Consider the following 64,469-nt stretch of genomic DNA (forward strand, 5'->3'; position numbering starts at 1 on the left):
CTTGGCTAAGGAAAACTCTATTAAAATGGTAGCATTAACATGAGAATTTCATAATCTGTACAGTATAACTTAATAACATCTGTAGTCTCTCATCATTCCCAAATACGCTGGTTAGTACATTTGTTCCCTCACTGGACTATTAATGTTTAAGCTTCTCTTCCCATGACAGTGGGCTCCTCAACTAGGGGCTGCTATCTAACATTGATGACACATAGGGACAACTGTTTTCAGAAAAGAACAAAGAAAACTCTACTCTCGTTCTGATGAATCCTGGGAGGACCAATAAGCTGCATCGGTGTTCTGACCATAGTCAAAGACTGTTCCCTACAAATCACCCACTTCTCCCTTCTTCATGGGAATGATTTAGACCTGACTTCTATCACAACAGAATGCATAATTCCCGTTTGGTTAAGAAAATAACATGGATATTTGGAATCATCATAAAATGTTATAGAATTTGTTTTAAAAAACATTCTGCAAATAAATCAAATTTCTCAACAATTCGGCCTTCAGACGTACTTAATGTAGTTGAATGTGTATTTCTCAGACTATCATAAACAATTCATGCACATTCAAAGCTTTTCTGTCTTTAAAATTTCCTGCCACTAGCCCCCCATCTCTTTGTGTGCACGTCAGTACCTACTTTCTGGACAGCAAAACACTGGGCTGAAAGCAACCTGGTGCAGTATTCATCTTCATTAAAAGAATCGAGTTGTATATGTACATGCATGACGCTCAACTTAGGGACATCTTGATAATTGTACCATCGTACCAAGCCTTTAAAGGAAAAATATGCGTCCTATACCCCAGGGGTCCATTTCAGAGCATTAGAAATGCAGGTCCTGGTGTGGGAAAGCAGCTTATCCCCATGGCAGGAGGGCAGAGTGCAGGCTCTCCATTCTTAGACAATCTTATGTCCAGTGGTGCATAAATAAGGCTGCATCTTCATATGTGTGTATCCATCTCTGGGTGCTTATGTGTTACTCTGCATAAATTGGAAGCAGATGAGAATGTGCAATTCAATTTTAATAAAATTAGTAAATTTAGCATTTATTACAGAGTTCTGTTTGTTGCTTTGTGATGCTCTGTGAGACACAACTTGAAAACTTAAGCACAGAATGTTTCCAGCACTCACATACATTCATTTATTCTTTTGTTCATAGAATTTTGCATGTATGTATTCAAATCACATCACAGAGTACTTAGTCCTCCCCAAGGCAAGCTAAGAACTATGAAAAAAAGGATCAGATACCATGAGCTCTGGTTTTTCATAAGTTTATATTCAGGTGAGGTTAATGATGGGATATTATGGCAATGTAGAAACTCATGAAAACTTTTGGCTTACTATGCAAACGTATTGAATTAGAAATAATTATATGCCTAAATTTTGACTATCTAATGATGGTGGTGAGAATAGCCACATTAAAATGCGATTACTAAGTTAACTGAATATAGAATATTTATTTAATGTATATGAGTATTTCCATATGTTTATTAATTTCCACAGTAAAAATTAATTTAGAAAGTTAAATAACACCCTTAAATTCCATAATATAGGTGTAATTTAAGATATATTTCATTTCTGTAATATATAAATCAACTGGCCACCTATATCAATTAACAATATACATAAGATATACATGTTTTGTTCCAAAACCCTAGTGAAACTATATTAAAACATCTATACTCTTATTTTTTTAACTTTTATTTAATGAATATAAATTTCCAAATTACAGCTTATGGTTTACAGTGGCTTTTTTCACCCCATAACTTCCCTCCTACCCACAACTCTCCCCTCTCCCGCTGCCTCTCCCATTCCATTCACATCAAGATTCATTTTCTTTCTTTCTTTTTTTTTTTCCCGCTGAGTGGACAGTGAGAGAGAGACAGAGAGAAAGGTCTTCCTTTGCCTTTGGTTCAACTTGTAATGGCTGCTGCAGCCGGTGCACCTCGCTAATCTGAAGTGCAGAGCCAGGTGCTTATTCTGGTCTCCCATGTGGGTGCAGGACCCAAGCACTTGGGCCATCCTCCACTGCACTCCTGGGCCACAGCAGAGAGCTGGCCTGGAAGAGGAGCAACCGGGACAGAATCCGGCACCCCGACCGGGACTAGAACCTGGTGTGCTGGTGCCACAGGCGGAGGATTAGCCTACTGTGCTGCGGTGCCGGCCAAGATTCGTTGTCAATTATCTTTATATACAGAAGATCAATTTTGCATATGTAAGTAAAGATTTCAAAAGTTTGCACCCACACAGAAACACAAAGTGTAAAATACTGTTTCAGTACTAGTTATAGCATTACTTCACATTGGAAAACACATTAAGGACAGAGATCCTACATGAGGAGTAAGTGCACAGTGACTCCTGTTGTTGACTTAACAAATTGACACTCTTGTTTATGGCCTCAGTAAACACCCTAGGCTCTTGACATGAGTTTCCAAGGCTATGGAAGCCCCCTGAGTTCACCGACTCTGATCTTATTTAGACAAGGTCATAGTCAAAGTGGAAGTTCTCTCTTCCCTTCAGAGAAAGGTACATCCTTCTTTGATGACCCGTTCTTTCCACTGGGATCTCACTCACAGAGATATTTCATTTAGGTCTTTTTTTTTTTTTAATTTTTTTTAATCAGAGTGTCTTGGCTTTCCATGCCTAAAATACTCTCTTGGACTTTTTAGATGGATCCAAATGCTTTAAGGGCTGATTCTGAGGCCAGAGTGCTGTTTAGGACATCTGCCATTCTATGAGTCTAATGTGCATCCCGCTTCCCATGTTGGATCATTTGCTCCCTTTTTTATTCTATCAGTTGTTATTTTCAGACACTAGTCTTGTTTATGTGATCCCTTTGACTCTTAGTCCTATCATTATGATCAATTGTAAATAGAAATTGATCACTTGGACTAGTGAGATGGCCTTGGTACTTGCCACGTTGATGGGATTGAATTGGAAAACCCTATGAAACTATATTAAAAGATGTATACTATTATTATTTTTTAAGATGATTTATTTATTTATTTGAAAGGCAGAGTTACAGAGAGGCAGAGACAGAGAGAAGGAGGATTTCCATTGCTGGTTCACTCCCCAAATGGCCGCAACAGCCAGAACTGGGCCTATCCAAAGCCAGAAGCCAGGAGCTTCTTCCGGGTCTCCTATGAGGGTGCAGGGGCTCAAGGACTTGGGCCATCTTCTACTGCTTTCCCAGACCATAGCAGAGAGCTGGATTGGAAGTGGAGCTGCCAGGACTTGAACTGGTGACCATATGGGATGCTGCTTCCACAGGCAGTGACTTTACCCACTACCACAGTGCAGGCTCCAATACTACTATTTTCTAATCTAATTTCTTTTACAGGAACTGATATTAATTAATATTAATAGATATGCATGTAGAAAACTATTTGGTACTTTGTTTACTTTTAACTTTTTATTAAGATGCAAGTCATATAAGCAACATAAAATGAACCATCTCAGCAATATTGAAGTCTAAATTTCAGTGACTTTTAGTACATTCTCAGTGAAGTACAACTATCACTACTTTCTAATTTCATAATGTTTCTTCAAAAGAAACATAACTTCAAAGGAAACCTCAGACCCATTAAGTCATCAATTTCTATTCTTTTTTCCACCCCCTGGTGAACATTAATTTGCTTTCTTTTCTATGAATATACTTAGTCTGGGCATTTTATGTAAATAGAATCATATAATATGTACCCTTTGTATTTGACTTATTTTGCCTAGCACAATTTTTAAAAGTTATTCCTATTGTCATATGAATTGTTTTTTTTCTTTTTTGTTTAAGTTTGAGTAATAATCCAATTTATGGATATCCCTCATTTTGTTTATCCTTTAAGCAGTTGATGGACACTTTGCTTTGTTGGAAAACTTATTTTCCATTCTTTTTGATATAGATGTAAGATTGAAATCATTGGTTTGTATGATTATTTTATACCTAACTTTCAAGATACTGTCAAAGTGTTTTCCACAGTGTACAAGTGTTAAACTTTTCCCAGCAATGTACAAGTATTCCAATGGCTCCAAGAGGCTTCTAAATACATGTTTTCTGTTTGTCTTCCTTTTGTTGTAGCCATCGTATTTTGTGAAATGGCATCTTCTTGGGAAAGATTTGCACCTCCCTAAGAGTTAGCAATATCTAACATATTTTTATGGGTTCCTGGTCATTGGCAAATCTTCTTTGGCAAAGTTTCTATTCAAGTTCTTTGTCCATTTGAAAAGAATCGTTACATTATACTACAAATATCAAAATGGCAGAACTAAATCCTCCCTTGAGGTATTAATCTTGAATATTAATGGATTAAACATTCCAAATGAAAAACAAAACTATTTTTGACAGATTTATAACATAAACAGTTATATTCAGCATTGTCTGAAAGTGTATCTCATACTATTTCTAGAAATAAACTTGAAGAAGAACAGAAGTGTATGGTTTTAAAAATCTACAACCATAAAACTCTCATGAGAAAAAATGGCAGTAAATTTCAAGACCTCTGTTTATATAATGTAATGTCTTTTTTTGATAGGATACCAAAGTATGAGCATCAGAGAAAATAAGAAAAGTAAACTCAGAAGCAAAAAAATGACCCAATTAACCATTGGACAAATTATTGAATAGCTATTCTCCAAAGTAGGTATTCACATGGGCAGCAACATATGAAAAGACAGTCAACAATATTAATCATTAGGAACATGCAAATAAATATCACAATGAGATTCATTTTACACTCTTGTAACTACCATTTACCTCTGATTTTTATGAGTTCGGGACTTATGGTTCTTTACTAGAATTGTAAAGTATTTTTCCTTCAGTGAGTGCTTTCTTTTACTGAGCATAATGTCAACAGAAATCATACATTTTATAGCATGTGAAAATGTGTTTTTATGAGAAGATAGTGCTTCTTTTAATATGTAAACCACATTTTTTAAATCCACATGTACATCAATGAACATTTAGATTACTTCTACATCTTGTCTACTGTGAATAAGGTGGTAATTATCTTGGAAGTGAAATATCTAACTGAGATTCTAATTTCAATTCTTTTGTGTAAATAGTTAGAGATGGAGTTGCTGGGTCATACAGTAGTTCTATTTTTAATTTTCAGAGGGGGAAAATCCTTCCATAGAAGCTTCATCATTTTACATTCTCATCAAGAGTTCATTGCTTGCAGTTTTTTTCAAATCCTTACCAATACTTGTATATATGCATATATATGTATAAATATATGTTGCCGTTGATTTCTCAACAATGTTGCAGTGGATTCGTTTCTGAGAGGAGGAGCATGGTGGGGGGAAGAGGCGCGGAGTCACCACACAGACCCCGGGAGTCGGGTGAAAGCAGGCTTGAGGCGAGCAGCCCGCAGACTCGTTTATTTCAGTTGAAACTACATCTTATATAGCCAAGACCAGCCAATCTGGTCAAGGGGCGGTCTATGGCCCAACCAATCACAGCCTGTTGCCAGGCAGTTTAAAAAGCCATCCAATCACAGCCTGCTGCCAGGCAGTTTCAAATCCATCCAATCACAGCCTGTTGCCAGGCAGTTTCCAAAGCCATCCAATTACAGCCTATTGACAGGCAGGCTCCGTTGCCAGGTGGGTTTCAAAGCCATTCCAGAGTAACTGACACTCGCTTGCCAGTGGCCACCTTGGCATGGCCTTCTCATTCCACCACAAATATACATATATAAATTTGATAATATATTCTAGTGGGTATGTGGTATTATCTCAATGTGGTTTTGAGTTGCCGTTCCCTCATGATTAGTGATTTTGAGTACCTGATCAAATATTTGTTTTCTACATATATGTCTTTAGTGGAGAAATGTCTATTCAAGTCCTTTACTCATTTTTAGTCAGTTTTTTTTGCTACTGAGTTTTAGATATTCCTTATTTTATGGATATGAATACTGAATCAGATATATAGTTTATAAATCTTTCCTTGCATTCTTTACTTTTTCTTTTACTCTGTTGATTATTTGCTTTTCTGTGAACAAATTTTTGTGTGATTAATTTTTACTTTTCTAATTTTACTTTTATTGACTGTGATTTTGGTGTCATATCTAAGAAATCGCATCCAAGATTACTATCATGTAACCTTTCCATCGTATGTGCCTGTAGGAGGTTTATGGTTGTACATCTAATTAAGTCTTTAATCCATCTTGAGTTGATTTTTGTGTGCAGTATAAGGATCTAATTTTATTGTCTTGTATGTAAATATCCAGTTTTCCCAAAATAATTTACTAAAGAGATTTTCTCCATCGTGTATTTTTGACATCCTTGTTGAAGATAAGTAGGCCATGAATGGGTGATTCTTTTCTGGAGTCTCCCACCATTGGTCTCTGTCCTCATACCACGCACTTCTAATTTACCATTATAGTTTATCTACTATGGTTTTTAAATGATTTTTGAAATAATCAAGTGTGAGGGTTCCAAATTTGTTCCTCTTTTTCAAAAATGTTTTTGCTATTTAGAATCCTTTGTGATTCCATATGAATAGCATGACTGTTATATTTATAAACAAATCATTGGGGCTTAGTATTTGCATTGATACCATAGATCACCTTGGTCAGTGTGGACATTATAAGAACAGTAAATATTCCATGTCATGAACTTGGAGCATCTTTTAATTTATTTATGTCTTAAATTTTCTTCAGCTGTGCCTTTGTAGTCTTCAGGGTACAAATCTTTTGCTTCCTTGGCTAAATTTTTTCTTAAGAATTCTATTGCTTTTCATACTGTAATAAGTTAGTTCTTTAAATTTCCTTTTTAGAGCACACATTGTTATTGTAAAAAACACAGCTTATATTTGTGCGTTTTAGAATTAAGAAATGGAAGTTTTTAGTCAAAATTATATCTAGCCTTACAAATTTGGGAATGATATAAATCAGTCAAACCAACGAATACAAAACCATGATAAGCATATTTGAAAGTATTAAGAAAGAGGGTAAGAGAAATATTGAGATCATTAAATAATAATACCTATTCTCTTTTTAAATTATTATTCATTTGAGAGGCAGAGAAAGAGAGCGAGATGGATCTTACTGGTATGCTCCCTAAGTGTCTGCAATCATTGGGATTCAGTCAGGCAGAGGTCAAGAGCAAGAGACTAAGTCTAGGTCTCCTGAACCAATATGACTGCCTCCCAGGATCACTAGCAGGAAGCTGGTGTCTGGAGGAATAGCCAGAGATAAACTAGAGGAAGTGGGAATTAGGAATTGTGTTTGGGGGGGGGGATGTGTTCCAAGATATTGGAAACATTGTATTGTAGCCAGTATATTGAGTCACTGAAGAAATAAATGTTTTATACAGATAAGAAAAATATAGAACATATTTTCCAAAAGAAAGTAATAATTTCCTACAGATCTGGAAAATGAATACAATTAATTATTTCTGAGTGGTGTGTTAGTAGGATACTTTGTAATTGGTAGGCACAATTTCATCTGTTAGATGGGAACAAAGAAAAATGAAAGAGTACAGGTCGGCGCCACAGCTCAATAAGCTAACCCTCCGCCTGCAGTGCCGGCACACAGGGTTTTAGTCCCGGTCGGGGCACCAGATTCTGTCCCGGTTGCTCTTCTTTCAGTCCAGTTCTCTGCTGTGGCCCGGGTGTGCAGTGTAGGATGGCCCAAGTCCTTGGGCCCTGCACCCACGTGGGAGACCAGGAGAAGTACCTGGCTCCTGGCTTCAGATCAGTGTGGTGCGCCGCCTGCAGCGCACAGGCCGCAGCAGCCATTGAGGGGCGAACCAACAGAAAAGGAAGACCTTCCTCTCTGTCTCTCTCTCTCACTGTCCACTCTGACTGTCCAAGAAAGAAAGAAAGAAAGAAAGAGAGAGAAGGAAGCGTGCCAGGGGTGATGTCAGATTGAGAAATCAGAGGGAGAGAATATTAAGAACTTATTCTAGTTAAAAGTTTATGTTTTAAGAGAGAGAGATGGTGACACCTGGAGGGTAATTATATTTCAAAAGTGCTGTTTTATGAAGGTTTTTTAAATGTACCAGCATGAAGGATTAATCAGTCATTAAATGCAGCTTTGTGAGTTTAGTCAGTTAAATTCTGGAGTGATAATGTACATTCTCCGTTGGAAAGAGAAATAAGAATGAGAATTCAGTTTAGAGGTGGGTACTGGCACAGTGATTAAGGCTCAGCTTGGGATGCTCATATTCCATATTGCAGTACTCAGATCCCAGTCCTGGCTCACTTCCAATTCCAGTTTCCTGTTAAGGTGTCCTATGTGGCAGAATGGCTGGAGCACTTGCGTCCTTACCACCCACATGGGAGATCTGGGCAGAGTTCTTTGCTCCTGACTTTGACCTGGCCCAGCACACTATTTCTCTCTCTCTCTCTCTCTCTCTCTCTCTCTCTCTCTCCTCTCTTTCTCTGTGTGTGTGTGTGTCTCCCCTGCCTCCCTGTCTTCCAAATAAGTGACATTTTTTAAATTCAATTTTCTGTATATTTCTTTCATATTTGCTTAGTTCATGCCACATTCATACAAAAGTACTATTTTTTTCTAATCTCTTGTCTATTAATGTAGAAGCTTAAATATTAGAAAGGGATATTTAATTTTCTTTATTACATTCACCATTGGAGAGAAGTTGAAAAAGTAGGTTTTGACTCCTTACTGTATGGTTCATAAAGAAAGCTTATATTGCTTCTAACATGTTGTGAAGGGAACCATCTCTCTTCCCAAAACTGTGTTTTAAATGCTGTTTTGAGAGAGATAATTAGCTATGTTTACCAGAATTTTGTGTGTGTGTTCTGGCTAGGAGAAATCTGATGCTGAAATACTTAAAAGCCATTATATTTATGATTTTATGAGCTATGTTTGTTGTTAAGATGATATCATTGATGAAATAACTGCTTTGGTAATGATGAAAAATACTATGATATATTTTCCAGGGAAAAATGAGAACTGCTATCAAACCGAAAATTGTAACCACTGTTTCAAAAAGGGACTAGGATAATCCTGATCCTTTAAAAAATTATTTATTTGAGATTAAAAGAAAGGCAAGAGAGAGAGAATTCTCATTTACAGATTCACCCTCCCCTCATTCCCAATCTCACCCAAAAAAGTCTGCAACAGCCAAAACGAAATCCAAGTCTCCCATATTGCAGGGACACAACTACTTCAATCTGACCTACATCCCAGGATGCATGTTATCAGGAAGCTGGAATGAGATCAGAACAGGGACCCAAACCTAGGCAAATACTCACTCTGGTGTGAGACATGGACCTCCCAACCATGTCTTAGCTTCTGGGTCAAATGCCTGCCTCAATTTTAATCACTTTTCCTTAGGGTTGGTTTAAGGAAACTTGGTTTAATTATTATACTAGTTCTTCAGAGATATGAGAAAGTAAGATATTCATAGAAAATTATCAACAATCTCTTTTTTTCCTGCAGTTAACCGCAACAGAGCTTACAGAAACATTTTATTAGCTGCTGCCTAGGCATACAAGCAGAAAAAACTATTTCTTTTTTTTTTTTTTTTAGAACAAGTTTTTTATAGCACTACCTGAAGTCATTATTTGTTTTTTTTGTAACTTTTATTTAATGAATATAAGTACAGCTTATGGACTACATTGGCTTCCTCCCACCCCCCGATGACTTCCCTCCTACGCGCAACCCTCCCCTTTCCCGCTCTCTCTCCCCTTCCATTCATATCACGATTCATTTTCAATTTCTATACATACAGAAGATCAGTTTAGTATACATTAAGTAAAGATTTCAACAGTTTGCACCCACATAGAAACACAAAGTGAAAAATACTGTTTGAGTACTCGTTATAGCATTAAATCTCAATGTACAGCTAACTAAGGACAAAGATCCTACATGAGGAGTAAGTGCACAGTGACTCCTGTTTTTGACTTTACAAATTGACACTCTTGTTTATGGCATCAGTAATCTCCATATGCTCCAGTCATGAGTTTCCAAGGCTATGAAGCCTTTTGAGTTCTCCGACTCTTATCTTGTTTAGACAAGGTCATAGTCAAAGTGGAGGCTCTCTCCTCCTTTCAGAGAAAGGTACCTCCTTCTTTGAAGACCTGTTCTTTCCACTGGGATCTCACTCACAGAGATCTTTCATTTAGGTTGTTGTTGTGTTTTTTTGTTGTTGTTCTTTTTTTTTTTCTTTTTTTTTTTTTTTTTTTGTGCCAGAGTGTCTTGGCTTTCCATGCCTGAAATACTCTCAGGGGCTTTTCAGCCAGGTCCACATGCCTTAAGGGCTGATTCTGAGGCCAGAGTGCTGTTTAGGACATCTGCCATTCTATGAGTATGCTGTGTATCTCGCTTCCCATGTTGGATCGATCGCCCCTTTATTTATTCTATCAGTTAGTATTAGCAGGCACTAGACTTGTTTATGTGATCCCTTTGACTCTTAGTCCTTTCATTATGATCAATTGTGAACTGAAATTGATCACTGGGACTAGTGAGATGGCATTGGTACATGCCACCTTGATGGGATTGAATTGGAATCCCCTGGTATGTTTCTAACTCTACCATTTGGGGCAAGTCAGCTTGAGCATGTCCCGAATTGCACATCTCTTCCCTCTCTTATTCCCACTCTTATATTTAACAGGGATCACAAGAATTAACTATTTCATTCTCTTCGTGCTCACGGAAAAACTAATTTTATACACCATGGGGTTCTGTATCCTTAGAAACTGAAAGGATCCTTACAACACAGTCTCGTATCTGCTTGGTTTTCACGCCATAGACAATAGGGTTCATAGTAGGAGGCAGGAGCAGGTAAATATTGGCCACAAGGATGTGGCAAGAAGGAGGGATTGTGTGGCCCCCAAAGCGATGGGAAAAGAAAGAGAAGAAGGCCGGACTGTAGGAGAACACAATGGCACAGATGTGGGCAGTGCAGGTGCCGAAGGCCTTCTGCCGAGCATCTGCCGAGGAAAGGCTGACCACTGCCCGCAGGATCATGGTGTAGGAGACTGTAATGCACAGGATGTCAAAGCCCCCAATCAGGAGGGCAACCATCAGCCCATAGATAACATTGACCTTGATGTTACCACAGGATAACTTGGCCACAGACATGTGGTCGCAGTAGGTGTGGGGAATTGTATTGCCTCTGCAGAAGGGCAGGCGCTTGGTGAGGAAGGTGAAGGGAATAATGAGCAGCACTCCTCTCAGGAAGGTGGCGAGTCCAACCTTGGCAATGACAGGATTGGTGAGGATGGTTGAGTAGCGCAGAGGGTAGCAGATGGCCACATAGCGATCCAGGGCCATGAGCATGAGCACCCCAGACTCCATGCCTGTGAACGTGTGGGTGAAGAACATCTGGACCAGGCAGTCATTAAATCCAATTTCCTTGAGATGAAACCAGAAGATGCAAAGGGCTTTCGGGATTGTACTGGAACATATGACAAGATCAGTAAGGGAAAGCATAGCCAAGAAGTAGTACATGGGCCTGTGCAGGGAGTCCTCATAGCAAATGAGGTAAAGCAGTCCACAATTCCCTACTACAGCCACAACATACATGGAGCAAAACGGGAAGGAAATCCAGACATGCATGTCCTCCAGTCCTGGGATCCCATTAAGAGTGAATGAGCTTGGGGTAAGGTCTGTTTGGTTCAGCATCAGTGAGATTAGGGTGGCAAAATCTTCAATAAGCTCTTGTGATTTTACTTTTTGTTTGTTTGTTTGTTTGTTTTTGGTTCTTCACTCTACTTGATTAGGAAATATAGAAAAATAAAAATTTCAATTGTGATGTCTCTATCCCCCCTCTATCTTCTCTCTGTTAAATAGTACACAATAATATCAAACAATTAAATTTAAATTTCCAGCTAATGTTTACTTAAATGTAATTTAAGTCAAACATGGCTGTTTAATTCATTCAACTTAAACCTATTTGGCAGATGCTATGTGTCAAGTTCTATCAATCCATGGCATCTACATTATCTTTAAGGAAAAATACAGATGCAGTCCTAGTGAAGACTTAGTCAAGTGTAATTATTGCTATATTCTTTCTGATGACATTTTTGTTACACTTTGTTTATGTGCTCATAAATCTAAACACTACCATTTGGGTATTTCCTTATGGAAAATTCATTCGCACAGCAGCTATCATGCCACAACAGATATGAGGGGATGTATTTATTGTTGTTCTTTTTCTTAACTAATCGGTCATATTTATATATGCTTACTATATACCAGTTCATGACTTGAGAATCTTTTATGTATTAATTCATTTCATCCTAACTACAACCTGAGAGATATTTTTAGCCCTCTGCACTTTATAATTGAGTAAAAAGGAACTATGAAGAGGAGGATTCTTAATGTCTGGGTTGTTGCTGTACCTTCAACACCAAAACTGATTTTTGAGTTATTTTTAAAAATTATTTCTTCTAAATCATGTCATATAAATATGCTCATTTTAAAAAAATTAGTACCACAAGAAGATGTACAAAATTTAAAAATTTTGCTGTGTCATTCTGATTGTTGCCCACACATGCACAAGTGTTTACTCTTGCACGTTTTAGCTCCTTATTTGCTCTGACTTCTAGATTTCTAAATCTTATATACTTTCTTATTTACCATCTCTTTTTTTTGAAATAATTTTTGTTTAAATTATTTGGTGTTGGTTCATTCTTTTAATTTAGGTATTATCCCTTCTTGCTAAGTAACCAGGTAACACAGTTGCATTTATTCTTCATTCAATATTTTATATTAATTATTTTCACTTAGTATTTTATGTAAATATCTCAAGGTTTTTTTAACTCTATGAGAACTGTAAAACATTTTTATGACAGTTAGAAACGATCAATTCTTGTCCTTCCCCACCCATCTAGGTCTTATAGGGAAGTTTTTGTCCTCTTGCCTCTCTGAATTGGAGTCCTTCCCCATTTTTCTAAATAGTTCCCACCTGGAAACTTCCTCTCCTCTATTATATGTGATAGAACTATCTGTGTATCTAAATATATATATATATATACACGTATATTTTCATTGTGCATAGAACACATGTTTTGGGAAAGGGTAAATGTCTGAATATAGTCTTTTTTTTATCATTTTGATGGTTTTAGAATTCTAGTTACATATTATTTTTCACACAATGTTAAAAGCATTTCTCTAAATGTTACTTGGAAAACATAAAAATCACCACTACAAGAAATAAAACTATAAATATCTACTTCATAAATGACAAGAAAGCAAAAATTTCTAGTATACTCATTATAAATTGTAGAAAACAATAGAAACAATGCGTTGACTTGGGAAATAAATTATAACTTTGTCATGATTCACAGTGATTTAAAAAAAAAAAACACAGAGTATGTGTTGAAGTAACAAAGAGGTATATAAAAAGAAAATCATACTGGAGTATACTAAAAGATTTTCTGGGCAAAAGAAAACATGCTAACACAGCAAACACATATCAAACTCAGGAGAATATATTACTTAGAAAGAAAAGCAAGAAAGCGTTGGGTCAGGATCATTTCTCTGAAACAGTTTTCAAGAGGTTTTATGTAGTGCAATTTAAACTAATAGATCAAATTGTTTCATTTTTAGATTTGGTAAAATTTCTTCACAGCAAGTATCAGGAAACAATGAAATAATTCTCTTCCTCACTTTGTTCAAACACAGAAGTTTTAGAAACAGGACAGTTACTGAAACTGTAGAGCAGCTTATTAGTTGATGCTCAATTTTATCTTTAGCATCAATGGTTGGCCCTAAACGAATAATCACAAGGCTAATAAAAGCCTTGAAAACTTGCATTGTGGAAAAATCTCATGGGCTTAAACCATGAGTTGTATATCTAAAATGCCAACATTGTCACCAAGTATTTTTTTTGTCAGGCTCGTAAATGTGCCTGATAAGTGTGCATAAAATGTATTTTTCACACAACATTTATAGATATTTATAAGACATAAAATCTATAATAATTTATACAAGTATATGTATATTTCCATCACACACACACACACACATATATATATATATATGCATGTTGCTGTCTATATAGAGATAATTCAGAAAGTTCATGGAGAATGGAATTTAAGTAAAATGTGCATCTCCCATGAAATTTTGATGCCTTTTTGTACACAAATGCACACACACTGCATGCACACACATATATATGTATATATATATATATAATATAATTGATTACCAAGGAAACAAGTAGAACTTTTAAATTTGTTTTGATATTTTGCCAGTATATACCAAATTTTCATACCCATTTTTCTTCAGTACATTCAAATAGTTAGCTTTTATGTAGCCATTTATACAACAGAAACAAAGAGGGAAATTAGGGAAAACATAGATATTCCTTGATTAAAAGTAGAAAATATATTCCTGAGATTCCATGTAATATATTCTGAAGAATAAATATTGTATTTGGATACTTTGTGTTTTATCAATCTAGCTTTAATTATTAAAACTCATTTTATTATTATACACAGTAAAGTTCAAGACATTAAAAATGGTCAGTAGGGGGTCCACACATACACTAAAATAACACAATATTAATCACAAAGTAAATTAGAATTTTTCCCAAAACGAGTTTAAAAGTATTTCACTACATCATAATGTAATTGTTCTTGCAAAGAAAAGTCATATAATGCTTGGCTAAGGAAAACTCTATTAAAATGGTAGCATTAACATGAGAATTTCATAATCTGTACAGTATAACTTAATAACATCTGTAGTCTCTCATCATTCCCAAATACGCTGGTTAGTACATTTGTTCCCTCACTGGACTATTAATGTTTAAGCTTCTCTTCCCATGACAGTGGGCTCCTCAACTAGGGGCTGCTATCTAACATTGATGACACATAGGGACAACTGTTTTCAGAAAAGAACAAAGAAAACTCTACTCTCGTTCTGATGAATCCTGGGAGGACCAATAAGCTGCATCGGTGTTCTGACCATAGTCAAAGACTGTTCCCTACAAATCACCCACTTCTCCCTTCTTCATGGGAATGATTTAGACCTGACTTCTATCACAACAGAATGCATAATTCCCGTTTGGTTAAGAAAATAACATGGATATTTGGAATCATCATAAAATGTTATAGAATTTGTTTTAAAAAACATTCTGCAAATAAATCAAATTTCTCAACAATTCGGCCTTCAGACGTACTTAATATAGTTGAATGTGTATTTCTCAGACTATCATAAACAATTCATGCACATTCAAAGCTTTTCTGTCTTTAAAATTTCCTGCCACTAGCCCCCCATCTCTTTGGTGCACTTCAGTACCTACTTTCTGGACAGCAAAACACTGGGCTGAAAGCAACCTGGTGCAGGTATTCATCTTCATTAAAAGAATCGAGTTGTATATGTACATGCATGACGCTCAACTTAGGGACATCTTGATAATTGTACCATCGTACCAAGCCTTTAAAGGAAAAATATGCGTCCTATACCCCAGGGGTCCATTTCAGAGCATTAGAAATGCAGGTCCTGGTGTGGGAAAGCAGCTTATCCCCATGGCAGGAGGGCAGAGTGCAGGCTCTCCATTCTTAGACAATCTTATGTCCAGTGGTGCATAAATAAGGCTGCATCTTCATATGTGTGTATCCATCTCTGGGTGCTTATGTGTTACTCTGCATAAATTGGAAGCAGATGAGAATGTGCAATTCAATTTTAATAAAATTAGTAAATTTAGCATTTATTACAGAGTTCTGTTTGTTGCTTTGTGATGCTCTGTGAGACACAACTTGAAAACTTAAGCACAGAATGTTTCCAGCACTCACATACATTCATTTATTCTTTTGTTCATAGAATTTTGCATGTATGTATTCAAATCACATCACGGAGTACTTAGTCCTCCCCAAGGCAAGCTAAGAACTATGAAAAAAAGGATCAGATACCATGAGCTCTGGTTTTTCATAAGTTTATATTCAGGTGAGGTTAATGATGGGATATTATGGCAATGTAGAAACTCATGAAAACTTTTGGCTTACTATGCAAACGTATTGAATTAGAAATAATTATATGCCTAAATTTTGACTATCTAATGATGGTGGTGAGAATAGCCACATTAAAATGCGATTACTAAGTTAACTGAATATAGAATATTTATTTAATGTATATGAGTATTTCCATATGTTTATTAATTTCCACAGTAAAAATTAATTTAGAAAGTTAAATAACACCCTTAAATTCCATAATATAGGTGTAATTTAAGATATATTTCATTTCTGTAATATATAAATCAACTGGCCACCTATATCAATTAACAATATACATAAGATATACATGTTTTGTTCCAAAACTCTAGTGAAACTATATTAAAACATCTATACTATTATTTTTTAACTTTTATTTAATGAATATAAATTTCCAAATTACAGCTTATGGGTTACAGTGGCTTTTTCCGCCCCATAACTTCCCTCCTACCCACAACCCTCCCCTCTCCCACTCCCTCTTCCATTCCATTTGTATCAAGATTCATTTTCAATTTTCTTTATGTACAGAAGATCAATTTCGCATATGTAAATAAAGATATCTGCAGTTTGCACCCATTAGAAATACAGTGTAAAATACTGTTTGAGTACTCGTTATAGCATTAATTCAGATTGTACAACACACTAAGGACAGAGATCCTACATGAGGAGTAAGTGCACAGTGACTCCTGTTGTTGACTTAACAAATTGACACTCTTGTTTATGGCCTCAGTAATCACCCTAGGCTCTTGTCATGAGCTGCCAAGGCTATGGAAGCCCCCTGAGTTCACCGACTCTGATCATATTTAGACAAGGCCATGGTCAAAGTGGAAGTTCTCTCTTCCCTTCAGAGAACGATACATCCTATGATGACCCATTCTTTCTACTGGGATCTTACTCACAGAGATCTTTCATATAGCGTTTTTTTTATTTGCCAGAGTGTCTTGGCTTTCCAAGCCTAAAATACTCTCTTGGACTTTTTAGCTGGATCTAAATGCTTTAAGGGCTGATTCTGAGGCCACAGTGATGTTTGGGATATCTGTGCCATTCTATGAGTCTAATGTGCATCCCGCTTCCCATGTTGGATCATTTGCTCCCTTTTTTATTCTATCAGTTATTATTTGCAGACACTAGTCTTGTTTATGTGATCCCTTTGACTCTTAGTCCTATCATTATGATCAATTGTAAATAGAAATTGATCACTTGGACTAGTGAGATGGCCTTGGTACTTGCCACGTTGATGGGATTGAATTGGAAAACCCTATGAAACTATATTAAAAGATGTATACTATTATTATTTTTTAAGATGATTTATTTATTTATTTGAAAGGCAGAGTTACAGAGAGGCAGAGACAGAGAGAAGGAGGATTTCCATTGCTGGTTCACTCCCCAAATGGCCGCAACAGCCAGAACTGGGCCTATCCAAAGCCAGAAGCCAGGAGCTTCTTCCGGGTCTCCTATGAGGGTGCAGGGGCTCAAGGACTTGGGCCATCTTCTACTGCTTTCCCAGACCATAGCAGAGAGCTGGATTGGAAGTGGAGCTGCCAGGACTTGAACTGGTGACCATATGGGATGCTGCTTCCACAGGCAGTGACTTTACCCACTACCACAGTGCAGGCTCCAATACTACTATTTTTAATCTAATTTCTTTTACAGGAACTGATATTAATTAATATTAATAGATATGCATGTAGAAAACTATTTGGTACTTTGTTTACTTTTAACTTTTTATTAAGATGCAAGTCATATAAGCAACATAAAATGAACCATCTCAGCAATATTAAAGTCTAAATTTCAGTGACTTTTAGTACATTCTCAGTGAAGTACAACTATCACTACTTTCTAATTTCATAATGTTTCTTCAAAAGAAACATAACTTCAAAGGAAACCTCAGACCCATTAAGTCATCAATTTCTATTCTTTTTTCCACCCCCTGGTGAACATTAATTTGCTTTCTTTTCTATGAATATACTTAGTCTGGGTATTTTATGTAAATAAAATCATACAATATGTACCCTTTTGTGTTGGACTTATTTTGCTTAGCACAATTTTTAGGGGGGGCAGGCAGAGTTAGTGAGAGAGAGAGAGAGAAAACTCTTGCTTACGTTGGTTCACCCCAAATAGCAGCTACTGCCGGTGCGCTGCACCAATCCAAAGCCAGGAGCCAGTCTCTTCCTCCTGGTTTCCCATTGCTCATGGAAAAACAACATGGGAAGTGAGATACACAGCAGACCCATAGAATGGCAGATGTCCTAAACAGCACTCTGGCCTCATAATCAGCCCTTTAGGCATGCGGATCCGGCTGAAAAGCCCATGAGAGTATTTCAGGCATGGAAAGCAAAGACACTCTGGCACAAAAAAAAAAAAAAAAAAAAAAAACCTATATGAAAGATCTCCGCGAGTAAGATCCCAGGGGAAAGAACAGGTCATCAAAGAAGGAGGTACCTTTCTCTGAAGGGAGGAGAGAACTTCCACTTTGACCATGGCCTTGTCTAAATATGATCAGAGTTGGTGAACTCAGGGGGCTTCCATAGCCTTGGCAGCTCATGACAAGAGCCTAGGATGATTACTGAGGCCATAAACAAGAGTATCAATTTGTTAAGTCAACAACAGGAGTCACTGTGCACTTACTCCTCATGTAGGATCTCTGTCCTTACTGTGCTGTACATTGAGATTTAATGCTATAACTAGTACTCAAACAGTATTTTTCACTTTATGTTTCTGTGTGGGAGCAAGCTGTTGAAATCTTTACATAATGTATGCTAAACTGATCTTCTGTATATAAAGAGAATTGAAAATGAATCTTGATGTGAATGGAAGGGGAGAGGGAGTGGGAAAGGGGAGGGTGGTGGGTGGGAGGGACATCGTGGGGGAGAAGCCAATGTAATCCATAAGCTGTACTTTGGAAATTTATATTCATTAAATAAAAGTTAAAAAAAAAACTAATTTTATACACCATGGGATTTTGTATCCTTAGAAACTGAAAGGATCCTTACAACACAGTCTCGTATCTGCTTGGTTTTCACGCCATAGACAATAGGGTTCATAGTAGGAGGCAGGAGCAAGTAAAGATTGGCCACAAGGATGTGGCAAGAAGGAGGGATTGTGTGGCCCCCAAAGCGATGGGAAAAGAAAGAGAAGAAGGCCGGACTGTAGGAGAACACAATGGCACAGATGTGGGCAGTGCAGGTGCCGAAGGCCTTCTGCCGAGCATCTGCCGAGGAAAGGCTGACCACTGCCCGCAGGATCATGGTGTAGGAGACTGTAATGCACAGGATGTCAAAGCCCCCAATCAGGAGGGCAACCATCAGCCCATAGATAACATTGACCTTGATGTTACCACAGGATAACTTGGCCACAGACATGTGGTCGCAGTAGGTGTGGGGAATTGTATTGCCTCTGCAGAAGGGCAGGCGCTTGGTGAGGAAGGTGAAGGGAATAATGAGCAGCACTCCTCTCAGGAAGGTGGCGAGTCCAACCTTGGCAATGACAGGATTGGTGAGGATGGTTGAGTAGCGCAGAGGGTAGCAGATGGCCACATAGCGATCCAGGGCCATGAGCATGAGCACCCCAGACTCCATGCCTGTGAACGTGTGGGTGAAGAACATCTGGACCAGGCAGTCATTAAATCCAATTTCCTTGAGATGAAACCAGAAGATGCAGAGGGCTTTCGGGATTGTACTGGAGCACATGACAAGATCAGTAAGGGAAAGCATAGCCAAGAAGTAGTACATGGGCCTGTGCAGGGAGTCCTCATAGCGGATGAGGTAGAGCAGTCCACAATTCCCTACTACAGCCACAACATACATGGAGCAAAACGGGAAGGAAATCCAGACATGCATGTCCTCCAGTCCTGGAACTCCATTCAAAATAAATGAAACTGGGGTCAAGACTGTTTTATTCGGGATTACCATGGTCAATCAGTTGTGACTTAAAATTTGTGTGGGATTTCCTACAATAAGAAAAAACAATAAAAAGTCTAATTTATGGTTGTTGTTTCATGCTTCCCCAAATTTTAAAAATAACAATACATTTTAATGATCAAATAATCAAGTTTTCTGATTGCTCAGGAATAATTTTGATTGTTTAATTTTTGTTTATGACTAATTTATTGCTTCATTTCTTGATTTCTTCTTCAGCAACCTAAGTTATCATCACAGACATTTATTCTATGTTGATTTTCTAAAAAGATACTCATTCTCCCAGGATTATCATTATAATTATTAAGTATAATTGTCACTTTTATTCTAAAAGTGTTTTTTAGAGTGTTTTACTTAAGACACACATCTCGCTATGAATGTGATCTTATAGAAGATACCTTTGATTACTTCTCTGATGACCCAATAAACATGATGCATTTTTTTAAATTCTCATTCTTAATTATTGATATTTATTCTTGGTTATGGAGGCATTGTGCAAAGTATTTTGGAAATATGAAATGATTTATTCTCAATAGGGCTTGAAGTCTCTAAAGTTAATGAAGTTTTTGATAGTCTTTTCATTTTAAGGTGTCTCATTCTTGTCCTTCACTGTGTCTGACCAATACGCATTTTAGGAACACTTTTAAAATTTTTAACATAATTAACTTCTCATCACAATTGGAGATCAGCTAAGGATGGCAAATTTATCAGCAGTAGCAAATCATTTCTTTTATTCTTTCTATCAATCTCCCTGTTTTACCTTCAATCATTGCCCTCTGGGATTTTTGTTGGTCTTTGGCAAAATGATAAATGGATAAATACCTAGTTTCATTTTCATTTACCTTACTAGAGGTATTTATAGACTTGCTTCAGGATAATTTCTTCATTTAATATTTATCATTTAGTAATATCTTTATACCTCCAATGTTTGTTGTTTTCTCATCTGTTCTTCCTGACCTTTTGATTTATATTCTTATAGCAAAGTAATGGAACCCATTTTATTTGGATTTCAGTGGGGAAATGGTATAAATGCAAATTTATGCTTGATATTTCCAACCATACCTCAGATTTATCTCTCATCCTAGGGTAATATTAATCAATATGAAATTCCATACTTGCATTTAAACTTCATTTTAAAGTTGAATAACTTCTAGGTTGGAGAAAGAGGCTCTGTTTCTTTCATCAGTCTCTATTTGTCATCAGCATTTATTGTGTATCTACAAAGTGGCAATATGGAGAACACGACGTTCCATTCTTCAATAAACTCAGAGTTTAATAGACAAATTGCATACAAATGTCAACAAATTTAACAGGAACTAAAATAATATTTGTGCAGGATCCTAAATGAACATTAGACTATTAAAATGAATAGGGATTGTTGGTGATGGGTGTTTGGGGTGAGATTGGTGATTATTAAGGACTATGTTAAAGAGAAGGTATTTAACATCTGTTATGAATGAAGACATGTTGTCAAGGAGACACATTTGTGAGTATAAAACCAGGTAGAAGAATGAACTTGCAAAAATATGGAAACTAGTACAACCAAGTCTGTGAGAATTAACAGGAATTTATGCATGTGAGGGGACAGGTCACAAAGGTAAGCACTGAGGCAGTAGCCAAAGCCAAGGAATCTTACACGTATCACATAACAGGAATTTCCTTGAAATTGGAGAATAAATGAGAAAGAATTCACAAGGCTCCTGAGGGTCATGAATTAACGTTATGGTGTGTGGAAAATTTAGCAGGTGGGGAAGAGGTCATGATCCTTTCCCTAATTTCAAGGAAAAGGCTCCCCTTGGAATGAGGGCAGAAGAAGGAAGGGAATGAAATATCTTAGTATTTCCCTAATAGGTAGGTAAGGTAAGTAAGAATCAACAAGAGACAGGAAGTGAGGCTGAGAACAACAGCAGATTATTATTTACTTAGCAGGCTCCAAAGCAAAGAGAGATTTATGTGAGCTTCCTACCAACCATAAAAAGGAACTTGTAACCCAATTTCCTAAATAACCCAACTGGCTTCAATTAACTTCCTTTGCTTATAGCCCTACAATTACTAGAATTAGGAAATAGTAGATCTGATTTGACATGTCAACTAATGTGGGTAGAAATGCTACCAAACTGTGAGACAGAACTCTTGAATTCTAGAGTTGATTTTTATGGATTCATTTACACTTTGAGTCTATGTTTACCTCTCAATTTCTCTAAAGATAACAAAGCAAAAGTAGTATGACAAAAATCAATTTTTCGATTTGGATTTTAATCCCATATTTTTAATTCTTAATGTTCTGAATGTGAACATTTTATGTAACTTTTTTAAAACACAAATTACCCATAATTTTAAATATAACTAAAATATCATTTTAAGAAATAGAGCCCAAGTGTCAACTAATTTATAACAAAGAAACCACTGCAGACTGTGGAGAGAAAAAGTGTTATTTTGGGGATGGGCATTCAGTTTAGTGGTTAAGATGACCAGGTACCATATGCCATACCTGGATTCAATTCCTGGCTCTGGCTCCTGAGGCCAGTTTCCTGGTAATTCTCACCTATGAGGCAGGGGTGACGTCTCAAGTAATTGGAGCCTGTTACCCATATGGGGTACCTGGATTGTGTTCCTACTTCTTGGCTTTGACCTGGCCCACTCCTGGCTATTGCAGGCATTTGGAGAATGAACTGCAGATGGAAGTATTCTCTCCCCACCTCCAACCTCTTTCCCTTTCAAATAAACAAATTTTAAACAAATTTGAAAGGAACAGAAGGAACTGTATAAAAAAACCATAAAGATGCAATTTGATTAATTGTGAAAATTGCATTTGTATAATTTATTTTAAAAACCATATTATTGAATGGATCAAAGGAGATAGTATGTTTAAGACACACTATCACATTTTAAATGTTCAATGTATATATTTGTATGTTCCCCTCAGACTGAGAGTCATTTTGTAAATACTTACAAAAAATAGTGCCATAGAAATGAATTGAGGGGCCAGCACTATGCAGTAGCAGGTGAAGCTGCCGCTTGCAGTGCCAGCATCCCATATGTGCGCCGGTGCAAGTCCCGGTTGCTCCACTTCTGATCCAGCTCTCAGCTATAGCCTGGGAAAACAGTGGAAGATGGCCTAAGTCCTTAGGGCCCTGCACCCATGTGGGAGACCAGGAATAAGCCTCTGGCTCCTGGCCATTGTAGCCATCTGGAGAGTGAACCAGCGGATGGAAAATCTCTCTCTGTCTGTCTGTCTGTCTCTCTCTCTCTCTCTCTCTCTCTCTTTCTCTGTCTCTGCCTCCCTCTCCCTCTCTGCCTCTGCCTCTCTGTAACTCTGACTTTCAAATAAATAAATAAATCTTTAAAACAAGAGAGAAATGAATTGAGTGCTACCAAACGAACTCTTCCTCCATCAGATGAAGTTTTCTTCCTGCCCTCCATTAATAAAGCACACTTGTTTAAATCACTATCAGATAGAGAATTTAGTCCCATGAAATTTTGCTTGATATAATAATATCAAGAGAAAAGATCAGATTTCTCAAAAGGTAGCTTGGTTTGGAAATAATAAAGAGCATTAAAACAGGTGAGCTCTTCCAGGTTGTATGTCGTTACAAAACTCGACGTTATACTGGGTGGCGTGGGAGCACTTTTGCATCTGAGTTTCAGGAGAAGCTTCTAGATGTGAGGACGAGTGTTCTCAGACCTGAAGCAGGATCTGGATTCTGGCAGACTAAAAGGGGAAGCACGCAGTCTCTCCTGTTTGTTTTTCCTTGTGTTCCTCACTCTGATACTTGTGGCTTTGATGCTGCCTTTGCCCATCTCACTCAAATGTAGCTCATTTCTGCTCATACTTCAAGTAAAAACCTCACCAGAAAGAGTCAAGTGTCTTTTGGATATGTTATTGCTAAACTGCAGGACTGAGAAGTAAAATGCTCGGTTATATGCAATTAAAGCTGATTGTATCAAAATGTTCACTGCCAGGTTCCATAAAGTTTTTCTGTAACATAAATCATCAAAAACTTTCAAACTTGAATTTTCATTTTGTTAATACAAAGAAAAAGTTAAAATGAGGGCTTTTCAACATTTAAATTTTATAACATCTTATAAACTGACCTTCAAGTCTCCACTTAAGGAAAGTGCACTATTTATATATGAGTATTTCAGCTTTGGCATTTCAAGGAGTGTATTCCTTTGTATTTTTGGAAAAAAAAAACATAGAACCAGATTTTTTCAATGTTAAAAACATTATTCCTTAAAACCAAAATTACAAACAAGTTTCTGTCTTTCAGATGTGATAAATGTATAATTTATATTTGTAGTCAAGCTAATTTTCAGTTTTGTTTTTCAAGTTTATTACATATATCATTAAGATATACATTTAAAACTGTGTAGATATGTATATATACATAGCACAATTATGGCTGCAATAAGATTTATAAAATTATTTTTCGATAATTTATAATTTCTATAACAATTAACAATTTATAATGTATAGCAATTTTATATTAACTAGTCAATAGTGATACTATTATTTTCTATTTTCTCCCTCTATATAATACATTGAACATTACCTGCCAATTGTATTATCTAATTCCTGATTCAAGCTAAACATTGCATTATAAATAGTGCACAATAAAATTTCACAACTTTTCTTGGAGTTAAAGTTTTTTACATAAAGTGTGGACAGTGTTAGTTCAGTGCTCTAATTCTGTACAGAAATGATTAAGTACTTCTGGCAGAGGAAGATACTGTGGATATATAACAGGTCTTCTAAAATTTCATGGAAAACATATATTTTGAAAGTAACTATGACTGCATTTAAAAACTTTGCAACAAAAATGTATTTTTATTTTCATTTTTTTCAAGAGCTTATCTATGTATCATACAGGGAGAGAAATTAAGGAAAATATAAGTACCCCGAAAATTGAAAATAGAATAGATGATATTTTTATAGGATTACATGTGCTCTTTTTTGAAAAGTATAGTTTTTTATTCAAGATAGTGATGTTATTTATACACCTCATACACCTCTTTATTATAGGTATAGCTTAAGTCACTGAAACTGGCTCTCTGCTCATCCAATTTAGTCTCATCTTCAATACATTTGCAAAGCTGTGCAAGATCTAAGTTAAGATCTAAAATTAACTACAAAAGTAAGCAGTTTTCTTTTTCAAGAAAACCATTTCAACCCATCACAATGTAATTTCTTCTGCAAGAAATTTGGCTTAACTTTGCTGAAACATGAGCAGAGTAATTGCAACAAAATTATTAATGAATGACTATGATCATTTATAAAATACATTTTGACATTACCTGTTATTTAACCTGGTTCATCATCCTCTGAGTAATCACATCACTTTCAATCCTTTAGACCCAGGTTCATCTTTTCGTGCGTTTTTTGTTTGCCCCAGGTAGATTTTTCCACCATTATGGATGAAACAAAATCTTAGCTAATTCTTCTCAGAAAATAAATAAACTAAGAAAATTAGATGATGGCTTTGGAGAGAACAGGTAGGAGAACAGGTAAGGGGAGGGAGTCAGATAATTTTTCAGCTATTCTTCCACTGTTCCTTGTCATGGAGTGAACCACACCTGACTTCTACCACTGCTGAAATAAGGATTTTTCTTTGGGTAGAGAAATAGCATGGAAATTCATGATCAAGTCAATTACATTTTAAGCCTGATTTTGGGAAATAAATACTTTCCAAGAGAATTCAACCTCACACAGCACTTCTGCCTTCAACCTACTTGGAAGAAATTACTTTTAATTCTGTAAGATAATAAATAATTAAAATATACCCCCAAATCCTTCACCACTTTACCATACTATCTGAAAAAGAAAAATAATCTATCTTTCCACTATTCCTTCTTGTATGTGTTTTCAATACCTGAGCTCTGGGTAGTTATTGCTATCTAGTATAGCAGTTAGGGTCTTGGTCAAAAAAAAAAAAAAAAAATCACAATCCTGGGAAAAATACACCACAGCCATAAACCTCTAAATTCCTTGATACCTGTACCATTGAACAGAGCCTTTAAAGGCAGATGTATGTTGCGTGTCCCAAGGGGATACTTTAGAAAATCACACTAATGCTGGTATGGAAATCAAGTTAACCTCTGTGGAAAGAGAGCAAGAATTTAATGCCCATTAATGGCACATAAATAAGAGAACAATGTTTCACTCTCTCTCTCTCTCTCTCTCTCTCTCTCTCTCTGTGTGTGTGTGTGTTAGTATGTATGTGGGGGAGGTAATGATGAAAATAAACACGTTATTTTAATGAAAACTAGATTTAAATACTTAGTGCAGCTTTATTTCCTCCTTTTCCTCAGCCCTGTGGGAAAGAGATAAACAGCACAGTGTAGCGAGTATATCATTTTTTTCATGTACTGATTCATTTTAAAATTTCTTCTTTTATTAATGTATCATTTTATCTCTCCATTTAGTTAACGGTCATTGAGAACTTCCTATTCTCCACTCGAGGCTAGGAACTAAATAAACACAGCCTCTGATTCAAAAAGATTACTTTCAAATGAGGAAAATGAATGATGAATAATATAGTGCCTAAAACATCAGAGGTTTTAGGTTTATTACACTTACACATTAAATTAAGAAAATTTTTGTGGGTATCCAAACCTTGAAACAATGATCAGCATGATAAGGACCAAAAAACTCTGACTCTAATTTCATATCTGTTTTACAAGATAATAAAAATAGCAATAATTATAAAGGAAATATTGGAAAAACAGAAAAGTATTTTAAAGGAGATTTAAAAAATACCTTCAGGGGTGAACATTTAACCTAATAGTTAAGATGTGCCCATCCCACATCAGAATACGTGGGTTTAATTCCTGACTCCAACTCCTCATTCCATTTCCTACTAATGTAGAACTTGGGAAGCAGTAGACATGATTCAAATAATTGAGTTTCTGCCATTCACATAGAAGACCTGGATCTGGTTATCTGCTCTCAGCTTCAGCTCTCCCAAACACTACAGGGATTTGGAGACTGAACCAGTGTGTGGAAATATATGCATTCGCTCGTTCTTTGATTCTCAAATAAATATTTTTAAAAGTATCCATGGTTCTACAACCTAAAGTGATTTTCTGATATATTCCTATCATGATTAAAATATATAGGTAAATGTATTATAAATTTATTATGTTTCAAAACATTGTCATACTACATATTGTTATTTTAAGATTTCTAAATTAGATCACTCCAAATCAGTATAATTGTGATAGAACAAAAGTTTATGATGTCTGTGTATGATTTATTTAAAGATAGTCTGTCACTATATATACAGATTTTTAAAAAGAAATATATTGATAAATAAATACGAGTATGAGACTTTTATGACACCTCTGATCTGATTTTTCCTCATCCTCACAAGAAATTCCTACTGTGTTTTAGAGTTCCCATTCTTTCATTCCAATAATTTTTTGCTAATTTGTATAACTGCTAATTAGCTATGTTGTTGCTTATTTATAATAAATGCTATGTTTAAAATTTTATGTTGCTAAGTCCAATGGATTGTTATGAAAATTGCTCATGTTTGCTTTTTATGAGATTTGATGGTATTGTGTTATCTTGACAAGAATGAGATCTGGTTTTGTTATTGTTTTACATTTGCTTGAAAAGAATGAATGTTATGTATGAAATGATAAATTGTTAACTGACTTGATTATGGCAACCATTTTACTATGTATATACATATTGAAACATCACATTATAAATCTTAAAAATAGGCAATATTCCAAGCATACCAATGAATTTGGAAGAAAATCAAGATCAAAGAAGTATAAAGAAAAGTTTCATATGAAAATAAACAATTGTTATCTAGTCTTTCAATATTTCTATAAGCCTAAATTGCATCATAATAAACATTACTTTGAATTTTATTACAGGTATTTATCAGGCAGTAAGTTTTTAAAATGTATTTTTTTAGGACTTCATGATGTCTGTGTAATTTTTCAACTTTTAAAATTATATTATTTTTTCAGTTTAAATAAATGTTTATTTTGTAGTCAGGTGTGTATTTTTTTTTAAGAGAGCCTTTCAATCTGATTGTTTCAGACTCTAGTAAAACCTGAATCTGAACTTGGACCATGAATAGAGAATAGGGAAAACTGGCTCATGTGAGGAGAAAATGGGGCCCATTTTTCTCTCTCTCTGTCTCTGTCTTTGTCTCTTTCTCTCTCACACACACACACTCTCTCTCTCTCTCTCACACACACACACCGTGAGCATAGAACCAATGGAGAGCAGCATGGATTGAAATGCATGACAATAATATTCTGTTAAGATTGATTTATTTTGTTCATTGATTTTAAGATGATAAAAAAGGAAGAAAATTTTCACAGCTTGGTTTTGCACTGGGAACTCCTAGTCTCCAAACATAAAGATAAGGAAATGGAGATGCTAATTATGAAAGTTATCTGATTTGATTAATGTATGTTGTATACATTGTGCTGAAATATGTGCTGTAATTCATAAAAAGCATAACTGTTTCTTTATTTCTGCTCATCTAAAGAGCTCACCTATCCCAGCTCCCTATATCCTTGTGTAGCAGTAGCACAGTAGTGGTCAAGTAGAGGTCGTAGTGGTATAAATTAGGCTAATGAGTCAATGAAGGTCTCAGCAAGGAACAAAATGCACACACAAATGTGAGTCAAAAGAGAATTCAATGAAGCTGTTATTAAGTGAGCAGTAGATGGGGCTAAGTTCTCGTTTACTCCCAGACAGCTTTCATCTGAGTTCTAATGATGTTCTTCGTGCTTACAGGAAGCCAATGTGCTTACAGCTACGTCACTTAGGGCCATTCAGTGACACTACCCATTTCCTCTTCAAGAGAATGAGGGATAAAGACTTTCTGGTACTAGTCTCTGGACACTAAGCATCCAATACTTTTTTCAATGTCCATTTTTGCCCCCTCTTATCTTTTTTGAACCAATAAAACAGTTATCATTATTATTATTGCATTTTTCTCCAGTATTAGTTTTTGTTATCCAGTCTTTTATTTTATGGCAAAAGCTAACATAGATAATACAATATGTATTCTTTGCTACCAAAATCTATTTAAAATAGTATATTTATCACTTTAGCAATGCAAGAAGCTTATGACTTTAACTTTATTAAGCCTCCTTCTCCATCATTATTATTAGTAGTAGTATTACTAGTAGTAGTATTTTTAGAAGCAGAGTGAGAGAGAGAGAGAGAGAGAGAGACAGAGTCCCATCCACTGGTTCATATCTCAAATGCCCAAAACAGGAGCGGGGAGCTCAATCCAGGTTGCCCAAGTGGATGGAGCCATCACTGCTGCTTCCCAGGGTCTACTTTAGCAGGAAACTGGACTGAGCAGCCAGCCTCCACATTGAACCTGGGAATCCAATGGGAGACACAGATCTCTTAGATGCCAGGCTAAACATCATTCCTCACCTTGTTATTGTTGCTTTACATATGTATTTTACCTCTATGTATGTTTAAACTTTGTAAGATGTTTTCTCCGTGTCAAAGAAAAATATTTTTTCATAATTACTCCAATATTTTTCTTCTTTCTGATGATTTCATTCATTTCTGTACTTCTGTGCTCCCATTAGTAACTATTATTCTGCATCCTGATCAATATATTTTCTTTAATATTTCATTTCAGCTTTTATTTATATGAATATTTATTTTATATTCTCTGAGGGATGCTTTAACTCGATGCAGAATACTAAGTGGACAGAATTTAGGTTTCAACACACTGAATAGTCATTTCATTGTCTTTTGGCTTCCATAATTTCTATTGAAAAGAGAAGCATGGCAGACATTTTCCAGGGTACAGTTGGATGCTTTCAATGTCTGTGTGTTCTCTGTTAAAATAATTTTGTGTTTCCATTTCTCTGGATGGACAGGAAGAATTCTGAACCCCCTTGAAATTCACTGTGATTTACAGTTCTCAGACAAGATCTAGAAGATTTTGCAGATGACATTATCTCCCATTAAACCTCATTCCAGTCTCAAATGCTGGGGATTGATTTCTTAATCTTGAAAAGTTTCTTTTACTTGAGGCTATGTCTCTTTTATAGTCCAGTATCCCTCAAACACCCTGGCCCCAGTTCAATGTCCCCTTTGAAACGCCCTGACAACCCTTTGGTGAATCTCCTTGGTCTTAACTCCATATACCACAGGGTTAAGAGCAGGTGGGAAAAGCAGATAGACATTGGCCAAAAGAATGTGAATATGGAGTGGAACATGGTGGCCAAAACGATGTGTAAAGAAAGAGAAGAGGGCTGGTGTATAAGAGATGAGGATGACACAGACATGAGAACCACAGGTCCCAAGGGCCTTGGACTGAGCTTCATGGGATGAGAGGCGAAGGACAGCTTGTGTAATGAAGGCATAGGAGAGACCAATAAAAAACAAGTCAACTCCAATAACCAACAGTGCAGCTGTCAGCCCATATACACGGTTAGGCCTGGTGTCTCCACAGGCCAGCTTTACCACAGCCATGTGCTCGCAGTATGTATGTGGGATCACATGGCTTCGGCAGAAGCTCAAACGTCTAATGAGGAAGGGGCACGGGAGCATGAGCAGAGAGCCTCGCATTAGAGCTGCTACACCAATGCGGGCAATGACAGTGTCAGTGAGGAGAGTGGCATAGCGCAGAGGGTGGCAGATGGCCACATAGCGATCAAAGGCCATGGCCAGCAGCACAGTGGATTCCATCATGCAGAAGGCATGAATGAAGAACATCTGAGTTAGGCAAGCAGAAGCAGATATATTTCCAGCTCCATACCAGAGGATGGCCAGTAGCTTGGGAACTGTGGAGAGGGAAGCAGCCAAGTCAGTGACTGAGAGCATGCACAGGAAAAGATACATGGGCTTGTGCAAGGTTGGTTCAGTGGCAACAACAACAAGGATGGTTATATTTCCCACAACTGTGGCTGTACCCAGGCAGCACACAGGGAATGAGAGCCACAAGTGAAATTGTTCCAGACCTGGGATGCCCAGGAGGAAGAAGATAGGAGGATCCTGGTTAGTGTAATTGGGAGACCCCATGTTATGTCCATAAGTGCTGGGCATCTTGTCTGGTCATAAACCACCACACAGTATCACATCACCTGGAGAAAACACAGAACATGGATATGAATGAGACACTTACTAGCTATATAATGTTTGGCAAGCTTCATCATCTCTAAAATTGCAATAATCGTAGTACCTAGCCTCAGAGTTAGGAGAATCACATGGGTTTGTATTGATGAAGGAATCTGAATAATATCTGACAGAATTCTTGTAAACAAAATAAATGAATGAGAGAAAGGATTCAAATATAAACTGGAATTGTCTACAAGATAAAGCTCATTGTTCTTAAAGAAAGGAACACACACCATTCATTTTTCTTGGGACTGAATACTCATACACATCCTCTCTTTTGTTTTTTTTTTTTATCTCAGCTTGTTTATTTTTTTTCCTTTTTTTATTTAGTAAATATAAATTTCCAAAGTACAGTTTATGGATTACAATGGCTTCCCCCCCATAATTTCCCTCCCACTCGCACCCCTCCCATCTCCCACTCCCTCTCCCATTCCATTCACATCAAGATTCATATTCAATTACCTTTATATACAGAAGATCGATTTAGTATATATTAAGTAAGGATTTCATCACATCCTCTCTTATGAAGTATGGGAAGAGTATGGTGGGACCAACAGTCGAGAATACAAGCTGCAAGTACAGTTCACTGGCTAAATCTGGACATCCTTTTACGTGTCCTTTAATTCAGAATACACTCTGATTTGGGTATTGGTGCTTAAGGACTATTTTTTCCTCTAGTATTACACTAGCAGTTTCCACTCTTTTCATTAGTCAATGGATTTTGTTCACATATACTTGTTTAAAGTTTTTCATCTAAAATTCCATGAGGTGCTTCACTTACCCTTACATATCAAGTTTCTTTTTCCCAAAATGTGGGATGTTTACCCTTTCTGGACTTAATTCTATTTCTAAAACAGAAATTCCATGCTTTTTCAGCCTATTTCTGGATCACTCTTTTATTCACACCCTGTCACTGGTGCTTGGTGATTTCAAAGAAAAGGTTGAGTCAAATCCACCTCAATTTCACACTTTCACAGTAACAAGAAACAATTATATAAGATTAACTTATCTTGTACCTGGACAGTGATGAATCAACATTCCTTGTGGGAAACTTTAGAATATTCTCTCATTTATCCTGTCTTTACCACGTCTCTAGCATCTAAGCAGATACAATTCACAGCTAGGAATATGTAACCTAAATGGAAGTATGCAGACTATGTGGAACCATGGTAAAGTGGAAAAACAGAGGAGGAACTATTAGAATAAACATGAATTGCTTTAGCTGGGATTTTTCAAATAGGAATGAGAAATTCACTACCTGGAAGTTCATATTCATTTAGTCAACAACAAATATTAATTGTGTTCTTTATATCACTAGCCCTTTTCCAGAAGGGAGAGGATGTAAAGATTAATATGAAATGGCCAGGAAATTCAGAGAGAAAACAGCAGTCAAAGGGGAAATCAACTTTCTATATATAGAATATCTATAGATATATAGAATATATAGATAGAGATATTCTAGATATATATTTGATATATATAAATATCAAATATTCTATATATATTTGATTGATATATTTGATATATATCATAAATATATCAAATATATATCAAAATTTTAAAAAAAAGAAGTTTCTCTATTTTTGGACGGCACAGAAGTCCCCTTCTCTCAATGCACATAGGTTTCAGAGACTAAATATATTACAGAGAAGAAAACTATAGGAGTCTATAGGAAAATTGGATTGCTGAAAGAAGCACTGCCTATAAATAACAAGTTAATATAAAGATTCTCTCTCAGTTTTATGGGTCTCAACATATTTAAATTTTTAAATGATCACACTTACATGATTTAAAACTTCCGAGACCCTAGACCTCTAAAATACACTGCCTCTTCAAGGAATATTTGAAGGCAAACAAGAGATTTAACATACACTCTTGCCTGAATATCAGGTGGAGGTTTAGAGAATACTAATCAAGTGACAATTAGGAAATAAAGATTAATGTCCATTTGAGAAGTCATAAATATCAATAATGTATTACAAGGGCTACAAAGGAATTAAATTCAAAAATCCATACTTGGTACATGTCATGTTCTGACCTTAATATGGCTCTGTGGGTTTAAAACTGCAATATTGGAATGATAGTTTTGGAAATTTAAAGAACAGTACATACTTAAGGTTTTAGTGCACAGAATGTATACAGCAAATGTCATTTATCTTTATTATCATCTTTATTTTAATAAGAAACTAATCTGAAATCCAATACAGGATCCTCATTGTAGTTTCTGGACAAACCAGAATCTGGTCTTACTGCAAAGATTTATATAATGACTTAATTTTCATATGATGCTACATGTCATTTATATAATGAATTAACTTTAGTTTAGACTCACCACAGTTTGTTCCATTGTAGGGCAAGCTTGTTGAGAAATATGTCTTCTTTATAGCACATTTCTGTGTACCCTTTATGGTCATATAAAACTTTTTAGGAAATGGGAAAGCAGTTTCTCTGAGTTGTCTCAGTAACAATTTATGTGCTCAGCTCTAGTTTTATGATGCAGATTTGCTCACTAGGCTTTTGCAGAGCTCTGTTCAACTGAATGTCTCAGCACAGATAATGGTCTGTAATCATAATGCAGAAGCAGAGAAACCCTACTCACCACACCACTCCAACCACTTAGGAAATATCTCCACTTCCACTTTCCTCCCAAAGTCACTCCTACATACTCAGGAGGCTTAACTTGAGATTCTTCTTGGCAGTCCCTTCCTGGTCTTTTGGTTTCTTACACTATGCTTTGAGGCAATTGTTCCCTTTAGGAGCTTGACTGAGCATGAATTACTACCTGTTACCAGGGTAGAAAGGTGCTGACTTTGACTCAAATGAACATTACCTGCACTTCCTGTGGTCTTTTCTTTATATGGAGCCCTAGCATTACACACATCAACCTTTAATAGGGTCACACACTCTTATCCCCTTGCGCTCTTCCATCACTTTTTCCATCAAACTCAAAAGTCTATAGTCTCACACCATTGCTTGTGTAAAATACCTAGTAATATGAATAAACTTTGGAAACTGTTCTCACTCATACTTGCTTTGAACCCAATCATTAATCCAACTCTTGGGACTGGCGCTGTGGCGCAGTGGATTAATGCCCTGGCCTGAAGCGTCAGCATCCCATATGGGTGCCGGTTTGAGACCCGGCTGCTCCGCTTCCTGTCCAGCTCTCTGCTATGGCCCGGGAAAGCAGTAGAAGATGGCTCAAGTCCTTGGGCCCCTGTACCCACATGAGGGACCAGGAAGAAGCTCCTGGCTCCTGGCTTCGGATTGCCGTTGCGGCCATTGGGGAGTGAACCATCGGATGGAAGACCTCTCTCTCTGCCTCTCCTCTCTCTGTGTAACTCTTTCAAATAAATAAATAAATGAATCTTTTTAAAAAATGTCTGCTAATTAAAACTCCAAATTAGACTGCACAGAGGTATTGTTTAGCAAAATTTCCTTTCCTGGTCATTAAATCTCATTTACCTGCTTCGAAGCAAACTTCTCACAATCAGTTGCACATATAGACATCTCTTGAAGGTTAATAAATGACTAGGTTAGATATTTTTTTTACCCCCAACTCACAAGGAGAGCAGAAATGAGAAGGTACAGTGCTGTAGAGATATCCTCAGAAGATTGCAAGAGCATTACCAAAACCCAGCAATGCGCAAGAGGTTGTTATACTGATGACTCCTATCTATCACAGGAATCTCCTGGGAATTTGATTGTATAGATGGATTAAAAACTGGAGCCACCTAGGGAGCTTCTATGCTCTCTTGAAAACTAGGCATCTAACATTTTCCTCTTTTACTTGATCAAATCAAAATGTGAAAATGAAGCTGAAACTTTTGTTAAAGAGTCAAAAATGGCATATTTGTAATCTACTTCCTTGGAACTTTTTCTTTGTTTTTGTTTTGTTTGGTTTTAATTCTCCACATCTCAGCACTGGCAATATTTACCCAGGGACACCAAATGTTTTAGGGCCATGTAATCTGCAAGTACTGATTCTCTAGCTTGAATTTCTCTCCGTTTCCAATATAATTCATTCCCCAAGGACCCTACGGCACACTCTTCCTCCGAGTCTCCTCTGTGATTAGTTCTGCCATGTTTACTCCATTCTGTGACTCTGCTTTTATAAAGAATTTACTGCTTGTGTTCCCACATTAGCCATAGTTTCATAATTTCAGGGTTACGTATGCAAGATGTAACAAGATGGTAATAGAACTCACTATGAAATTGTTTCCATATGTAGGAGGAGCTAGGACTAGTTACAGGTGGATTTTTGCCATCTAAGGTAATTATTTTAGGAAATGAGTAGTGTATAAAAGGCTTATATGTCAAACATTACCAAATCTGTCTCCTGGCATTCTTCACTGAGACTCTATCCATTGTGCTTATCTCAGGAAACTGTATTTTCAAGGAATTTCTGTGTATTAAACACACAATCCAGTTTTCTATAGGACTAGTGAACTGTTGATATATTACTCCTATATACAGAGTTCAGTTAGTATAGTCCCATCACTAACATGATTTACTCCATCATGCACACGAAGCCTTCCTCAGAACAGGAACAGGTGCCTTAAACTCATACTCCCAGAAAAACGAACAGCTCTTGCTATTATCTAGAACTCCACATTGCACTGGGAGACTTCTAAAAGTTGTCAATGTTGAATTATAGTCATTTTCTATACTACTGTAGTTGACTTCTTCATTATCTTTCCAAATGCTGCTCTGATCATTTTCTTCTCCAACATCACTCTATCTAAAGAGCATTCCTCAAACCTGTAATAGGTCTGAGTTCTGGTAAGCAAAATGCTCTTTCTTTTAATCTTTTTTTTAAGTATTTTCTTTAGTTTTTCATATTATGGTGTTAATACAAAGAGAATAACTTCATTGTATATGCAATTGTAATAATATGGTATTCCCTTCATCCCTACAGACCTCTCCTTTCCTTCCTTCTTTCTTTTCTCTCTTCCCTTTCCCCAGTTTTAACTTCTGAGATAATGTATTTTTAATTTACATTATAGTCAAGGGCTTAATTCTCCACAGAATAAACAGTTCAAGAGGTAAAAAAGATCCTAGTTCAGCAGGAATATATGCAAGAGCTATAAATAATAATCAAAAGAAAAGATAAACATTTTACCTATATACAATATATTCTAAAATAATCACAGAATGTTACAACTGTGGTGGCATAACGTTCTTTTTAAAGATTTATTTATTTATTTGAAAGGCAGAGTCACAGAGGGGGAGATGGAGACAGAAATCTTCCATCCGATGATTCACTCCCCAAGTGGTTGCAATGGCCAGTGCTCGGCCGATCTGAAGTCAGGAGCCAGGAACTTATTTCAGATCTCCTATGTGGGCACAGGGGCCCAATCATTTGGACCATCTTCAGCTGCCTTATCAGGTGCATTAGCAGGGAGTGAATTGGAGATGGAGCAGCTGGGCTTCAAGTCGGTGCCCATAATATTGTACTATGTGTGTGTATATGTGTGTATGTGTGAATGTGTGTGTGTGTGTGTGTGTAATGTATATCACATTTTCTTAACCGAATCATCTGATGCTGGACACCTTAATTGATTCCATATTTTGACTATAGTGAACAGTGCTGCTCTAAACATGGCTGTGCTGGTATCTCTTTGATGCAACATATTCGTGACTTTTGTGTATATACACCCAGAGCAGGATTGCTGGATCATATGGCAGATCTATTTCTAGTTTTTAAAGAAATCTCCATACTGTTTTCCATAGTGGCTGCACTAATTTACACTCCCACCAACAGTGTATAAGTGCTTCACATTCTCCACATCCCTGCCAGTATTTGTCACTTTGCATTTTGGATAATAGTGGATAGACAGGGGTGAGTTGACATCTCATTGTGGTTTTGATTTGAATTTCCCTGATGGCCAATGATGCTGAGGATTTTTTTACTTATTTGTTGGTTATTTATATTTCTTCTTTTGAGAACACTCTGTTGAGGTCCTTTACCAATTTTTTCAGAGTTTATTGTTTTTATGTTATTGATTTTTCAAGTTGCTGATACATTCCAAATGTTAATCCTTTGTCTGATAGCTCAGGAACATTTTTTCCCTTTCTGCTGGATGTCTCTTCATTCTATTGATTCTTTGATGTGCAGAAACTTCTGTGTTTTATATAATTCTATTTGTTTAGTTTTACTTTTGTTGCCTGTGCTTTAGGAGGTCTTATCCAAGAAGTCATCACCTCCACCAACATCTTTTTTTTTTTTTTAGATTTATTTTATTTATTTGAAAGACAGAGTAACAGAGAGAGGTAGAATCAGAAAGGTCTTCCATCCACTGGTTCACTCCCCAGATGATCCAAAGCCAGGAACCAGGAGCTTCTTCCGGGTCTCCCACGTGGGTGCAGGGGCCCAAGGACTTGGGCCATCTTCTACTGCTTTTCCAGGCCATAGCAGAGAGCTGAATCGGGGGAGGAGCTCCAGCCTGTTTAATATTTTGGAATAGTTTGAACAGTATTGGAATTATTTCTTCTTCAAAGGTTTTGTCAAGGTAGTCACAAAGTCATCAGGTCCTGGATTTTTACTTGATGGAAAATTGTAATTTCTGCTTCATTCTCAGTGCTTGCTATGGTTCTGTTTAGACTGTCTATATCTTCTTTATTTAATCTTGCATGGCTTTATGTATCCAGGAGTTTATCCATTTTTCATGATTTTCCAGTTTGTTAGCATACAGTTTTTACTGTTATTGTTTTTTTTTTAAGATTTATTTTATTTATTTGAAAGACAGAGTTACAGAGAGGGATAGAGCCAGAGAGAGAGAGAGAGAGAGAGAGAGGTCTTCCATCTGCTGGTTCACTCCTCAAATGGCTGCAATGACTGGAGCTGCACTGATCCAAATCCAGGAGCCAGGAGCTTCTTCTGGGTCTCCCATGAGAGTGCAGGGGCCCAAGAACTTGGCCATTTTCCACTGCTTTCCTAGGTCATAACAGAGAGCTGGATCAGAAGTAGAGCAGCCAGGACTCGAACCAGCACCCATATGGGATGCCAGAACTGCAGGCAGCGGCTTTACCTACTACAACACAGCGCCAGCCCCAGCATTTAGTTTTTATATTAGTTTCTCACGATTCTTTGTATTTCAGTGGTGTCTGTTTTAATATTTCATTTTTCATCTCTAATTTCATTTACTTGAGTTGTTTCTCTTTTTTCTTTGTTAGTCTTGCTAAAGGTTGGTTTATTTTGTTTATCTTCTCAAAAAACCCAACTTTTTATTTTGTTGATCTTTTGCATTGTGTTTTTAATTTCATTTTCATTTATTTATGCTCTGATTCTTATTATTTTTAACTTCCTACTGATTTGTGGTTCGATTTGTTCTTGTTTTCTGTTTTTCAGATGCATCATTAGATCATTAATTTGAAACATATCTCTCTTTTTGATGTAAGCAGTGAATGCTTTAAGCTTACCTATTAATATTGCTTTGCTATATCCTACAGGCTTTTATATGCTACCCTTTCATTTCCTTTATTTCAAGAAAGCTTTGATTTCCTTTTTAATTTTTCAGTGACCCATTGATCATTCAGTAGCATGTTTAATTTCCATGTATTTATGAGTATTTTATTGTTCTTTTTGTTGACTTCTAGTTTTATTTCTTTATGGTCTAAGAATATGCAACTTTTTTACATTTACTGAGACTTGACTTGTGGCCTATATACGATCTATCATGGATAATGTTCCATGTGCTGATGAGAAGAATGTGTGTTCTGTTGCCTTTGGATGAAATATTCTGTAAATGTCTGTTAGATGCATTTGCTCAATAGTATGGTTCAACATCACTGTATCTGTATTGATGTTCTGTTTGGATGATCTGTCCATTGATGAGAGTAGGGTGTTGGAGTAATCCACTATTATTATATTTAGGTCTAATAGTATTTGCTGTATGTATCTGGGTGGTCTGTGTTGGACGCATATATATTTATTAGTGTTATGTCTTCTTGCTGAATCAACTTTTAAAAAATATCATGTCTTTCTTTGTCTCTTTTCACCATTTTTTATTTAAATCCTGTTTCATCTGACATAAAATAGCTACTCCTGCATATTTTTTAAAAAGATTTATTTTGTTAATTTGAAAGGCAGAGTTACAGAATGACAAAGAGAGATCTTCCATCTACTGGTTCACTCCCCAAATGGCAGCAAAAGCCAGGAACTTCACCTGGATCTTCCACATGGGTGCAGAGGCACAAGGACTTTTAACTTAATGTAAGCAAAAATCTATGGAAAGAAAATTCATTTGATTTGTTGATAAGTTTAGTAGAAAAAATGGAACTGTGAACAATAATGATATGTCATATCATGTTTCTAAAAATAATTCACACAAATTGTGTGTTAGAATGTGTGGAATGTATTTAATTTTTTAAAAAGTTAAGGCAGAAATTTAACAATATGCAATAAAGAGAGATGTGTATATTACCTTGAGTAAAAACAATCATTTATTCATATATATTATATTATAGGATATTCCAACATGATATTGAAAAATACTTTCTGCTTCATCAAACTTTAGATCAAATGTGAGAAGTCACATAACAGCCTCATTATATCATTTAATGAAAACTACAAATGTTCAAAAATATCCCCTGGAAACTGCTTTTCATATTTTGTTGTCTTTATTTAAACGGTCCAGTGGGATTTCATAATGAACTATTTATTCCACCCTCCCATTATCCTTGACCTCTGGAGAGTCATGGAGGGCCCAGGGTTCTTGGAAGATAAAACAATGAAGTTCAAAGTTTCTCTTATATAGATGGAGAGCTTCAGCCTGCCTTTAACAAGAAGTTATATATTGTGTTGCAGGAAAGAAACATAGTAAGAAAGTCAGGGTGGACAGGTAGCTCCTTCCCAGACCAACAAAAAAGAGAAAAAAGTGTTACATGAGATAGGCAGCTAAGTTGTACCTTCTAAATGGCAATGCTCTGCTTACCAGAAGAAAAGAGCACAATAGGAAGAATATAATGGAACATCTCCAGGTAAGTTTTGATTGAAATAATTAAGAACAGCTACCCCTGTCTCCCTTTCTTTTAATCAGGCTATTTTTCCTAACCTCTTACTGTCTGTAGCCTCCGTTGATTCTCCTTAACTGATGTTTACTCCATAGCCACTCAGCAAACTGTTTCCTGGATACCTGCAAGAACTATCTTCATTCTGAAAGCTGAGCAGGTTTATAGTGGATTTAGTAAGTGATTCAAGAATCCAGAGGTTTTAAAATAATGTCATATCAGTTATGACAAGGTGGAATTAACAACTCCTGAAATATAGTGAGTACAAAATAAATATAGTTAAATGAGAAGAATGGCTTAAATAGAAGAAATTTAGCTAAAATAATGAATCTTAGATATGGGAAAAGCCATAATGTGGGACAGAGAGGAAAAGTGAAAATAACATTAAACTGAATATAAGTGTCAAGAAACGGAATGTGGAGAGCATTATAGACAGAAGGAACTTCCTGTCATGAATGAATTTCTGACCTTATATCCAGATATTTGGCAACAAGATCACATGAAATTTCTCATTATCCTCTACATAAATTTTCTAATACGTGTCTTTTCTTTGTTTCCTCTACCCAGGAAATTCTCCCTTTTCCATTTGACTAAAACATTGTTATTTCTGACTGTGGCAAAGTTTACCCTTTAAAATTCTTTTCTACTTCTCAGTTGTAGCATTTACTACCTATTTTTATGTAAATCTATCTACTAGACAAAGAATAATGAAGGAGCATGAGGAACAAATGGATAAAAGAAAAGGACAATGAAAGGAAGGGATGCCTTGGTTTAAACCCTTGTATCTACAGCTTCCGACTCATTTCTTGGGCCAGTCATTTTTCATGGGGCTGCACATGGAGATACCTCCACAAGGTCCAAAGAACACTAGTTCCTAGGCTCCTGTTTCATACGTTCTGTTTTAGTTAATGGAGTCCAGGTCTCAGTGATTGTCTAATTCCTTAGTGCTTCTAAAATGTTGCTAGGATGAATCACTTTGTGACTTCATGAAGTATAGAGGTATTGTTTTTAGTAAGCTTGTCTTAAAAGACAATATGAGATTTAGTCTCACTAATATGGAAATTTAAGAAGCAATGGTATTTTCACAGATCCACACAAGAATTATGAGTTACCTGAAGGTTTTGTGGAGTTAGAATAGCAAAGACATGCAAGCTGAGGCAGGGACAAACTTACAACTGTTAAAGTGCAAAATAGCCTAGGACTAAATGAGCAAGGGGAAGAGTGGGAGACAATGAAGCTGAATGAAGCTGAAGTCTGTTAACTTGTACATCATGAGTATCATGAGTATTCACAATAAGTGTACATCAAAGTAACCCACACATCCTAGTACAGACTTCCAATTTTATTCTTTATATAAGAATCTTGTGGACCGGCGCCACGGCTCACTAGGCTAATCCTCCACCTATGGCGTCAGTACACCGGGTTCTAGTCCAAGTTAGGGCACCTGATTCTGTCCCGGTTGCTCCTCTTCCAGTCCAGCTCTCTGCTGTGGCCTGGGAGTGCAGTGGAGGATGATCCAGGTCCTTGGGCCCTGCACCCGCATGGGAGATCAAGAGGAAGCACCTGGCTCCTGGCTTCGGATCGGCGCAACATGCCGGCCACAGCACGCCCCATAGCGGCAACTTTGAGGGTGAACCAGAAGACCTTTCTCTCTGTCTCTCTCTCTTTCTCACTGTCTAACTCTGCCTATCAAAAAAAATAAAATAAGAATCTTGTGAGAAAAATAATATCAAGTTATTTATGTTTTTATAAATTTTAAAAATAATCTGACTATAATACATAGTTTGTAGGCAAGGCAGAAGCAGAAAGATCAGTGAGGAGATACATCAGTGGTCTAGTGAAAACTAAGGCTGTCCTGGTTAGAATAGGGGTGGGGAAGATAAGAAAGGGGAAACAAGAAAAAAAGCCAATGGAGGTATGGGAAGGGGTATAATTACAGAAACAAGTTTTTGTGTAAGAAAAAAGAAATGTGATTTAGTCAGAAGGAGAAAAATATGGCTGGTCAACCAATGTAATAGGAAGAGAGTATACGGATACCAATGCGGTGGGTGCCATTTTTGACATGGATAAATGGAGAAATTCTGTTTTAATTTCTTCTGCTTTCTCATGAAATAAAAAGAAAGAACATATTCTGTGATGAAAGGCTATGTGTTTAAGAAGAAAAGACAATAACAAAATAAATATGTGACAAGAACTTTGATTCACAGGATACGCTGGGAACTTACTTGAGGATTGTGATTAAATAAGAACTAGTGATCATGGCTGTGTGTTTCTTGCAAGTTCTGTTTAATTGTTCAGGCAGAGTTTGGGTTTAACAAGGATTGCAGCTCTACTCTATTAATATGGTTAAGGGAGAGGGAAACAAGGAATAGGAGTGTAAAGACAAATGATTATAATGATAAAACATATTTTCTAAACTAATGGGAAGGTAAGATAGTAATGGGCAGGAAAACACTGCAGCATGGATAGATTGGAAAATCATAGCATGGCAAAGAATTCTAAGTAGAGGTACTAGGAAACAAAACATCTCTTGTATGCAAGAGAATTGATCCCTACAAACAAAATTGTAATGCAGTTATTCTAAAGTATTATTTATGTATTGTGAGTGTCTGAAATAGTGTCACTGTGGTTGAAGCAACAATTGGGATGGGAGTTGTAATAGAGAGAAGGGCAACAAAAACATTACTTCATATGTAAGGAAGATACCAAGAATATAACCTGATGAAGAAGAGGACTGAGGGTATAATGGATAACTGCAAACAGAGTGGGAAAAGGATGAAATGTTTGACAGCTTGTGCTTTTGAGGCTTGGGCTCTTAAAGTTGAAAAAGATATAGGTCTGGAAAGCACAATAGGGAGCAAGAGGATCTAATGTGTACCTCACTTTGAAGAGCTACGGCCCATGAGCAGTGAAATTTATAAAAGCAGCTTCAGGTTGGTTGTACAGAAAGCAGCCTGGTCAGAGTATAGCCTGGTTTCTGTTAGATGAAGATGGTAAAATGAATTTTCAAATAAAACTAATTTTTTGACAACAACCTATGATTTCCAAAGAGCAAAATGTAAACGTTTTTGGAAGAAATAAGTAGAAAAGGAATGGAATATACTCAGGAGACTCCTTAACTTTCTAGTGATATGAAAATTGGTGATAAAGCCCAACAGGGGAGGTTATATTTTCTCAAAATGACAACAGCAAACAGGGATCTGAGATGTGATGGGGTTGGTTCTACAGGTATGTGATGGGGAGGTGGATGTTCAGATCTAACTTAGATCTTCTGTTCAGATCTAAATTAGATCCTTTTGTGGTACCATTCAATAGGTAGATTGTGCTAGCAAAGAGGACAGAGGATGTTTTGCTTTGAGGATTGAGGGTGAACAGATTGGAGGATAATAGCTGGTTTACCAAAAGCATAAGAACTGTGGGTCACCCCTAACTCTGGTCAGGGACTAGGTTTAATTCAAGAGAACAATCAGTCTTATTAAGGGTCTGCCACCCCTTAGTGTTACAGATGTTGGCGTCAAGGCGAAGTCTTGTTTGTAAAGAATATATTTTGTCACTTCAATCTCAGCAACAATTCAAGATTCAAGGTTTGGCATTAAAAAAACTTTGATGAATGGAAATGCTGTTGAATGAGAACATTGGCAGATTACATATGAGTTGATAGGTACTGGCCTCTTGGAAAGTAGTGACTTTTTTAATGAGAGTCAGGGTTACAGATGGAGACAAAGAGAGAGATCTTCTACCCCCTGGTTCACTTCCTCTAAGGCCACAAGGGTCAGGGCAGGGCATACCAAAGCCAGGAGCCAGGAGCTTCTTCCTGGTCTCCCACATGGGTGCAGGGGCCCAAGCACATGGACCATCTTCTGCTGCTTTCTCAGGTGCAGTAGCAGAGATATGGATTAGAAGTGGAGCAAGCAGGGCTCAAACTGGCATCTATATGAGATGCCAACATCGCAGGTGGTAGCTTTACCTAGTACACCACAATACCAGCCCTGGAAAGTGGACAAAAATAATAATTGATATTGGCAAGCCAAATGGAGATAGATAAACTATAAACAGATAGAATTATTAGAATCGTTACAATAGTCAGTGTAATTATTTAGAGATAAGTTTGTGAAACATGAGAAAATAGAGATATTGTTGCTACAAAACAAGGTAGATTTAGTGGGACAGAGTTAAATGATGGGAAAAACATTGAGTATGAACTCTGGAATTAGTTCATCTTTATAAATATTCATTCTATCCAGAAGTGATGCAGACATGAGGAAAGAGTAGGAGAAAATGATCTATAATTGTTCTGGTTATTCACCTGTTTTGTGATTTTCCTTGAAAAGAAAAATAAGTTGTCATAACTATTGATATTTTACTAGGTAATGTTCTGTTACACTGAAAGGAATATTTGAAAAAGAACTTACTTGGAAACAAGTTTTCAGGTAGGGGAACAGTTGCTTATATAGTATCATATATTCACATCCTAAAATTTTCCATTTATGAGTATGGGATGTATGTATGTGGCTTAGCCCCAGGTTTACTGTGCTGATTAAGAGGTACTTCTAAAAATAGCCAAAATAGAACACTGCTGATCTGTTGTACTAGAAGAACATCATTGGAGAGAAAACTCCAATACTTTCTTCATGTTAAAAATGAGTACAATATGAAAATTACAAAAGTGACCAAAATCAACATTTCATAAATTTTTACAGGAGCAAAAAATGCATCAACTGGTTTTCAACATACTTATAGATTTTAAATGTTGTTTAGACAGTTTTGTTTTTAACTTGGACCAATTATCAATTATTACAGGCTTCCTAGGATTTACCATTCCTGCTTTCTGTACCAGCGGTTTTTTTTTTTTTTTTGGAAACATCCCAACTTTTTGTTGATAAATGAGCCTTTACTATCATCCATATTCTAACTTCCTAAAACCCTAGGTATAAAAGTCCTCCCTCATTTTCCTCACATACTCCCTATTTGGGAATTTTAAATTCTGTAGTTCCACTGTGTTCTTATGTCCCATTAGCTCCAGAATCAATAGACTACTTAATGCTCTATCTGTTTTCTTCTTTGAATGTTTAGTCTAAACCTACTCCAGATGCTCTTAAATGCAGAGGCATTGCACCTTAAGTTCTGTATAATCTTGTGTAGTAACTTTAACAAAAGCAATGATTTTATCAGTGTCAGATTTAATTGATACATGCATAGCTAAGAGAGTAATATGGAAAGAGTGCTGCTCACTGAGAAATCTGATATTAATAGAGTCAGATACCTACAAGAAAAGCAAAGGGAATCTTTAGATAACTGTATGAAAAATAAGAGTATTAATAAGCATAATGAACTCAGGATTCTAAAATGAAAACTCAAGTGAGTGTGACTTTTATAAAGAAAAAATGACTATTCATAAAATATTTAGTATAAGCATGTTTATTTCTACTACATGTAAGAAAGTATCATAGATCCTGGTATATAGTACAGTTTGTTTAAGTGCAGATTTCATTTTAATAGCACTACAGATAATCTGAAGCAAATAATTATGGAAACTTTAGGTTCTGAAGAAGTAATTTAAATATTCATCATTTTTGCATTTTATGGTGTAAAGTATATCCCATGACAGTATTGATGCACTTTATGACTCACAAAGTAATGCCTCAGTCATAAAAATGCCATGCATGTTCTCTACAGTGGACTTCTTCTTTTAAAAAAGAAGATTTATTTATTTATTTGAAAGGCAGAGCTGCAGAGAGGCAGAGGCAGGGAGAGAAATAAAGGTCTTCCATTCGCTGGTTCACTCCCCAGATGGCTGCAACAGCTGGGGCTCTGCCAATCCAAAGCCAGGAGCTGGGAGATTCTTCCAGGTCTCTCATGTGGATGCAGGGACCCAAGCACATGGGCCATCTTCTACTGCTTTCACAGGCCATAGCAGAGAGCTGAATCAGAAGTGGAGCAGCCAAGATTTGAACTGGCACCCATGTGGGATGCTGGCACTGCAGGCAGCAGCTTTACCTGCTATGCCACAGTGCCGGCCCCGACAGTGGACTTCTAATATAAATATGGAGTGCCTATCCATGTGATTAGATGAATGTCTCTTTCATCTTCAGCTCTTCTACTTCTGTTACACAAGAGCTATAGATTCTCTTCAACAAACTCTAGAATTGAGATTAGGGCTGGGACCCAGGCACTCTGATATGGGATGTGGTAGTTTTAAGGGACATCTTAACTGCTACATCAAATGTTGACCCCTAGATAAATATATTTTGACGTTGAAATCCATGCATAGTTTTCCATGAACTTTTTTAATACCCCACATATATCGTTCACAGTGTCAGTGAGAGTGTTATTTTATGTATTCAGGCAAGAATTGGCCTCTCTGTGTTGTTGGTCTTTCCCTCTGCACTAAATACTTTATTGTTATAAACAGAGCTTCTTACTAAAAGCTCAAGTTTAATATATACCTAACCATATTATGCAGTACATGCAACTACTCCCTGTAACAACATTCATCATCCTCATTACTGCAACAGCTCATTTAATTTATAAATATCAGTGTATGTCAGAAGATTAAGTTCCCTAACATATGGACCAGAGTATATAGGCTTCCAATGAAAGTCCATGACCTAAAAATAGAATGGACTATACCTAGAAAATGGAGGAACAGGCACCATAGAGGTAGGTATTAGTGAAAGTGTTCTTGGTTTAATCACTGTTGAGTATCCTTGGAACCCTGGAAGGAAAGAGAAATTCTACCTAAATTGTGATAGAAAATAAAAAATAAATGAATACTCTTAGGTATCCCATTGGACTAATTTGAATTAAATTCTTCAAGAGGGGCCGGCACCGTGGCACACTAGGTTAATCCTCTGCCTGTGGCATCGGTATCCCATATGCAGGCCGGGTTCTAGTCCCGGCTGCTCCTCTTCCACTCTAGCTCTCTGCTGTGGCCTGGGATAGCAGTTTGTTTTTTGTTTGTTTGTTTGTTTGTTTGACAGGCAGAGTGGACAGTGAGAGAGAGAGACAGAGAGAAAGGTCTTCCTTTTGCCGTTGGATCACCCTCCAATAGCCGCTGCAGCCGTCACTCTGCGGCCAGTGCACCGCACTGATCCGATGGCAGGAGCCAGGTGCTTATCCTGGTCTCCCATGGGGTGCAGGGCCCAAGCACTTGGGCCATCCTCCACTGCACTCCCTGGCCACAGCAGAGAGCTGGCCTGGAAGAGGGGCAACCGGGACAGAATCCGGCGCCCCGACCGGGACTAGAACCTGGTGTGCCGGTGCCACAAGGCGGAGGATTAGCCTAGTGAGCTGCGGCGCCGGCCTGGGATAGCAGTAGAAGATGGCCCAAGTGCTTGGGCCCCTGCACCCGCATGAGAGACCAGGAAGAAGCACCTGGCTCCTGGCTTCGGATCAGCGCAGTGCCGACCATAGTGGCCATTTGGGGAGTGAACCAATGAAAGGAAGACCTTTCTCTCTGTCTCTCTCTCTCACTGTCTGTAACTCTACCTGTCAAATAAATAAATAATATATTTTTAAAAGTAAGTAAATAAATAAATAAATAAAATCCTCAAGTTTAGATAGTACAATCTACATTTAAAAGGTAGTGGCAGTGGAAGAAAGAGATGGCACTGTGGTTTAGTAAGTTAGACCTCTGCCTGCAATGCCAGCATCCCATATGGGTGCTGGTTCAAGTCCTGGCTGCTCCACTTCAGATTCAGCTCCCTACTAATGGCCTGGGAACACAGTGGAAGATGGTCCAAGTGCTTGGGCCCCTGTACCCACATGGGAGACTAAGAAGAAGCTCATGACTCCTGGCTTTGGATTGGCCCAGCTCTAGCCATTGTGACAGTTTGGGGAGAACCTGTGGGTGGAAAACCTCTCTCTGTCTTTCCCTCTGTCTGTAACTCTGACTCTCAAATGAATAAGCAAATCAGGTCAAAAACCTCAAAAGACTGTTCAGCAAGTGCATATGTATGTATCTTGTAGGCAGCTGTCTGGTAGCGTTCTTAGGTGAACATTAAGCAAGTGTCTTCCATATTCTGTGCAAAGAACAACAAAAACCAACATAACAAAAGGCCCCATGGAGAAAAAAAGGTATCTCCCCCAGACCACTCAAGAGAGAATCCTCAAAAAATCTCAGCAAGGAAAACTGAAAAAATCCTAAGGAAAATTTCCCAAATAACTCAGCATTTCTGGAACAAGAGAGAATGAATATTTTCTCTCTGTAAATATTGGAGGTTTCCTAATCTGAAATGCATGTTTGTATCAGGTCCTTCCATACTTCCATCAGAGATTAAAAAAAAATTATCTTTTTCTTATTCAAAATCACAGAAAAATATTTTGAATTACAGAATTACTGACCTGGAAGGGGTACGAATAAAGGTCCACTACAACATCCCATATATGGAAAAGAACCTAAGCCCTGCAATGAAGTGGCGGTGAAAACAACGTAAGTGCTTATATTCACCTGAAACCTAATGGTGACTTTTAAGAATCCCAAAGAGGCATTCTGTTTTCTTTCTCTGGGTTACATCTCAGCAAGTCATTAGAACACAAAGCAGTAAAAGCAACCATCACCCATGTCTCATTGGCAGGCTTAAACTTTCTTTAACAACCACCAACAATCTCTGCCATGCTAATCTTCAATCATTCCAGCTTTGTGACCTTCACTCTGATGGGAATACCTGGCTTAGAGTCACAGCACTTGTGGCTATCTGTCCCTTTCTCCTCCATGTTTTTGGTTATCCTCATTGGCAATGGTACTATCCTCTTCCTGGTGGCCACACAGCCCACACTTCACACACCAATGTACCAGCTTCTGGCCCTGCTGATGGTGGTTGATCTCGTATCTACTCTGACTCTGGTGCCCAAGATGCTCTGCCTCTTCTGGTTCAATGATCGAGACATAGCTGCTGGTGCCTGTTTCACCCAGATGTTTTTCATCCATGGAGCATCCGTGGTACGATCAGCTCTTCTCGTTGCAATGGCCTTTGACCGCTACGTGGCTGTGTGTGAGCCATTACGCTACAACACAATTCTGAGCCATGCGCTCGTCAGACGCCTGGGACTGGCCACTCTAGCCAAAGGTGCACTTCTCATCCTGCCTATGCCCCTCCTGCTTCAAAGGCTGACTTTCTGTCACATGGCCATTCCTCACACCTACTGTGATCACATGGCTGTGGTGAAAATGGCCTGTCACTGCACCAGACCCAATCGAATCTATGGACTCTTTGTGATCTTGCTCGTAGTGGGACTTGACTTACTACTCATTGGCCTCTCTTACATTCTCATTCTGCAGTCTGTGTTGCGCCTCAACTCCCAAGATGCTACCTGGAAAGCTCTCAACACCTGCTCAGCCCACCTCTTTGTCATCCTTGTCACTTATGTGCCCGCACTCTTTTCCTCTATCACTCACCGCATTGGTCGCAATATCCCGCCTCATGCCCATATTCTTCTTGCCAATCTTTACCTTCTCCTACCTTCATTGCTGAACCCCATTATCTACGGTATAAAGACGAAGGAAATACGTGACAAAGTGACCAAGTATATGTGCAGAGGAACTCCATAGGCTGGGAGACCCAGCAAGAAACATGTGAGCTAATGAGCAATAAGTACCACTGACAATGCCTTTGCCAAGCCATCCAAAACCAGTTGTTTCTCCAGATGAACTGTGGAAAGAATATATCACGGGGCAGTGATTTCCTTTACTTTCTTCTTGTTTCTTTGGCTTATATGAAGGGTCAGTATGTTTGAAATTTCAGTGAAATTAAAGTACCAGAAGAGAGGAACCTAAGATTTTGCTTTATATGTGCATTTAGCAAGGATACTATTGGCATGGGTCTCCTGATTGCTCTCACGTCTGTGTTCATGTTCATATGCACAAAATTGTTTTGTAAATAATCCAAGATTATCTTTCCTTGCCTAGTGTAGAGTTAATATGTGCTTCAGTTTTCTTTTTAATTTTTTTAATTTTTTTTTTGACAGGCAGAGTGGACAGTGAGAGAGAGAGACAGAGAGAAAGGTCTTCCTTTTTCCATTGGTTCACCCTCCAATGGCTGCTGTGGCTGGTGCATGGCGCTGATCTGAAGCCAGGAGCCAGGTGCTTCTCCTGGTCTCCCTTGAGGGTGCAGGGCCCAAACACTTGGGCCATCCTCCACTGCACTCCCAGGCCATAGCAGAGAGCTGGTCTGGAAGAGGAGAAACCGGGAAAGAATCCAGCACCGTGACCGGGACTAGAACCCAATGTGCCGGCGCCGCAGGCGAAGGATTAGCCTATTGAGCTGCAGCGCCGGCCAAGTTTTCTTAATATTTACTTTTTCTTTTTTTATTTAAATATTTTACTTATTTGAGAGGTAGAGTTACAGACAGTGAGAGAGAGAGACAGAGAGAAAGGTCTTCCATCCGTTGGTTCACTCCCCAATGGCCGCAATGGTCGGAGCTGCACCGATCCGAAACCAGGAGCCAAGTGCTTCTTCCAGGTCTCCCACGTGGGTGCAGGGGCCCAAGCACCTGGGCCATCTTCTACTGCTTTCCAGGCCACAGCAAAGAGCTGGATTGGAAGAGGAGCAGCTGGGGCTACAACTGGTGCCCATATGGGATGCCGGTGCCGCAGGCGGAGGATTAGCCTGTGTCACGGTGCTGGCCCCATATTTACTTTTTCAAATTTGTTGTATTTGTTTTTTTAAAGATTTATTTATTTATTTGCAAGTCAGAGTTACAGACAGAGAGGGAGGTAGGCAGAGAGACAGAGAAAGAGAAAGAGATTCCAACCTCTGGTTCACTCCCCAATCACAACAGCCAGCATTGGGCCAGGCCAAAGTCAGGAGCCAGGAATAGGTGGCTGGGACCCAAATGCTTAGGTCATCTTCTGCTGCTTTTTCCAAGGCATTATCAGGGAGCTAGATAAGAGGGGGATCACCTGGGACAGGAACTAGCACCAACATGGGATGCCGGTGTTGCAGGCAGTGGCTTTACACACAATACCACAATGCCAGTCACTCTTTGTTTTTCTTTAAATAATGATTACTTTCTTTATAAAAAAGAAAGACCAATCTGCAGAGAGAGGGAGCATTGGAGACATAGAGAATTCTTCCATCCACTAGTTCACTAACAAATGGCTTTAACTGTCAGGGTTTGGCTTTGCTAAAGCCAGGAAACTGGAACTCCAAATTATTCATATGGGTGGAAGGACTTAGTCAAAAGGGCCATCTTCCACAGATTTCCCAGGCATATTAGCAGGGAGCTGGATCAGAACTGGATAAGTCAGTACTGGAACAGGTGCTCTTGTGGGATGCCAGCACCCCAGGCAGCAGCCTAACCTGCTGCATCAGAACACCAGCCCCTCTGTATCTGTTTTTGACTAGCATCTTCTTGCTGAAAGGAATCTGGCATACTCATTGTCTTTGAAAACCACTTTTTCATTTAATAATGCCACAGGTAGTTCATTTATTCACCATGATTTTTAAAAATTTAAGGACAATGTGACATGTTTGCAATACTGAAAAGATGATCACAGTTATGTGCATGCTTATGTCAGAATGCAGGAAAACATATTTGGTAGGATTCAGGAACTATTGGATACATACTAAAAATAGTACACTGAAAGTAAAAACATAGACCTAGAGAGCTAATTCAGACATCTGTGACCAGGAACTCCAGCTTAAGTTTGTGTGATAAGGAAGCCACCAGTTCCTGCAATGATATTCCTCCACTTTGAGAGATCTAGGGTGATTAGATCATGCATAAGGAACATCATATATTGCTGTGATGAAGAACTGCTTTACTGATATACATTTTTTTAACATTTATTTAATGAATATAAATTTCCAAAGTACAGCTTATGGATTACAATGGCTTCCCCCCACATAACTTCCCTCCTACCTGATACCCTCCCCTTTCCCACTCCCTCTCCCCTTCCATTCACATCAAGATTCATTTTTGATTCTCTTTATATACAGAAGATCAGTTTAGCATACATTAAGTAGAGATTTCAACAATTTGCACCCACACAGAAACACAAAGTGAAAATTACTGTTTGAGTACTAGTTATAGCATTAAATCACAATGTACAGCACATTAAGGACAGAGATCCTACATGAGGAGTAAGTGCACAGTGACTCCTGTTGTTGACTTAACAAAATGATACTCTTGTTTATGGCATCAGTAATGACCCTAGGCTTTTGTCATGAGTTGCCAAAGCTATGGAAGCCTTTTGAGTTCACCGACTCTTATTGTATTTAGACAAGGTCATAGTCAAAGTGGAAGTTCTCTCCTCCCTTCAGAGAAAGGTACCTCCTTCTTTGATGACCTGTTCTTTCCACTGGGATCTCACTTGCGGAGATCTTTCATTTAGGTCATATTTTTTTTTTGCCAGAGTGTCTTGGCTTTCCATGTCTGAAATACTCTCATGGGCTTTTCAGCCAGATCCGCATGTCTTAAGGGCTGATTCTGAGGCCAGAGTGCTGTTTAGGACATCCACCATTCTATGAGTCTGCTGTGTATCCTGCTTCCCATGTTGGATCATTCTCTCCCTTTTTTGTTCTATCGGTTAGTATTTGCAGACACTAGTCTTGTTTATGTGATCCCTTTGATTCTTAGTCCTATCATTATGATCAATTGTGAACAGAAATTGATCAAATGGACTAGTGAGCTGGCATTGGTACATGCAACCTTGATGGGATTGAACTGGAATCCCCTGGTATGTTTCTAACTCTACTGTTTGGGGCAAGTCAGCTTGAGCATGTCGAGCATGTCCCAAATTGTGCATCTCTTCCCTCTCTTATTCCCACTCTTATATTTAACAGGGATCACTTTTCAGTTAAGTTTCAACACTTAAGAATAACTGTGTATTAATAACAGAATTCAACCAATAGTATTAAGTAGAACAGACAAAAAAAATACTAAGAGGGATAACGTATTAAGTTGTTCATTAACAGTCAGGGCAAGGGCTGATTAAGTCACCGTTTCTCATAGTGTCCATTTCACTTTAACAGGTTTCTTTTTTGGTGCTCGGTTAGTTGTCACTGATCAGGGAGAACATATGATATTTATCCATTTGGGACTGGCTTATTTCACCCAGCATAATGTTTTCCAGATTCCTCCATTTTGTTGCAAATGACCAGATTTCATTGTTTTTGACTGCTGTATAGTATTCTATAGAGTACATATCCCATAATTTCTTTATTCAGTCTACTGTTGATGGGCAATTAGGTTGATTCCAGGTCTTAGCTATTGTGAATTGAGCAGCAATAAACATTAAGGTGCAGACCGCTTTTTTGTTTGCCAATTCAATTTCATTTGGGTAAATTCCAAGGAGTAGGATGGCTTGGGTTGTATGGTAGGTTTATATTCAGGTTTCTGAGGAATTTCCAGACTGACTTCCATAGTGGCTTTACCAGTTTGCATTCCCACCAACAGTGGGTTAGTGTCCCTTTTTCCACTGAGATCTGGTGCCAGACAGGGATGCCCACTCTCACCACTGCTATTCAACATAGTTCTGGAAGTTCTAGCCAGAGCCATCAGGCAAGAAAAAGAAATTAAAGGGATACAAATTGGGAAGGAAGAAGTCAAGCTATCCCTCTTTGCAGACAACAAGATTCTTTATTTAGGGGATCCAAAGAACTCTACTAAGAGACTATTGGAACTCATAGAAGAGTTTGGCAAAGTAACAGGATATAAAATCAATGCACAAAAATCAACAGCCTTTGTATACACAGGCAATGCCACGGTTGAGAAAGAACTGCTAAGATCAATCCCATTCACAATAGCTACAAAAATAATCAAGTACCTTGGAATAAACTTAACGAAGGATGTCAAAGATCTCTATGATAAAAATGACAAAACCTTAAAGAAAGAAATAGAAGAGGATACCAAGAAATGGAAAAATCTTCCATGCTCATGGATTGGAAGAATCAACATCATCAAAATGTCCATTCTCCCAAAAGCAATTTATAGATTCAATGCAATCCCAATCAAGATACTGAAGACGTTCTTCGCAGATCTTGAAAAAATGATGCTGAAATTCATATGGAGACACAGGAGACCTCGAATAGCTAAAGCAATTTTGTACAACAAAAACAAAGCCAGAGGCATCACAATACCAGATTTCAGGAAATACTACTGGGCAGTTGTAATCAAAACAGCATGGTACTGGTACAGAAACAGATGGATAGACCAATGGAACAGAATTGAAACACCAGAAATCAACCCAAACATCTACAGCCAACTCATATTTGATCAAGGGTCCAAAGCCAATCCCTGGAGTAAGGACAGTCTATTCAATAAATGGTGCTGGGAAAATTGGATTTCCACGTGCAGAAGCATGAAGCAAGACCCCTACCTTACACCTTACACAAAAATCCACTCAACATGGATTAAAGACCTAAATCTATGACCTGACACCATCAAATTATTAGAGGACATTGGAGAAACCCTGCAAGATATTGGCACTGGCAAAGACTTTCTGGAAAAGACCCTGGAGGCGCAGGAAGGCAAAGCCAAAATTAACATTTGGGATTGCATCAAATTGAGAAGTTTCTGTACTGCAAAAGAAACAGTCAGGAGAGTGAAGAGGCAACCAACAGAATGGGAAAAAATATTTGCAAACTATGCTACAGATAAAGGATTAATAACCAGAATCAACAAAGAGATCAAGAAACTCCACAACATCAAAACAAACAACCCACTTAAGAGATGGGCCAAGGACCTCAATAGACATTTTTCAAAAGAGGAAATCCAAATGGCCAACAGGCACATTAAAAAATGTTCAAGATCACTAGCAATCAGGGAAATGCAAATCAAAACCATAATGAGGTTTCACCTCACCCCAGTGAGAATGGCTTACATTCAGAAATCCACCAACAACAGATGCTGGCGAGGATGTGGGGGAAAAGGGATACTGATATACATTTAAAATTATAATGTGTGACATTTCTATCTGATCATTAAATACATAGTTATCTAAGACAGATTACACAATGTATTGTGACAGACAAAATAGAGTTGTAAGGCAGAAAAGGCTCCATTTTTTAAAAGTTAAAGAAAATTAAATTATGAAGTATAAAACTATTCTTTTAAAGATTTATTTATTTATTTGAAAGGCAGAGGCAAAGGCAGAGAGAGAGAAAGAGAGAGAGAGAGAGAGAGAGAGGTCTTCCATCTGCTGGTTCACTCCCAAAATGACTGCAATGGGATACACAGCAGAGTCATAGAATGAGAAATGCCCTAAGCAGCACTCTGGCCTCAGAATCAGCCCTTAAGTCATTCGTATCTGGCTAAAAAGCCCATGAGAGTATTTCAGACATGGAAAGCCAAGACACTGTGGCAAAAAAATGACCTAAATGAAAGATCTTTGTGAGTGAGATCCCAGCGGAAAGAACTGGCCATCAAAGAAAGAGGTACCTTTCTCTGAAGGGAGGAGAGAACTTCCACTTTGATTATGGCCTTGTCTAAATAAGGTCAGAGTGTGTGGACTCAAGAGGCTTCCATAGCCTTGGCAGCTCATGATAAGAGCCTACGGTGATTACTGATATCATAAATAAGAGTGTCAATTGTTAAATCAACAACAAGAGTCACTGTGCACTTACTCCCCATGTAGGACATCTGTCCTTAATGCATTGTACTATCAGAATTAACAGTAAAACTAGTCTTCAAACAGTACTTTATACTTTGTGTGTCTGTGTGGGTACAAACTGTTAAAATCTTTACTTAGTATAGAGTTGATCTTCTGTATATAAAAATAGTTAAAATGAATCTTAATGAAAAATGGGATGGGAGAGGGAGTAGGAGATGGGATGGTTTGCAGGTGGGAGGGTGGTTATGGGGGAAGAACTGCTATAATCCAAAAGTTGTATTTTCAAAATTTTTATTTGTTAAATAAAATTTTCTATTAAAAAAATGGCTGCAAAGTCTGAAGCTGCACCAGTGAGAAGCCAAGAGCCAGGAGCCTCCTCTGGGTCTCCCATGCAGGTGCAGGGGCCCAAGGACTTGAGCCATCTGCCACTGCTTTCCTAGATCATAGCAGAGAGATGGATGGGAAGCAGAGTAGCCGGGACCCAAACTGTAGCCCATATGGGATGCTGGCACTGCAGGAGGCAGGCTACACCGCAGCATCGGCCCCAGTATAATACTATTGGGAAATAGGATAACCACAGTTCTGGCATAATTTATATTTAATCATATGTTATTATTGAACTGAGAGGCAGGATAAAGGACTCTATATTTTAAAAATCACTTTAGGCCGGCGCCGCGGCTCACTAGGCTAATCCTCCGCCTAGCGGCGCCGGCACACCGGGTTCTAGTCCCGGTCGGGGCGCCGGATTCTGTCCCGGTTGCCCCTCTTCCAGGCCAGCCCTCTGCTGTGGCCCGGGAGTGCAGTGGAGGATGGCCCAGGTGCTTGGGCCCTGCACCCCATGGGAGACCAGGAAAAGCACCTGGTTCCTGGCTCCTGCCACCGGATCGGCGCGGTGCGCCGGCCGCAGCGCGCCGGCCGCGGCGGCCATTGGAGGGTGAACCAACGGCAAAAGGAAGACCTTTCTCTCTGTCTCTCTCTCTCACTGTCCACTCTGCCTGTCAAAAAAAAAAAAATCACTTTAAATCTATATCACTGTGCTTGAGATTCTTGGAAGGAAAATGACATTGAGAATAAAATTCATGAATGTACTCCTTTTTCCCAGCCACAACTTCTGACCATTACTGATCACTTCTCTGAGCTGTAAACTTTCTAACTGTAAACTCTAAGAACATCTTTAATTCTTGTGACCTACAATCGAGAGGACCAGAAAACTCTGAAGACTACTTTCCCTTGGGTTTTAGCTGTCCTGCCTAGCCTTTAGAGTGAGTAGATACCTGTAAATAGAAAAAAAAAAACATATTATACATATAAAAGAGTGGATAAACTATTGTCTCCTGTTCTCCTGTTTCTTAGTAAATAACTTTTTATTTCACTCTTATCTATGTAGATCTATTTTATGGAGAGTTTGTCTGGGGAAGGTTGGTATTTGGTTTTGTAAGTGATATGATCCCTGTCACAACTGTTCAACTCAGTCACTGTAATCCAAAATATAAGCAGCCATAGATGATGTGTAAGCCAGTGAGTCTAGCTGTGTTTCAATACATGCTTATTGTCAAAAATGGAAACAGGTCAAATTTAGTCTTCAGAACATAGTTTTCCGATCTCCATTCTAAAAGCACAAACTTTTACCAAAAAATTAATAATTGGGATCACTCTAAAGTCTGCTAACACAAAACTGATTAAAGATTACAATGGAACAATTTTTATGAAAATGATTATTGTGTAAGTACTGTCCTTGACTGATGTCAAATAATATTAAGTCAAGTAATAGGTTGCTAGGGGGAAGCTCTGTAGTGTACAAAGCTAAGCTTCTATGTGGTGCCGGCATCCAATATGGGCTCCAGTTCATGTTCTAGGTGCTCCTCTTCCATTCCAGCTCTCTGCTTATGGCCTGGGAAAGCAGTAGAAGGTGGCTCAAGTACTTGAGTTGCAGCTCCCATGTGGGAGACCTGGATGAAGCTCCTGGCTTCTAGCTTCAGATCGGCCCAGATCTTCCATGGTGGCCATTTGGAGAGTGATTCAGCAGATGGAAGACCTTTCTGTCTCTCCCTCTCTCTGTTTTTAATTCTACCTCTCCAATAAATTTTGTTAAAAAATTAACTGCCAGTTAGTATGTTCAAATATGAGTGGGAGATGGGAGGGTTGCGGGTGGGAGGGAAATTATGGGGGGGAAAAAGCCACTGTGATCCAAAAGCTGTACTTTGGAAATTTATATTTATTATATAAAAGTTAAAAAAATAAAACTATGTAATAAAAAATATGATTCCACTTTATAATGATAATATTTGTAGAATTTGTTTACATATAACATGGAATAGGTCCAGACACATGTTGTACTGGGTTGAGTAACGAACAGCCCCCTAACAACAACAACAAAATTCACATCCACCTACAATGTGACCCGATTTGCAAATAAGTTCTTTGCAGATATAATCAAGTTAAATATGAAATTTCTAGCGGATCAAGGTGGGCCCTAAATCTGCTGACTGATATGCATATAAGACAAGGGAAATTTGGGCACAAAGAGAAGATGTTGTAAAGAGATCTACAAGGAGGACGCGTGTGATGAGAGAGGAAGAGATTTGAGTAGTATGTCTCTAAGACAAGGAATTCCAAGAATTGCCCCCAACCATCAAAAGCTAAGAGAGAGGCAAGGAAAAATTCTCCCCTACTGCCTCAGAGACAGTATGGCTCTTCTGACAATTTAATTTTGGAATTGTACCCTACAGAAGTATAAGAGAAAAAAAAATCTGATGTTTTAAGCCACCGAGTTTATGGTAATTTGTTACATCAGTCCTGAGAAATTAGTACACATGTCAAAATATTACCAGTCAGGGGAGGGTGTTGGACACAGCGGAGAGATTTCTACTTAGGGTGCCTGCATCTCATATTGGAAAGTCTGATTCAAGTTCTAGCTGCTCCATTTCTGACCCAGGTTCCTGCTAATGCACACTCTTGGAAGCAGCAGGAGATAGCTCAGACTTCTGCCACTCAAAACCAGGTCCCAAATGAAGTTCTGAGCTCCTTGCTGAGGCATGGCCCAGTCCAGGGCCATTTATATGCAGGCATTTGGGAAGTAAGTGAGCAGGTAGGAGATCTCTCTGCCTCTCTGTCTCTATCTCTCTGTCTTTCAAATAAAATGAAAATAAATGAATAAATATAATTTTTCAATATTGCCAGGGATCATATTACAGGATTTTTATATTATGTACTTTAAATTTTAATTTTTACATGCTGTGTATTTTGATGCCTAGGCAAGAAGTACTACAATAAGAAAGTAAAAAGCGAACATATGGTTTGTGACATATTTATTTGTAATAATACTTACTTAGTGTAAAAAAATATAGTCAGTATAATATGATGTTCATATAGCTTTCTAAACAGTAGAAGGTTAGAAGCAAATATCTGTCCATTAATGGGTGATTAGTTAAGTAAACATTGACCAAACACACAAAGAAATGCTATAATGCTAAAAAAATAAAATAAAATAGGTCAATTCCTGCTGCTTTGAAATAGTCACTAAGAAATATTATTGAGTAAACACATGGATAAACAAAACAATTCAAAATAATGTTCTTGCATTTGTGTTAATTGTAAACTATAACTCAATTTTGCCTAGAAATTAACCGTCATCATGTATTCTGAACTATCAAAGACATGTAAAAACCTTGTTCTTTTTTTCTTAAGTTCATACTTAGTAAATTGTTGAAATTTGAAATATTCCACCACCAGATATATAGTGGTCTCCAAGTTGTAACATGTATTCACTTGTTAGTTGCTCATTCCTAGATTTTAGGATTTTAAGTTATCTAAACAAGATGTAATGTCTCATTAATATAGAGTGGGGAAAACTGTTGTGATGCTTTGTGTTTATTAAAAAATAGAGTATCCTTTCTAAAATATATAAAACTAAAATTTATTGATTTTATCAGCATTATAGCAAATAGGTAAAATGTAGCCATCTAAAACACAATAGGATAGAAGAAAATAATATAAACTAAAATATTTTAAATTGATCACTTGTCAACCACTGCTTACATTTTCTCTGATTATATTATAGCCACATTTCAGTACCAGAATGGGACTTCCATGAAATCAGACTGATTTTGAGATAGCTATGCTGTATTACAACTGACGGCTGTATCCATAGTTTATATTGAAATCATCTAAACTCTGATGACGTTTTCTTCCCCTACAGTGCACGACCTACTTAATTGCAGTGCTCATTCGTCTGATATTAACTATTTGGGCTAATGTGTATCTGCTCAGTTTCTCTCCTCTTACCTGCTCCTATTTTATGAATAATCAAATTAGTACCGCTATCCATAGAACTATAAAATACAGCAATGTGGGAATAGAAAGACTTTTAGATCACGTTATAAATCTTACACATTTGATCACTTTACCAAGAACCTTTAAGTACCCTTAACAACAATGACTCAAATAACGGATAGCAAAAAACTAATGATAATAGCATCTTTCTTAGCTCTGTGTGAAAAATAAGACTCAGAAACAAAGACTGAGGAGAACTGTGCACATTTACAGAATCTCTTCTTTCTAGGAGCCTTTTAAATCTTCTTTGAAGAACATCTTTTAAGGTAACATCAATTAGCTATAATGTTTGGAGAAATTGAGTTTCATAATTTTGAAGATTTGGGTACTAAAAATAGAAAAACTTTAGGAAAAGCTTCTGTGGTGTGGATTCATGATCTTAGCTGAAAGTGTGAGCTCTCTATTAATCCCAAAATCTGTTGGCACTATAGTCAGTCACACAGATTGTTCTGTTACTCAATCTTTACATATCATAACGCTGTTGGCCTTACCTCTTAACAGCCTCTGCTGCTATGACAGATCTATGTAGGTATATTCAGAAAGCTGGCCTCAGGTCAGACCTATTACCTATAATTTCTTGATATGGGACTTTCCTAAATCCATGGTGTAGGACACCTCCACCAACCAGCTCTGCCTTCTTGCATTCATAATCCAGAAATATGGGTTAGTTAGCACCAGTCAGACATCCCATGAATTCCATAAATCCAATTGGTAAAATCCTTTAATCCATGGGTAAGATGACTCTGAGACATAGTTTTATATGGCTCCTCAGGTGATCCTGGCAGGGCTGGACTGCAGCCTCCACTAGTAGTGATGATAAATGAGTCCTTTTACTTGCTTTTTCTCCGTTCTTGTTTTGCATACTCACTCCGTTCATCACATTTCCAAATAAGCCACTCATACACAAGATTTGAGGTTAGGCCCTCCTTTCTGGGGAACTCAAGACTTAGATTCTCCCATGCTGAAAACTCTTTTGCCACTACACTCTATCATCTCTCTAGTCGGAGGTGATGCCTCCCTGATAATTTATTGGATATCATTGATTTGTATAGCAACTAATGTAATTATGCATACTTATTTCTTAATATTTTTATTTGGTTCTTGGAACCATTTCAAGGCTTAAATTTTCTATAAAAGGAGACGGTGATGAAAGAAATAGACCCTGCACTAATTCAACTTCTAAATACTTAGCAAAAATAAAGTGATTTGAACTTGACCAAGATATAGAATCACATGAATAATGTTTCATTTTTGCGTAATTAGGGAAAATTATATCAACACAAAAGTAAGTCAACTAATATTAGTGTCATGTCACAGTTTTAGTAGGAGGCAGGCATCTTAACTGCTAGGCTAACACCCATTCCTGACAAATTATAAATGTAATAGAATAATGAAACTTTAAAGGAAAGGGAAAAAAGCCCAAGCAAGAAAGAGCAGACTTAATTGAGCTTTCCTTCCTATGCTTTCTGATTTTTCTCCAGTTCTCTGAGTTTTTCCAAAATCAGCTGTTGCTGTCAGCTTTCATGGCACATTTCTGTTGATATATACTGTGCTCTGTTGTAAATATATCTTTTGCCTGTAATTTCAGCTAAAATTCTTCTAGTTTTTATTTAAAAACCTCACCAGAGGGTAAAAAAGAAAGTAAAATGAACTAGAATGATAACATTTCAAAGTATTTGGACTCTCTACTTTTGTACCTCAATCCCGTTTGAATCAGAAAACAATTCATGTTTCTAAGAAAGGTAAGCTTTCTGCTACAACTGATCAATGGGATGATTGCCTTGAATCTTTCACAATAAGCTATTGATTTGTCACAAATTATTAACCATAGCATTTTATTCAGGGTTTGTTTCTTCCTGTACATTTGTGGTGACTTACAGGATATGAACTACAGATGCCATCCCAACTACTTGTTTGCAGTTTCTTCCTGGGGTTCCAGCAAAATTGCCAGGACCAAAGATTTTCAGCATACAAATGTCTTTTTATAACCAGGACACTTAACAGGACATTCTCATAATTGTGTGTATAAGAGAATTTTGTCAGATGCTGGAATAAGTTGAGACAAGCACAAAAGTTTACTCTAAGTGTTTTAAGTATGAATTTAGCTAATCCTGGGAGTTTCTCATTTTTCCCTTTTCCTTTGAAGTTTCTCTGGAAATTGAAAATTTCCAGAGAAGCAAATCCTATTGGCCAAATGCAAGCCTAGTGCAGCCGTAATAATAAAATAATGAATTTTTTCAGTTTTAAACTTTCTTTATCTGTTCTCATTTTCTCTAAACAATCTTCTTCACCTTCACTCTCTCCTTGAACACACAGGTATATATACACAACCACACACTTGGTTTTTCCTTGGAGAAGAAACTGGTGTTCTGCCATTCATTGATGATGGACAAGCTATTCGTTTGCTTCCATCTTCTACTCATATTGAATCATTCTAACTCATCTTACATAGGTTCAGTGTGTGAAATTGTTTAAAATGTTTTAACATAAACTGTCACATATAATTTGCCCAAACATTATGTCAGGTTTGGAAATCATATATCATTTTCATTTCACAGGAAATACTGCCTTGCTTTGGAATTAGTGAGAACAAGAAGTTGTCCTCTGTCATAGTTTCTCTATCCAAGGACAAACATTCTGACAACTAATCTGTCCATATGACATATTTCTACCACTATCCAATTCCCCCAGGAATTACATCCACTTAGTATTTTTTTTTCATACTCACAACTGCTGGATTATCAAACACATTTCTGACCATGGGGAATGGTGATAGGTTCCTTCTTCCAGCAACTATATTTGATCACTTTGTCTCGAAATTCCTTGGTTTTCACTCCATAAATAATAGGATTGAGCATTGGAGGTATAAGGAAGTAGAGGTTGCCTAGAATGGTATGGGCATGGGATGGAATGCCTTGACCAAATCGATGAGAGAGAAAAGAGAAAAGTGCAGGGGTGTAAGAGACAAGCATGACGCTGATGTGTGTGGTGCAGGTGTTGACTGCTTTGTGGTGGGCTTCCTTAGAAGACAGACGCATGATAGCCCGGATGATTAACACGTAAGATGAGGCAATAGCTGAGATGTCCAGCCCAACCACTAGCAAGGCCACAACCAGACCATATATCCGGTTGACGGTGGTGTCTGCACACACCATCTTCACCACAGCCATGTGTTCACAGTAGGTGGTGGGGATGACACGATTGGCATGAAAGGGCATCTGCTGGAGGAGAATGGGCATGGGGAGAATAAACAGGATGGCTCTCAGCAAACTCACTAGGCTGATGAGCCCAACACGACTATTGGAAAGGATGGTGGCATAACGCAGGGGCTCACAGATGGCCACATAGCGGTCAAAGGCCATGGTCATCAGGATAGCTGACTGCATGACAGAGATGGAGTGGATGAAGAACAGCTGTACCAGGCAGCCCTCATAGCTGATCTCACTCTGCCCAAACCAGAAGATGCATAGCACCTTAGGGATGGTGGTTGTGGACATACCCAGATCAGTGAGGGCCAAAAGGTAGAGGAGCAGGAACATGGGCTTGTGCAGCGAGCGCTCTGTGGAGATGGTGAAGAGGATGGTACAGTTCCCAAGCACAGTGATGAAGTACATGGAGGAGAAGGGGATAGATATCCACCTATGTTTGTCCTCCATTCCAGGAATGCCTTGGAGAATGAAGAAGGAAGGGCGGCCTTGTGTGGCATTGCAAGCCTTCATAGCAGCACCCTTGTAAAGTACCTGAGGAAAGCAATAAAGAGACTACCTGAGTGACAACTAAAATGAAAACAAAGATTCTACTTTTTACTTGCTGAGCACTCTATTTAGTGAAGTATTTAGCCTGTGATTGCAAGTAAGTTGAAAGCATATCAGAAAATTAAAAGGAAAAAAAGAAAGGAAGGAAAGGGGCCGGTGCTGTGGCGCAGCGGGTTAATGCCCTGACCTGATGCGCCGGCATCCCATATGAGTGCTGGTTCGAGACCCGGTTGCTCCTCTTCCGAGCCAGTTCTCTGCTATGGCCTGGGAAAGCAGTGGAAGAGAGCCTAGGTCCTTGGGCCCCTTTACCCGCATGGGAGACCCGGAAGAAGCTCCTGGCTCCTGGCTTCGGATCGGCGCAGCTCTAACCATTGCGGCCATCTGTGGAGTGAACCATCGGATGGAAGACCTCTCTCTCTTTCTCTCTCTCTCTGACTCTCTTCTCTCTCTGTGTAACTCTGACTTGAAAATAAATAAATAAATATTTAAAAAATAAAAAGAAAGGAAGGAAAGAGGAATGAGGGAGGGAGGGAAACAGAGAAGGAAGTATGTTTATGTTCCTAGAATTATATCTTTGAAATAAATGAAATCTGTTCTTTTTATGTGAATTAAAAAGCTTAGAATGTTACCTTACACAAACATGATTCTGAATCATGATAATATATATTATATAGTATAGTAGTATACTGTCATAATACAGAAGTAATATATTTTAATAGCATTTGTAACAATAACAGCATCTCTGCTTGAAGAACATAATTTGAAGGATGTGAAAGAAACTGAGCGGAAAACTAAGAAACTCAAAAAAATACACTAAGAAAGGTTTTCAAAAAGTTTACGGAAATCTATATTATGAAAAATTATGCATGGATTTATCTTTTTTCCATA

General features: G+C 37.7%; 5 protein-coding genes across 5 annotated transcripts; 1 reads left to right on the plus strand and 4 right to left on the minus strand.

Moving 5' to 3' along the window:
* Positions 1-10,626: 10,626 nt before the first annotated feature.
* OLFR658 (olfactory receptor 658) lies at positions 10,627-11,586 on the minus strand. Its single transcript, NM_001171477.1, has one exon. It carries the CDS (start codon positions 11,584-11,586, stop codon positions 10,627-10,629), a length of 960 nt encoding a protein of 319 aa, NP_001164948.1.
* Positions 11,587-18,888: 7,302 nt separating this feature from the next.
* Positions 18,889-19,810, minus strand: OR52N4 (olfactory receptor, family 52, subfamily N, member 4). The gene is given in 2 exon segments (NM_001171476.1): positions 18,889-18,892; positions 18,894-19,810. Coding segments are annotated over 2 exon segments (921 nt in total).
* A 10,084-nt stretch (positions 19,811-29,894) lies between these two features.
* Positions 29,895-30,836, minus strand: OLFR656 (olfactory receptor 656). The gene has a single exon (NM_001171475.1). It carries the CDS (start codon positions 30,834-30,836, stop codon positions 29,895-29,897), a length of 942 nt encoding a protein of 313 aa, NP_001164946.1.
* Positions 30,837-48,555: 17,719 nt separating this feature from the next.
* On the plus strand, positions 48,556-49,491 carry LOC100354156 (olfactory receptor 52P1-like). Its single transcript, XM_002708563.2, has one exon. It carries the CDS (start codon positions 48,556-48,558, stop codon positions 49,489-49,491), a length of 936 nt encoding a protein of 311 aa, XP_002708609.1.
* Positions 49,492-62,567: 13,076 nt separating this feature from the next.
* Positions 62,568-63,588, minus strand: LOC100353895 (olfactory receptor 52E4-like). The gene has a single exon (XM_089305625.1). It carries the CDS (start codon positions 63,543-63,545, stop codon positions 62,568-62,570), a length of 978 nt encoding a protein of 325 aa, XP_089161751.1. The 5' UTR covers positions 63,546-63,588.
* Between the last annotated feature and the right edge of the window lie 881 nt (positions 63,589-64,469).

The sequence above is a fragment of the Oryctolagus cuniculus genome, chromosome 1 (assembly GCF_051225735.1).
Source record: "Oryctolagus cuniculus isolate XC-2025 breed Fujian yellow rabbit chromosome 1, ASM5122573v1, whole genome shotgun sequence".
In the NCBI taxonomy this organism is placed as follows: Eukaryota; Metazoa; Chordata; class Mammalia; order Lagomorpha; family Leporidae; genus Oryctolagus; species Oryctolagus cuniculus.

Coding starts and splice junctions, on each gene's coding strand:
- LOC100353895 (XM_089305625.1), bottom strand. CDS start 63,545: ATGAAGGCTTGCAATGCCACACAAGGCCGCCCTTCCTTCTTCATTCTC.
- OLFR656 (NM_001171475.1), bottom strand. CDS start 30,836: ATGGGGTCTCCCAATTACACTAACCAGGATCCTCCTATCTTCTTCCTC.
- LOC100354156 (XM_002708563.2), top strand. CDS start 48,556: ATGCTAATCTTCAATCATTCCAGCTTTGTGACCTTCACTCTGATGGGA.
- OLFR658 (NM_001171477.1), bottom strand. CDS start 11,586: ATGCTGAACCAAACAGACCTTACCCCAAGCTCATTCACTCTTAATGGG.